Source organism: Glandiceps talaboti, chromosome 12, assembly GCF_964340395.1.
Source record: "Glandiceps talaboti chromosome 12, keGlaTala1.1, whole genome shotgun sequence".
Lineage (NCBI taxonomy): Eukaryota > Metazoa > Hemichordata > Enteropneusta > Spengelidae > Glandiceps > Glandiceps talaboti.
Window position 1 is genome coordinate 13547945 of NC_135560.1, and position 62488 is coordinate 13610432.

Here is a 62488-nt window from a genome sequence, read left to right on the forward strand (position 1 = left end):
TTTTGCATAAATTATTCATAGAAATATGAACAATAGGCTCTTTGTTTCATCTCAAATCTCAAGCATACAAGAACGGACTATAATTATGAGAACCATGGTATTGAATGAAATACCGTAGCATTCATCTATTTCAAACCAGACTACTCATTTAGTGTTCAAACGGATGTGACGTCATTCACTTTTGAAACCTGGGGATTTCATGATTTAGGTTTCCATTGTGGAGATCGGTGAGAGAAAGCCAGAAAGCGGGGAAGTGAAATGAGAATTCACTTCCATTACTTAGCCTTGTGGGCTTTCATGTGGAGCGTCAGATAAACTGACGGATGTCGCCTCGCGTTTTATCAATATAATCGTACTCAACTAAAATTACGATGTTAAACGTCATAACATGGCGGAAAAGGAAACTTGGACTCTATGCATATATAATAACATGTTACATAAATTGATCAATCTGTCGTTTTTGTGCTAGAAACGGAGTCTTGCCCAAGTAAGCTTGTATTACTCATTTGACATGTTTAGTAGTCAAAGTGATGTGCTCTTTTGAGTGCGAATACCAAGGAATACGTTACAGTAATATCAAATACTGAATCATTAAAACATCGTATAAATGAAACAAATACAATTTCTTCAATCACTAAAGACGATGATTGTATTTGGTTTCCATAGAAACTATTGCGAAATCGAGATAATAAACCAAGATTGCACTAACGTAACATCTGATGTCGTATTGACAGAACCACAGTTGATCTGTATTGGAATTGTACCTATACGTGTACACGTATGAATGGAACTATTGAATGTACATTTCATGCATGCCAAGATAAGATGGCAAGGGAATATGATGAAAAACAGATCATTATTTATTCATAATGATTCCGTATCTCGCATGCTGGTTTTTCGCGCCTTTTTTACAAATGCCTGCCAGGCGAAAAACCGAATGCTATTCACAACGACGATATTTGCACAGGCAGGTATAACTTATGTATCTCCAAAAGTCTATATTTATATATACACAGACACAATTTGCACAAACGTAGTTTTGCAAAAAAAACTAATTTATATTATTGACATTTACAGTGGGGGAATTTTGCACCTTAGAAATCTACACTCATGTAGAAATATACACACTGTGAAATGTGAACACATTATCCTAAGATTTCCTCCGGCTGTATACATGTTTGAATTTATATTTTTACGTTCAGGCCTGGAATATGACAAACCATTTTTACCACAATCTCTTGGTTTGAGATGAAGTCTCAAATGTGTCGAAATTGACAGGAAAACCCCCCTAGATGCTTCGATGTTCTTAAAAATAATAAACATGTTATGGCAATGATATATTTGACAATATTTATTTGCATCGAGAAGAAATGAAACACCAAAAAAAGGAGAAACCTAAGTAGCCATTGGAATGTATGGGCAAATGATTACAACGTGGAGATGATAGATGTATGGTAAAATGAGAGGGATTTACTGAAAACATTCTAAATTTACACTACAGAGAGAGAGAGACTTTAGAAGACGAATAATTTATAGACACAGGTGGACTATAGCGACGAGAATTAACTTACATACACTCTATTCATTTGTCAAAATAATCAAAAGACAGTCGTATTAAACGGAGGGGATGACGTGAATTGAATGAACATTTTGAAAATTGCATGGTGCCTCACTAGTTTGTATAATCACTGCTATGGGGGTATTAGAGGATTTTTTTATTAATGTCAATTGGCCAATGTTGCACTGACTCAAATATCAAAATTGCCTCCTGTATTTGAGTACCTTCAATGACAGTAGTATTGGGAATATTTTACAACTTGTTATACAAATTCAAATGAATGTATTGTGTCTGGGTAGATTGTTAATCTCGTCTGAATAGTATTTATTTCAGCAACACACAGTAGCAAATGTCTTACATAAATAAGGACTAGAGTTAGACCAGTCAGTTATTTACATATATGCACAAACACGCACACGGACATACATACATGCATACATACATACATACATACATACATACATACATACATACATGCATACACACACACACATACATACATACATACATACATACATACATACATACATACATACATACACACACACACACACAAGTTGGCATTGAATAAATATTCATTTTCAGAATAAAACGAGTCACCGAATTATCATCACCTTGTCCAATTGAAGGTTGGCAGTTAATGAAGTTCATATTATTTTTCAATTTGAAATGAGATAATCCAATAGAAATAGTTATTTGAATGTGTGTCCCTGTAACACTGTATTATGGAATTATAAGAAAGGAAAACATATGACATTACAAGTAGGCTTTCCAATTACGTTTGTCCTTAATACAAGGTTCTATTGAAATGACGAAAAACTGTAATTTCCTTTGACTAATGTTAAAATTATTCTTATCTATCGTCAGCACTAGGCCTGGGCATGCTATTTCAGTTACACCTCATTTCCTTCCTCTTTTGAATATTTTCAAAACCCATTAACCTCAAAACCAACTCTTCCTTCTCTGTCAGCGAGATGTGGTTATTTCATATAATGTTTACTTTATTAAGGGGACACAGTCTGTAACTTTATGGTCTTTGTTGGTAACTTTTGTTTAAAGGGACACAGTCTGTAACTTTATGGTCTTTGGTGTTTACATTCGTTTAGAGGGGTACAGTCTGTAACTTTCTGGTCTTTGGTGGTTACATTCGTTTAGAAGATTACAGTTTGTAACTTTTTTAATGATCTTTGGTAGTTAATATCCTTTCATATTAATTTTTTTTATACTTTCAACAACTAAAATATGTTAAGTAACGTCTCGATAACTAAGATTTTGAAAATGATATAAAATCACATTGTGACATAATTTATTGGTAACTAAACAAAACATATTTTAGAGAGTTGATAACGTGCATTTTCTGCACTGAGTTTAGTCGAAATGAAGTTAAAGCTTCACTAGCTTCAATTGGAACGTTGTTTGTTAAAAAAAATGTTTTGTTAGGAACAATAACTTACTCGTAGTATCACACCCAGTGAAAAGTGTTGCACCGCCTGTGGGTAGACGTTTTTAGCGTAACTGCATACACGATAAATCAAATCAAATTGATTTTTGGGTCCGCACCTAAAATGAATCAGCATCTTCAACGGTGATCACGATTTCAACCTTCTTCTGTACTGCTTATGGATAATATCAACCACAGATTAACATGTACAATGTCTAATTATTGGCATATTAACAATGAATATGTGATGGTTGTCTGCTCGAAAAATGATACTCCAGTTACAACTAGTACAGTTTTAACATGGGGACAAATTAAAAATCCAAGCTTTCGCTCAAGATTTAAACGACACTACCTACAGATAGTATTGACAATGTCTTTTCATAAATAATTGACCAATTTTGTGAATAGTGCATACATCTCTGGTTATTTTATGAAAAAAACCATACTTACAGCTAGTGCAGGTTTCAGAAATAGGTTACTAGACTTTGCTGCTTGAGCCAATTGTATGAACACTTCAATTCCAAAGTGTCTGCTAGACATACAAATTACGAACGCTTATTTCATTATGTGAATTTAAAATATGAAACAAACAAGTCGTGCTGTAAGCTTCTAAGTTCTATGAGATCACAAATGTGACTCAATACAACACCGTATGTTTTAATAAAAAAAATTTTAATAAACTAATTTGATATTATTTGACATAAAATTCGTCTCACTGGTGAGTCTTTTGAAACGAAATTGACGTTTTATTAGTCAATGTAGAATTCAGACTCTTTTTGAGATGTCATGGCAACGCTTATCTCCCAAAAATATGTTCGTAGGTGATAACACAAATTAATTCATTGCGAATATATTTCGATCTAATCTAAACTCCTTGTTATTTCACAAGTCCTACGCCGAAAAATCAATTTCTTCAAATTACTCGTGGGTGATGAGATACCAGTACATCTAGGCGCTAGTAAAATGCATGACTGTGTCTACAGTTTCACCCTGTAGCATGTGAGATATGTTGGACCCTGTTGGTTTAAAGCAACGATTATTAAGTAGAAGCGCTATTGATTTCGTTACCATCCAATATTTGAATTAGAAATGCCATCCAGTCAATCCACATTGTAGGCATACTTTTTAAATGTCAGGCCTTGCCAACCCGATGGACAGTAAGTGAACCCGTCGATTCGCACGTATACAGAGACCCCACTTCAAATGAATCAAGAAGGTCTTTCCCCGGGGGTATTACTACACATATAGATTTTAACGAGGTGACCAGAGTGGATTCTATGAAACATATATACCCTATGAATAATCATGCTATTAAGAGTAAGACTGCCCCCTCCCCCGCTCCAAACCCTCGACGAAGGAACTATGAAGTAATCAACTGGATAGGATTCTTGTAACGTGGGGCTTTTAGATAACGAAATATGAAGCATTCAGGCTAGAATTAATTTGAAATCAGTGTCATTCACGAAGCATGTACAAGACGTCATGGTCCAGCCCCTAAATGCTAGTATGGATAAGCACAGAACGAACAGCCGGAATCAATAAATTATACTTTTTTGTTAATATATATAGTCTTCATGGTCAGGTGATGAATACCATAACTACACCTATGGTGTGTTATATGCTTTATGATCAGAATTGTGAGCGAGTCTGCTGATCAATAGTTTACTACGCAAATGATAAAACACTCCTCCTCCTCCTCCTCCTCGTCGTCACCACCACCACCACCACCACCACCACCACCACCACCACCACCACCACCACCACTACTATAATCAGCAAGGCGAAAGCGCACAAGTGAAAGTATATAGTACTCAATAGGAAAATGAAAATATTCCGTATAAAAAATATTGAAAACTTCTACATTTGCAATTATCGGTTATTGACTAATTTAAGTACGTAGCCAAGTATTGCACTGAAACTTACAAACTCTTGGTATTTTTTTGCGAAAGAAAGTTATGGTTGGGAAACGGTGAAAAGGACGAGAAATATGGTAACAGTGTGTACAATATCAACAATGAAAAGGTATACAGAGTGCGTGTAGTACTACTAACTAATTGAATTAGCTGTGATATCATCATCAACATCACCATCATCACCATCACCATCACCCTCATCATCACCACCCCCTCCCCTCCCCTCCCCATTGCCTTGTTGGTGAACACTATTATGACTTCAATTAAGAATGGCATACACAGAAATAAAAGGAGAGCAACCGTGTCCTTCCTCATTCGACGCCTTAGTTTGTAACTTGACACCTTTTAACCTTGAAATATCACCTGAAGGCCACATGCTACACTTGAAACCGGTAATGAGATACACGTATTCCGTTTGTCGAACATTCTTATTTAACTCGATATTTGATTCCATGGTGATGAGAAGGAAAATAAAACCCCGATTTCAAGAAAAAAGCACCGCGACAATGGCAAAACTTAATGATAAATAGGGGAGTTTGTATTTCTTAATATATATGTCAACCGTAGACTGATGGACCTGATATCTACTTCACGGTTAACGTATAATCTCACGGTGTTGTCTATGGGCGGATTTGTTTTCACCCTGCAGTGCAACATGGCCGTCTGTTTTGTCACCAGATTACCGCTGACATTTCAAACCTTTACCGCTGACGGTCACACATAAATGACTATGTATCAAGGATTAAAATACTTTTCAGCAGATGGTGATTGAACTTACTGTACAAATCTGGGACGCCGATATTTGATTCGCACAAGTACTGGGTACAGAAAAGGAAACAAATCTATCTGGAAATCACGTCTCCTGAAATGCATATCAATGCGTATTTTAGGTCGCGATCGCCCATTATTATAACTGCAACTGTCTTCAAAAACAGCTTCCAGTCGATCAAAATTTATTGATGTTTTTTTGAGACAAGAATAGCGCTGAAGATATCGCAATCGTTGTCATAGCAACCACTGTAATTGCCGCAAGGTGTTGTAAGAGATGTAGATTAAATCGAAGAATTGAACATGACGGGTACCAACCAATAGCACACTTCTTATGATGACAAAAGACGGTAGCCATGACAACCACGTATTAAGATAAATCGGAGACATGCGAAAAGTGAAGGAAAGGCGATACGAACAAGAAGAGTTCGAACTCTAAGGAAGACAGTCAAGCATGCAAATATACGGCCAAACATAAATTCTGTTTGTTGTTGGCAGTGTCCCCCCTCCAAATTAAGGGTTTGATAATTTGGACTCGATGTTCGTAAGTGATTGGACAATGTCAACGTCGTAATTAAACCACATACCTCTTTACGGCACCGTCCAAAACGTACTATATCGTCGTTTCTTCAGCAGAAATACGTGCTCTGGTTTGCGAGAATGGCTCAGAGATGCACCCATTCGCGACGTTTGACGTTCGTGACGGTAGAAAATTTTAGGTCAATGACAGTATACGAGGAGGGTAGCGGAAACTATTGCAAAATAGATTAACTGATAACACTGAATCTGAAAACCCCCAAGCGATAATACAAAACAAACACAGGCACAAACGCATGTATATATAACAAACCGCGTAAATTTGCTGGTTGGGACAGAGGTACAGCCTACATAGGCAAAAGTGACACAGCCAGATGAGTGGTCATATGTGGATGACAAATGGATACATGTCAATTTATGAAATGACGTTACCACAATTTCCTACTTGAAAAAAACCAATGAAAAACGACATAGATCAAGTCTGTGTTTGTGACTCAATAAACTGCAAAAATACCGCCAATGATCCTGTAGCACAACTGTAGTTGGCTGCTGGTAGGGGCGTGGTCTTGTTACTAGGCATATTTGCATACATTTTTGGAATCTTTATTTGCCTACCCTTTCCAGTTTTCACCTTTGCAACATAAACCATTATTTAGCCGTTGATATGGGCATGGTCCTGTTACTATGAACATTTGCATATATTTTTTTGAATAATTATTCACTTACCTACCCATCCCGTTGTTATCTTTGTAATATGCATAATCAGTTCACTGTTGCTAAGGGCGTGGTCATGGTTGGTAGGACCAATTGTGTCAAAATGTTTTCAACAATACTGTAGAATAACACCCCCCCACCCCTTCCAGAAACATCCCCACCAAGTTTCAACCCCATTAAAATGCAGTTTCAAGATACAGGTTTTTGACCAAAATTGGGATTTTTAGAACTAATTTGCATATCGCTGATGGAATCATCAAGTTATGAATACAGCCTCATCTACACATGCCCAGATGCATCTCATTAAATTCCTGCCTAATCTGCTTAGTAGTTTTGGAATACAAGATTTTTGACCAAATAAGACACATTTTTAGACATAATTTGCATAATTTGTCATGAAAAATTTTGTGTCAAATGTTTGTTATTGTACGTACAATAATACAATTTCACATTTCAATTTTTTGAGTTACAAATAAGGACTTGGTGTAAATTATATTCTTTCATGCTGTTGTTTTTCAGGTAAGCATTAACACCTCGTAGAGTTGTTTCACGAATTAACAACCCAATGAATACCAAATTCTCATCTATGACTACTTAAAGTTTAAAGTTGCGAAACATTAGATGTCAAAAAGGAAAACAAGATGACTTATAATTAGCCAGAACATAGCTTATCCCTCAAATAGTCGTAAACCTCGGTGCAAACACGACTATTGTGCTACCGTCGTACGTAATCAGTAGAATGCATCACTCAAACGCACAAATGTTAGACAATCGGCTATTGGTGCCCCGCAGTTCTTGAAACAAATTACATTTTACATAAAAGAGCATATTGTCCCCATTTCAATCTTGAAAAAAAAAAACTCTATGCACAAAATAGTGAAGTTTGATTGGTTAGTATTTGTAATACATGTTTGGAAATCTACTATGAAGTGGGTGATCAAAGTGGACATCCTTAATGCAGTAATGGTGAATCACAGCTTTTGGATAACTGCATTGATTCTTTATTACGCTGAGCTCAGACCAAACACACTTTCTTTGAAATCAATAAATAATGATATACCGTATTCGTGACATTTGGATAATGACTGTAATATTTATTTGATTCGATGAGGCGAACAATCGCTTGTATTTGAGTAAAATATCTACAGGCTAGGTTTATGGTGTAGTGTTGCGGTGTTTTAACAACAACATTGGATGCTTCAGGAATCATCACCTCGGAAAAGTTAATTGAGTATGACAGCGAGTGTACTAACTATACATTTCGCCTGAAATGACAATCGTTCATTTTTTTCAAACAGAATGTTTATTCAAGTCATTTACTCTTAGTTGTGGGTATTATTGCCTATATTTTACACATCGATAGCTATTGCAACAGAACTGAAAGCCTTGATCTAACTAATATGAAGGCTGTGTACTTCGTTGATATTTTTTCATGATAGCCCCCGTAGCCACTCACAACTAAACTAATGAGCATGATTTTCATCATGAATAAACAGTAATTCTCATCCACTGTCAGAGATTTGTCACGATTTGTATGTTTGCCATAAATTGCGAGAAATATGTACGTATAACCTCGTGTCTCTTTTAAAGAAAAAAATAATAATGAAATAACAGGTAGTGAATAAGCAAAAGAACAAATTTCAAGAACTTTATCATCTCTGAGCAGTAAAATTCTGATTGACTGTTTAACATGTGGGGGCGAGCGTCTTTGTAACGTAAACCGATTAAATCTTCAAAAGCAGCGCTTAAAGTTTTGCTGTACTAAATGTAGGCATGTCATTAGTTTATACAGTGAACGTTTGGATATTACAACAGCAATGTACTTTTGTATGGGCGGAATATTTGTGAAAAATAACAGATACTAAGTAAATATCACATATCAATAATTCAAAAATTAACAATCAAAATAATGTATTGCCTTACAGCTACAGTAGACAGACTATAAAGCAATTTAGATGTAAAATACAGAATTAACAATATCTAGATGTGGACATAAACAACGTGGGCTACGTTGAATACGTGGGTGTCTGAACATCTGAAACAAATCAAAATTTAACATTGCATAGTACATAACTGTAACTGGGCATATATATGATTGAAACGCTGGGGATGAAAACCTAGTATAAATAAAGCATAGGAGACTCAGGGAAAACGCTGGGTAGCTTGATTTATATATCGCCAAATGGGTGTTCTGTCTCAAATTTCAATTTTTACATGTATATTCCATTTGTACAAATTACTATATTAAGTTATTACAGCAAATTTATTTTCAACTTAAATTTGTCATTTTTAACGAGGAAATATGTTTTCGATTTATCAAATCTATGCCGACTACATTTTACATTTGCATTATGAATATCCAGTGGATTGGTAAAAAATATATTACCCGCTGGGACACCAAATGGAAAACAGGTCTCCCTGGAAGTATTTCTGTTTGTTTTACAGCAATCGTGTATTCGTTCTCTCTATGTCAGCAGGGTTAATACTTCCAACTCACGTAATCTTCGACTGCTGAATCCCATCACAAATCTGTGTAATACATCGTTAGTACACTGTGTTAACCTGACGTCAGCTACATTTGAGACACACAGGAAATTAGAATATTCTAAATCCTGTTCATCAAATTATATACACATACAAATTTCATATCCGGTGTGCAAATTGTCATATGACGTCACCGCATTAATTTTAAGCATTGCTGTGAATACTTGGAAGACAAATAGTGGTAGATTCATACATATTTGATGGTTTGCATCATGCAAAGTCACACGTATTTCCTTTACAATTACATACACGATTCAGTTTATGTAACAATGTTGTAAAAGATTGTTTAATGTGAAGGCAAGACATGATTAAAAACACACAAGAACAGGTGCATGCACCTGCTTGATTATTTTGTAAAGAGGGAATTTGTTTCCCTACAAGGTAATAATTAATTTCTACTATTTTCTCCATGATAATGTTAGTCAAATTGTGATGTATTCATTCTAGACCCATTTTTTTCGTCAAACTCTCGCTCTAACGTATATTGACATTTCGAAATTTAAATCTTAGATGATAGCGGTGAAGAGAAGGATAAACAAATTCACACAATGAATAAATTTTCCTCAAAGAGAGAAAATATAATTGGAGTAGAGACAAACCAACAAAGAGACGCCCACCCATACGTACAAGCTAATAATCATTTTTAATTTAGTTGTCTGCGATAACATATATAAGGATAAGATACACATAATCCAGACTCATGTCAGTTTCAATGTGTTTCTGATTCTAAATTTGTTTATGGAAAATGAAAAATGACTAGTAAAGTGTATTATATGATGTATGATGCAATTACAATCTCTCAGTGCATTCAAAGCAGTATACATTCGTCTACACAGATCATCAGGCTACTTTTGGCCACGAAACCAGTACAAGTCTGTCTATTTTTTAAGTTTCAAATGACGTGCATCGATATATTGGCATGATTTGTGAAATGGATAAAGTCACCACTACTAGAAATCGACATACATCTATATATAGCTTTTAAACGATCATAAAATATTGACCAGTATTTATGGATTGCTGACTGTTTTTCACCACAGAGGGCGTAAATTAAGTAAATCGTGAATAACGAAACTGGTGAACCTAAACGAAAACATGTACACATTAGCAGTAAATCTTATGACTTTACTCACTCTACCACATTTGCTTCATACTCATTTCTCTCTTTGTATTGGATTCTTGTTCTAATATTCACATAGCACTAGTTTTACCATTTCATTTACAATATTTCAAGTTCAAAATTCCACAATCTGATCGAGAGAGAAATTTACATAATTACAAAAAAAAATCGTTTTTGAATGCTTTTAATTTTAACTAACATCATTTCTGAGTTCATTCATAGTACTTTGAGATAAAAATTATTGCATGACTTGTAACAGTACAGTTAGACAAACTCGTACATTTGCCATGTATAAACAGTCGAGCGGATTAAATATTTCTGCTCTATCATTGCAGATTCCTCGTAACCAAGGACACGGTGAATTATTGGTATCGTTGTCATATCAACCAGCGGCCAATCGTCTGACAGTAGTGGTTCTTAAGGCGCGCAGTTTGCCAAAGATGGATGTGACAGGATTATCAGGTATATATAACTTGAAATTGACATGAAATTGACACTAGTTTGTTTCATTTCTAATTATGTCATGCAAAATGAAGAAATATTTTTTTTTCAGCGTTTTAAGATTTAGTGTCAATGCTATACTAAATTCCAGACAGAATCTTTGAGGTCACTCTGATAAAAATAAAAACCAAAAAAACAGCGGAAAAAAGTTATTCAATTAGGGAATTTTGGCCTGAAAACAGAGTATTCAAAATGACAACCTGGAGTTTACTCTTAGAGTACTTAACTTTTATTCGTGACAGCTAGCTAAACGCACGGTAGACAAGCAAGAGATTGTAATTAGTATTTCCATCAGCCTTTAATTCGTGTGCGATAAAATCGAACCTTGCACTGATGTCTGCTTCTGATGAAATCGACCACCTTAACTATTCCGTCGATGTATTCCTGAATACACTATCACTGAATGACGTACACTTTTGTGTCACCGCTACGCTGTTATACAGGGTATTTATTCATAATCTTTCTGAAGGAGCGAACGAGGTCGGTTTGTTAATTAATTGGCTCCCTGACTATATTTTTTCAGATCCCTATGTGAAGATTCACCTTCTATACAACAATCAACGATTGGCCAAGAAGAAGACACGGTTGAAGAAACGTACGTTAAATCCTGTCTTTAACGAGTCTTTCCTCTTCGACGTACCCATTGAAGGGCTGCAGAACGTCAGCTTGGAGTTCCAAATCCTCGATCATGACCGCGTTACCAAGAACGAAATCATCGGCCGCTTGATCATCTGCAGTAAAGCCATCGGGGAAGACGAGAGAAGACACTGGAAGGAAATTATGGAAAACCCACGCAAACAAATCGCTGAATGGCATAAGTTGTCAGAATAAGTCTAGTTTAAACTCATAGAAGATATTTTTGTAGCTTGGTTTCATTGTTACTTTGTAATTAGTTTCAGGTGGATTACTCTCTGACGTCAGTATATTTTCTGAAATTACATATCAACATGGTTTCTCGGCGACGAATTTGTCGTAACTATAGCAACAACGTGATGAACTTGTACTTGGTCATTTAAAGTATTTATCTGTAATTAATCAAGTACAACCCTTAATTTCTCCCAAGTTGTTGTTTCTCTCCATAGCTTGCCACGTACATAAAAATGGAGCTATCTATTTTTGCCGCATGTATCTGTGGGTAATTGCATAAGCATTAGAATATGTATCACTGAATTGGATACATTGGACTGTCTTTACTGTGTGGTCTTCCCCGCTCCCCTAATATGAAAACTACTTATTAGAAGCTTATACATTAAATTTGAACCGCTGAAAGTTTACTTCAAAGCGTTTCATCAAATTTTAAGGACCATGGATTTCGTACCAATTAAAACGAAGAAATCACATAAAAAATGTGACAATGTAATTAGATCTAAATTCTGAAATTATCTAAAGAATTTACCCTACCGTTGTAGTAGAAAATACTGATTATTTACACAGATTAAAGTTCAACAGTAATGCAAACTTAGAATTACGACTGAAATAATTCGGAAAATTGATCCAAGGATGTCAGAATTAGGAAGAACGTCCCGATGATCACATATGCATTTATTGTCTCATTTATACGTATGCTATATACATCAATGCATGGTTTTTGTCTCTGAATAGTTGTCACGGTTGTGTCGAGTATTTGTGTTTCTTGTTCAATATTAGTACTTGGTGGCATTGTCGAAATGTAAACCAGATAAAAAAACATTAGTTTGTCTGTTGTGCATATAGGTGTAGGGGTTGCTTGGACGCGGTGTGAAAACACCGGCAGATCTAGAAAGGGTGGCGTCGAAGTTTGGGTACAAAAATCATTTCATTTTTTGCCCTAAACGTTGACAGTAGTCTGATTATGCAAATTCCAAGGCTTATGAAATTTTCGTTTACAGGCTTTGTAATGGGATTTGAACAAATGAATTAGTTATAATCTAACCCCCCCTCCATGTAAATGTAGACAAGGGGAGTTCATGGTGTAGACCAAGTAAGTTGCTATCGATTGTTTGTTTATATAAATGATTCAATTATACTCGTAATGTTAGCTTGATGTAAAAAAAAACATAACTAAAATTATCCAAACATCCGAGAAAATATTCGGATTTATGATTTTCATCCAAAAACTTTGCAAAACAACTTTGCAAATTTAGGTTACGGTAAAGAAACCACGATCAACTAAATAGATGTATACTACTATATGAATTATGTGTACAATAACGAGTTGAAAACGAATGCTTTATTTAAATGTCGAGATTGACAGTATTTTCCCTTCCTGGGGGGCAAGCACCTCGTATGTCACTGGTCATTTGTGTATTAAGGTAGAACATGCACTGGGACCAAACATTATCCCTGCTAATCAAATTTGAACTCTTAAGATCTCTACAAAGTTTGCCATGCGAAACTTTAATCACGTCCTTTTGAAATAATAAAGGAAATTTTGGGATTCAGACTTGTTTTCAATGAAATTGACAACCAGCGGGCACAGAGTGAACACGGTATTTGGCGGCCATATTGAATTCTAAAATGGTGTAACTTTGATATCATTTTGACCTCTATTCAAATAATTTGCATGGTGACCCCAGATTTTTTCCCTTGATTTTAACTGGGAATGGGTTTGAGATTTCTTGAACAAAGTCACAACAAAAGTTTGTTATTTCGAAGGAGCATACTACATTAGTAAGATTTGTATGTTGCCAACGGCCAATTTTAGTAAGTCTTAGTCAGTTGTACTCAATTTTTTTAAAGTTACTATTAAGAATGCAACAAATCCTTTCCAAATATACATATACTCTTTATTTTACATTTTATGTCAGCACATGAATGATTTAAAGTCACATTGTTCCTTCGCAGTGAAATCCGATATGCTGCCACATTAATTACATTATTACAAGTACTGGGAGCAAGTTATTGAGAAGTATGAAATTCGATCCATGACTGTGATCGAAGTTTGATAGTAAATTTCCTAACTGAAAAGGAAAACGAAGACGTGATAATTGAACGGATTTATATGTAAAACAACAACATGACACGACCTAAAATATCTTGACGGGAAAGTGTTAAACATGGACGCATTTTTTTCCATTTGATTGGACTTTGTTTGAATGGTGGATGAAGTAGCTGGCTGTATAACTCGCCTAATTGCTTTGAATCAAATTAGTATATGCCACAATTATGCATATTACGCAGACAACCCTTTTACTTCATTTAAGTTAGGAGATTAGATTCAAGCGAAAATGTGGTAAAATGACTTATATTTTGAACGAATGGTTGAAATTAGTGACAACAGCGTCTAGAAGCAGTATTGTAATAGAGTAATAAACTAAGAGATATGATGTAATACTTTACTTTTAAAAGCTTGATTGTAAATTCATTGCAGAATATTTAACATCTATTCTGCTTATCAAAATTGTAATATAGATAAAACATATAGAAATATATAATTATTGTAAATGGTTAACTGAAATGTGTATATACATTCTAATCGACTGTCCACTGTGATTATATCTTTAGTTAGTTTCCGGACGGCTTACAGCAATGAAAACTAATGTTGGATTCATCAACTACAAAAAATACGACACTGGCATGGTGTTATGTTACTATGGATACGTCTAACCATGATTACGTCACCAATTACAAAATTGTTGATTATGAGGACAGTGACCTACATAGGTGGTAATAGTGTAAAAAACAAGCTAGTGATTCGTATAAACTATATTTAGCCAAGGGAATGTCAAATGGAATGAACAATTTGTATGGTACATAATTAACAGGGTTAAATCATTGACTTAACTTTTATTTTATTTGTGTGATTTACAGCAGCCATATTGAAAGGCTTTGAACAGTTTTGCCCTTCAAATAATTACTATGCGATAGGCAATTGTTGTTTTCCGTTGAAAAATGACGTCACAAATTACCATTAGTATATAAGAAGCTGATTGGACAAGACAACTCGCCATTTCTTTTATTCACAATCAACAACTGGCTATCATTAGGACAAATTCTTCATGTCTCGTAACGATCAGTAATGAATGGTTTGTAATTGTGACTTAAGATATATTTACGATATGTAAATTCTTCCAAAAAAATCTAGACACACATTGACCTTGAATTCATTCCAAATATTAGAAAAAAATGATAACTGTTGTTGATTTGTAGTATTTGTAGTTCCATTTCTGTCCAGTCTACAACAAATTGCGACGTCTGTTCAATTGTGTCTCTTCAGACTCTGAATATACACAATTATCTGTGATGCTCTGTTGTATCAGACGAAACATACTGCACTACTACACACCAATTTCATGTGATTATCGCCTGCACTCAAGACTATGGTAAAACACCATCAAAATGTCCACTTTCGTGGGACTGTGTAATTCCATAGATAACTGGTTAGATTCTATATGCAAACAAATATCAAAGGTCAATGTCAAAGGTCAAACGGCCGGACCTAACAGAATAGTGTCATTTCAACTAGTCCCGATTACCCAGACTCTCTGGAGGCCCTACTACAAGACCACCTTCTCGTATGGGTTGTTTCGCAGTAGAACCCGCAAGCGGTGGGAGTCTGGGTAACCGAGACTATATAATTCCATCTACACTTTTCGCCACAAACGGGAACAATTATATTACATCAACAAATGAGTCTTTTTTTTAATTGTATGACTTAATTTGTGTACGATTTGTGTAAGATTTAATTTGTGTTAATAAAATCTCAGTGTACATGTTATGAGCATGCAATATGATGTCCTTGATTTTCTTCTCTGTTAACCACCATGCAAACCACAGTAACTTGTAGGTTGAGATTCAATTGAGATGTCTTCTAGTACAAAATAATTACATAGTATGGATGAGATGCAGGATCATACGACTATTTTTGTCGAAAAAAAAGGTTTTAGTTGACTTCGGACCTTTGTTTTCTTATCTAGAAACACGTGAAACCTGCTTAATTGACGCGTTATAAATTTTCGTCACAATAACATATTATCGTCACCTGTACTCCCGTATATAGATATTATTACACTTTGACGTTCTGACACAAGCTGTCATTGGTCAGAATCGAATCACATGGCCTCCTTTAAATACACTTTTGCCCACGCGTACAGAGACTTATATAAATAAAATTACATGAACAGTACAAGACCCGGGCTGGTAAAAATACTATGATTCCAATGGCTAAAAATCGTGCAATCGCACAAACACGAGACAGAAACAGATGAAATATTCTGGGGTCAAAGGTTAATACTCATTTATCATTTCTTTAATATTCATTATCGACTCTTTCTGCCACGCAATTGTCATTATTTGCATGACATTCACAAGCCATTAACGGTCCAAGTGCAACAAACCCGCGGGCTTGCCTGACGAAAACGGGTGTCATAAAAGTTGTTTGCATCTCTAAAGCTGTTTGTAGTGTTACTTATAATAGCCTAATAAATTGATAACAACTGATATAAGACGGAGATAAGGTTTGCCTCAATTGACCCACTCCTTAGAAATGATCTTACGCTGTGAACTACACTGTTTACTTGTGTTATGTAAGAGCCCATCATCACATGTGTAAATATTGGTACTCTTTGATAACAAGTGGACTTGCTTCTTTAATGGCTTGTCCCAGTAATGGAAACGTTGAACAAAGAAAAAAGAACACCAAAACAGTAAACAACTGTCTCCAATATAATGGCACATCAACACATACTAGTATACAAAAAGATCCGGTACAACTTGACACTCTGAAAGGCAAGCTGTTAGGATGTGGGCACCGTGCTAGATGGAACAAGAAATACTGCCTACAAACTATATACTTGTGTTGGTTTATCTTGGGGCAATGTTGCTATGGTAACATTTAAATAAGCTCTTTATTCATCATGGCAGAATTGGATCCAGTGGGTTGAATTTACAAATCACTTGACCTGAACTAACACAGGTTTCATTCATGCTTGGTCAGATAGGTAAGTGTCTCTTTAGATTTGGTTCTATGTTTTAACTACGATTAGAATATGGTTTATCAGATTGCAGCACAGGCTGCCCAGGAACCGTGTCGCGAGCAAACAAACAAAACAAACAAACAAACAGTCAAAAATAAACACACACAACACAGTAACATAATTCAGTATACAGACCTGTATATAAATGTAAAGATAACGGAAGCTATACATGTCTTTATGGTATTTCATTTGCTAACACATATTTTGAGTAAACTTGTGTATGTTTATTGTTTGTTAGTCTGCAACATGGGTCCTGGGTTCCCAGTGAATATATTAGATAATTATGCACACACACACACACACACACACACACACACAGTACCGCCCAGTATAAAGGAGTGATCAATTTTGAACACATTAATTTGTTAAAACACTCTTCTCCTTGATATTGTCACAAACAAGTAAGTCTTGATACTTGTCTGTGATATTGTTAATGGTTTGGACAGGATGACGAAGTGAGCACACTATAGAAGGTACTCTACATTATGCTGGTGTTCACCATTTAATGAGAAAATCATCAGCAGTCGTTCAAGGCCTTGTTAACCTTTGTAGTTGTTAGACCCCATTATGTCGGTATCAATCAAATAAATATAATTATGGCTGACGCCAGCACACATTTGAATAACAATTAAGCAGTAATGTATGGTTCTGGTTTCAAATGTATATCTCAATGGTAAAAGGATGGGTTTACATTCGCGCTATGCAATATTTGGAGAAAGTATTTTATTGTGTGTAACGGTATTTCATCATAGACAACTACAGCAACATACCACTAGAGACTAAATAACCTTCTTGCGAGACAGGTCACTCTTCGTCTATCACTAAATGGCAAAGGGCAACACATGTTGTATCATTACTTCAAAGTGGCGTCGTGATTTTACAACACTGATACAGCCATCCTTCAACTGAGTGGGTAAATTTGACAGTGGATGGACAGATGGACAAACAGAGAGCTACAGCAGTGACAGATGGATAGAGACAGATGCACAGACAGATGGATGGTCAGATAGACAGACAGGCAAATGGTCAGCAAGACTGATAGAACTGCAGACATTAACATTCAGAAAGAACTCCAAAATCACAAAGATATGACTACTGTGTTATGTACAGCATACAAAATCAAATCCATATATGAATCACTTTAACGTTTTCTTTATATTGTAAACAAGTCTTCATACATGACATAGTCCCAATGAAGTATTTTGGTAGTGCACCCTTATCAAAAATATTCATTGCACATTCACTTCATGTACCATATACAATATTTCTGTTCATTTACACCCTGAGATGGGTAATAAATCAAACAATTGGTATAAGAGTATGCAAACCATGTTGCATATTTTATTGAGGTCTTTGAATGTACAATGGTATAATTGTAAGTACAGAGAGTAAATTATCATTGCAACTTTCTGAAGAATTCTATGAACATTCACTTGGCAGTTATTTATAATGAGTAATCACTGCACATTATTTGTACAATATACACAATCTAAAATGTGGTCAATTTTCAAGATACAGTATATAAAAAATTAGACCGGTATATTTATGTTCTTGTAATCCTTTCTAATTGGGCAGTAACTTTGCAGTAACTGCAGATTCATTGTTACATGTATTAAAGTTTACAACAGACTAGAGAAGATAATGTTATATCTTTCGGTAATTCTCAGCTGTGCCTTTCTAAGGCAGCATAATAACAAACAAGATTTTATGGCTTCTTCACTGGGGTTGACCTTCTTGAACCTGGTTTTGTTCTCTCCTTTTCCAGATCTAATTTGGCCCTTTCCATCGCCATCTCTTCTTTCCTTGCTATTATCTCTCTTTCTCTGTCTTCAAGTAGCTGTACGGTTTCTGTTAAACTGTCATTTGATTGTTGCTTTAGACTTTCTATTGCTTTTCTCTGTTCCTTGTGCTTTGCCTGACTTGTCTCTTGCAGTTGTTCAAGGTGACTAAAGAAATCCTTACTGAACTCCGACATAGTGGCCAGTCCTTAAATAAATTAGAAATTCAATGAAATGAAGCCTTCTACAAATGTTTTCTAAGCTATACACACTACATTCATAGCTTGTATGGATTTGCTGCGTTAGGATAATGTGTATATTGTCACTGTAACCTCTTAAAACAAACTCAGTTGCATCAAACAAACATTCTTATCATGTCCCACGACTTATATCTCCAACTGAGTATACTCTTCAATATAACAAACACTTCATTATTACAAAATATTTCTAAATCTCCTCATGAGTTCATCATGAAGACGTTACAGACTGTGTATAAAAGAATTCTTGAAGTGACCAGTCCCCTTAGGTCACTGTATATTCCTCAGCAAACGAAGCAAAATATTGGGTAATCAGATCTAATTGTATTATGTGTTGATGTCTTATGCAGTTAACCATTTATATGTGCCTCATATGTATATTTTGTCAGGGTCACGTAATAGATTTGTTCAGATGGAACTATTTCTGTGAACCTCACCAGATATATATTAATTATAATAATGCAAATTTATAACATGCCTTTTCTCTGAGAGCTCAAGGCACTCACAATTGTTACCCCTGACATGAATCAATGATGGCACAACGGCCCTCTCAACTCCTCAACATATATGATCATAATTAGGATTTTTTTCTTTGATATGCACACACACAGTCACTTGTCTTTTTGCATCCAGTTGATAAATTATTCAAAAGACAGGGCTAGATTTGAAGGCACTTACTTTCATCATCTTGTGTCTCCGAGGACGGTTCTGCTGGTGTGAGTGAATTCACTATGCTAGACAACTTAACAAGAAAAATTGAAGATGTAGTCTTTATAGGATACCTTTGGAAATAACTGAATTTACTACGCAACTAGTACACGACATGAAATACAAATACTTGTTTTAAAACAAAGATGACATTCAAAGACCATTCTCTATGCTAGATACACTACTACTAGATGAAAGGTCATGGGTTACTTAACAAAAACTGAAGTTACATACATGCACATTTTTTTTCTTCAATTTTTCACACATTGGTCAAACTTTCTTTTGGCAGATTTTTGGACAGAGTGTACTTAAAGCTAAATCTAACATTAAACCTGCAGTTGATGTAACTGGGCTATTATTATTGTTTTCAATCTGACAATCAACAATATATTCACAGAAAATTGTTAAAATACCAATAATTAGGTATTGTAAAGGTAAATCAGATGTTGATTTTATACATAAGTAGTACAGTAGCAGGTTGAAATCATGATCATGTTGCAGCTGATTTTAGGGTGTGGACCCAAAAATCAATTTTATTTGATTGCACCATGTTATGTATACAGCTACACAAATATGTTTACCCGGGGGGGTGATTCAATACTGTTTAGGGTGTACAACATTATGATTATATCATTATATCTAACAAAGCAATTAAAAATGTTCCTGTTGCAGCCAGTGCAGCTTTAATGTACAATTGAGTAATCAATATCTCATTTGTGAAATCTGCCTTTAAAACGTGTAGGTTACTCAAGAGTTTATCAGTGAAAGCGATTTCATATTTATCTCAATTTATTTAAGCATGACAACTGTTGCAGCTAAAGTTAAAAGGCGTTTAGAGTCAAATTTTATGTTCATAGTAGCATGAGAACAGTGCATTGCATAAAATATGTCTTGGCAAATCATCAAAGATGTTTCGTTTACTTGCAGTTACTCATTTACAAGCAGGTGACATGTACATGTAATTTGACACTTGACTGTTCTGTGGATCTTGAGTTTAGAATTTCAACCAACAATACCTCCACAACGGAAAAACTAATTTGTCATTTGTTTGATATTCTTGTCAATTTCAGATGTATATTCATGACAGAATTCCTGCTTACCTGGTCTGCTTGACCCTTGAATATTGATAGAAACTGTCTTAAGGCATCCTCTGAAGCGGTGTCTTTCAAGTTACCGAAGGCTTCTAACACCTCTGGTAAAAAGAGAAAAATATGTGATATGAGTAATTTGAATGTCATGAAATAATACTAGCTACACACAACAAACCTCTGTAGTCCCCAGAGGGCTTCTAGAATTCTCAGATCGTTAATTAGTTCAATTTTGTGACATGTCTCAGGCGACATATAATACATCACTTACTGTGTTGAGATTGTTTGTCAAATTTGAACACTTGGTAGCCATGCAATAAAGATCCACTATTTAGTCAAATTGCCAAACAACTATTATAAATATCTACAATTATCACATTGTCAGATATGATCTATCTACTGGTATCATTAGATTTGACCTTGACCTCCACCTCAAAGGTCAAATGTTAAAATGAAATTACATGGTTTTGCATATCACAAGCACTCTTCAGTGTCTAAGTGCAGCTGATTTCTATCTTCATTGTCATACTTGGAGAACAGTTTAAACATTCCAGTGACATGGAGAGATGTATATTCCTTCTATAATTATTTTTATTGATACATTTCTGGAGTGTAAATTTCATACATGGGAATAACATGACAACAGATATGAAATATGGGAGTTCATTTTGCAACACTTAATACATATTAAAGCTGCACTATTTGCGACTGGATTATGTTTTGAAACTGCATATTTTGTTAGATATGCAAGCCTTACTTGTAATATCGTACACCGTGAACAGTACTGCAATCACCTTTGAATAAACATATCTGTGTGGCTGTACACATAATTTGGTACAATAAATCCAATCATATTGATTTTTGGGTCCAAACCCTAAAATCAGCGCCCTCAACAGCAATCATGATTTCAACTTGTTACTGTACAGTTAATGGATAAAATCGACTACTAATTAACATGTACAGTGTCTAATTATTGGTGTTCTAACAAATTTCATTCAATATATTCTTGTTGATGATTGAAAAAATAATACTCAAGTTACTGCTAGTGCATTTTAAATGTTGGAATGCAAATGTCTTTCTTAAATATTCTGTACGCTTCTTGGCAGTACACACTACAATAAACATGACATGTTAAGTTCATGCCATAATTCCCTTAATTCCATTTTCACACCAACACAGTCTTGTTTCATCCAAATAATCAATAAATTGAATTCAGTCTTGTATGTATTAAGACTACTTAGAAAATCAAAGTGTTTGTCATGTGGTTACGGTTCAGAGACAAAGTACACATCGGGAGATGCTCTCACTTAAATCAACACAGGGAAAGAACCATAGGTGAGATTTACATTGTAATTGGAGCTGAAATCTCGAAGGAATTGAACAGCAAATTTCAGTTCACAGAAGCAATTCAAAATGGATGCCCTACAAATAACTTCTATAAATAACTTCACTTGATTGGGGAAAGTGTCCATCAACAAAGTAGATTTCATTACTAAAACTAATTCGTTGAACAGCTCTGTGGCCTTATCTTAATCAGTATTATACCGTAATAAATCAACAAAGTAAGGGTTAGCTTCAAGGGTTATCTTCTCTTTTCTGTGACACACAACAAAACATTCCAAACTCAGAACTAGACAAACCTTCCAAACTCAGGAATTAGACGAGTAGTGACAAACCCTTAGGTCATAAGTAATTTGTGGCTGAATGAAGTAACATTTTGGGAATAATATATACTTCCTTGAGCAAAATTTATGAAAAATACGGAAAAATAATGGCAATTTGGAATGTTTTGATTCATATTTCAAGCACTGCAAAACCAGTGACGTAGGCATGGGTTGTAGTGACATAGAATAACCAGGATATATATGCCATATTTTCTGTTCCAAGACAATCACTTGGCTTGAGTATGGTATAATAACGTCAATTTTTTGGGGGATTACGACATCTCAAATGTGGTATTATTTATATATTTTTGTTTTTCATACCATTTTTCTCAATCTAAACAAACAAATAAACAAACAAACAGACAAACAAAGGGTCAACATCTAAAGACTAGCTAGCTAGTGGCAGGTAATCAGAAATGCACAATTTTTTTTTGTTCAAAAATTTGTCCTAAAGGCTTTAATTTATACTTACCCTGTAGGGGTTTGCATACCAATTCCATCGCACTTGCCTCAAACCCTTTGTAAGCTCCCCTATAATGAAACACAACATCATAAAGCATACAATTTATTGCAGGATCTCGGCATGTTTGAAGTATGAGTGATTGCATCCTAGCGTTAACATTACATAAATCCAATCAACTTGGGCATTCAATGATGGATAGTTGTGATACCTATAACATCTACCTAATATGTAACAACTGTACTATTTCATTAAATCATCTTAATAACCTGTCTATTGTTGATTTCTATTGTAATTAATCTTTGGTTATGAATTAATCAATAAGCTGATGACTTTAATTGACCAACTGTCTGGTTAATATTTCAATTAATTAATGACATATTTATGATGTAACTAATTGATGATTTGAAATTTAACGAGTCGTCCTACACGCGACATATTTTCCAGGAGTTATATTATTTAAAGGTCAAAAAACAAAGTATCAATCCCCTGAAGGAAGTCTACATTAATGGGCAAAGTCCAAAGCTGAATGTTTTTTTTTCTACTATTTTCATTTAATATCAAGAATCACTAAATATGTTATTCTACTTTGTATGGTTTGGGGTTGGCGTTTGGGTTAGGTTGGGGTTGGGGTTGGGTTTTGGTTGGGTTTGGACAGGACATCTGAGGATAATACATCCCATCAGAGTCTGGTGAGGAAGTGATGATCAATGTTACTTTTGAAGCTATGTGTTTAGATAGCACACCATAGTCCGGTAAAGAGTTCCATTCTTTAACAATGAAAACAAGAACATAGTTATTCTAAGTGTCCAATCTGGCAGATTTCTGCTGTAATAAGCATCGCGATTGGCCAAAAACCAAGGGCAATTTAGTGTTTTTTAACAGACCCACTCAGTGCTAATTATTCAACCGTGTCAAGAGGTAACTGATGAGACAAGATACTTTGACAACACTTGAGGAGTAATGATTTGAATAAAGTCCACATACTCAATCAAAGAGAGACTTTGTATAACGTACCGGACTGAATCAAAGAGTGACTGAATGTACTGTATCTGTACATCATACACTCCTTTATGGTAGCCCAGTTCTTCTTGTAATGCTTTCACCTATTGTTATGGAAAAGTACAAACATCATTATTTGCATTTGCTATAATTAGTTGCGTTTGCTATGATATTTGCAGTTTGATTTGTCAACAAGCTATAGTATACAATAGAAATCTCCCTACCTGATAAACCTAATTGCCACAATTGTATTTTACTATATAGTTAGTAGCAAGTGGGAGTTTAATTGGTAACAGTGTCTTGTTTATACAATGCACAGTTGACATGAAAGTCACCTGACACAGCGCAGAGACGCCCTACACTGAGTAATTATAAACTCACAGAACACAGAATAGGGTTGGTCACTACATTGAAACATATATGTGTTGGTGTATCAATAAAGAATTACTTCATTTCAAACATTTGCCTAATTTGTTGAACTTGAATTTATATTTTTCTCTGAATGTGATTTCTTCAGATATTTATTTCTCTATCCTATAGGTGGTATGTATGTGTATACTAGGTAGTCTGGTTGAAACTTCAAGCATGGTGTAGATGGTTATCTTGGGTAAATTCAACTGACACTTGTGTTCTCTGTACCTGTTTGTCTTAAAATGACTCCCTGTCTAAACATAAGCAAGACTATTATCAATTACACTCCCACTTTTAGACATTAAAATAACTGTTGCTAACTATAAAAATAACACTGTACAATTAGGTGTTGCAGGGAGGAAGATTTCTATGTTATTTTGCCATATAACTCCTCATGGTAGGTCCTGTGTCAATGTGCCATGCCATGCCACACCATACCACACCACACCACACCACAGTATTCTGTTGCAATTTATTCTTTAAAAGAGAGCTGTCTAAATGTTATAATAGTTAAACTTTAGTTCAAACAATGACTATATCATCCAGAAAGGGGAAAATCACTCGAGGAAATAAAGTCATTTTCATAAACTATGGGTTCTGGTGAGTCATTTCATGATTTTACATCACCTACAATTACTTTGCTTGTGATTTCAGAGAAACATCAAATTGATCTCGTGCATTATAGGGTATCTTTGCTATGGGGCTATTGAATCATGGGAGTCAGCAGAAATAATATATTCATGGCTGCACATTGAATATTCATGAGATGTTTTACACGGAAGAGAATAGGCACTTAGGAGTCATAAAGGAAAGGAAACCCATGTGAATTACACCCAAACAAGCATTACATATCAAGACACTGTTTATGGTTTTATGTAAGTTTTTGATGTTCTATAAAAAAGAGATGGTCACATAATTTTACAGCAGTTAAAAATAATGTAAATTTTATACCTTGTGATTATTGACTTCAATGGAGTAATTGACAGTCTTCAATAATGCTTCTATGACAGCTTTTCCCTGGAAATCAAGAACAATTTAAAAAAAAAATGTTCCAAATAAAAATATTTTATGAACCTGTAAAGCTGTATATTTTTTGTGTGATGTCCCTACAACAGGAATGTTCAATTAGTTTTCAACAACAACAACAACAACAACAACAACAACAACAACAATAACAACAACAGCAACAACATGGTAAGAAAAACTGATGAATTCCTTGACAATCTTATCTTCAATGCAATGCTGCAAGGAAGACATATCTATAGTAATGCACAAAATGCATTCATTACCCAACATTCTGTGATACTGTAGCTACTCAGAATATTGTAGATTTTCAGCTTTTTTTGGACAACATTTTATAAACAAGTTTTTATTGTATATTTTGTTTGTTGTGGATGTTGAATATATATAGAAATCTGTGTCCATCTTACCTGTTGTTGTTGACTTTTCACAAAACTTGGCAGCGATTTCATGACCTTGTCCACTGAAAACTCACCCAATACAGGTTTTTGTAAGACACCCTGTGAAAAGAAATAAACATGTTTAATTAAGGGGGGCACAAACTGAATTAATATGTTTTTCAGGACGTAATTTTTTCTGCATGTTAAAACCAAATCTGATTAAAATCTGATCTGGTGAAAGTGGCTAGATGTCTTTATTTACCTCTATTTCCATCATTTTGTGTCGTTTGTTTTGTTCCAAGTGATCGCCACCTTCCCACATCTGAACCTGTGTAATCCCATTGAATGTCGACAATATTGTAAGGTTTTCACAACCAATCAGCACGCTTCAATTTCTCCAGTGTGTGCAGCTGCCAACGTAACGTTCATCCTGATTGGCCAATCGAAAGCGCGAGATTCAAACGCAATAGTCTATTACACAGGTTCAGATGTGGGAAGGCAGCGATCACTCGGAACAAAACAAACGACACAAAATGATGTACATATAGAGGTAAATAAAGGCATCTAGCTTCTTTTACCACATCAGATTTTAATCAGATTGTATTAAAAGGTACTCACAGTATTCTACTTACTGATGCATACTTAGCCATCACTTGTAATTGACTGAAATCAAACTTGGTATTAAGATATAACTCATAAACCATCCGATGACAAAATTTATTATACGCATCAAAAAATGTACTGGAACTCCCTGCTATTTAATCAACAGTTCTAACAATGCCAGAACACAAATAGCAATGTCATAGAAAGCACACATCGACATTAACATTATACAAGAATAGTAAATTGAAGGTCTTTGTAAGTGCTTTCACGTATTAAGCTAAAAGCTTATGAACTCAGTTTGTGCTACTTTAACAAATTTTTGTTTGAGGCAATGTCTACATTAGAAAGTGATAAAATTATAGAACCATATATTGCACCATTCTATGTGTACTGATAAACATAAATATCTCTATCCACAGGTGATTCAATACTGTTTCGGGGTATGATATTACAAATAAGTCATAATATCTAATGAAACAGTTTAAAATCCCATTCAGTTGCTGCTGTAACAGACTCTAAACCATCACTCATGCGAAGAATTGTCTACAAATATCAATAATAACAAGAGCAGTTTTGGTTGTTATAACTTCCCTACAGTAATACACAAAATATATTTAAAGAAAGACAGCTGCACTGATTTCACTCCTTATTATGCAATCTCCATTTAGCACCTGATTTCCTACTTGGATTTAGCCGATTGCAAATATAATAATCAAAACAGTACACATGAACTCACAGTCATACCTATGGTACAGCACTTTGATATATTGCAGTTTTAAGATTTGAAAATTTCCTCTCATGGATAATGTCAGACATTGAGACAGCTTAAATTTTGCAATTCATGTCACATAGTACGTTGAAAATTACAATATTAATGTTAAGAGGTGGAAAAGTTCAGAATGTTCACAGATGTATCACCTACACTCACAGTGTCTGATATATGTCTGCCATATTTCATATGTACATGTAAGTAATATTTGGTTATTTGATTGAGTGTTTCCTAAGCTCCTGTTTGAAGATGTCTGTTGTTTGACATCTTTTATGGTTTGAGTGGCAGCGTCTGTTATTTAAAGGGGTAACATCAATACTTCAATGTAGGATAAAAAGCTGAATTCTTTTACTTTGGGGGTGGGGGATTTTTAGGCTATTTTAGTTCTCATCCTACAAAAACGGTTTTGCTTTTAATGGGTCTGTTCTGTACCTCTAAATACACGTCAAATATTTGTAAAAAGAAAATGAAGGATTTTCACTATACCAAATGCATGGCACTATAATTAGTGTGTATGTAGTGTTCCCCATGCTCATTTTGTATTCATATCACTACATACTGATTTGAAATCGATTGTGCAGTCTGAAACAATCCTCAATTTTGGCCACTTTAGTAACAGAAGGGGTGGGGGTGGGGGGGGGTGGGGGGTCTGAGGCCCAAATAAAAGAATTCAGTTTTTTATCCTACACTGAACTATTGATCTCAACCCCTAAAATATATTTTGATTTTTACATCTTCACAAGCTGAAAATTTTTGATATTTTTATCAATTTATACCTGATGAACAATATGCTAAACCTTTAATGGAAAGTTTATTTTTTTTTTAATCTGTTTAAAAGTAGAAATAAAATTATAATGTTCAGTGTATGCAAAAGTAAATTTAAGAGAAATTTAGCAAACACTTTCTCGTGTAACAAGTGACTGAATTTTTTTTTTTTTTTTTGAAAATTTTAATCCCAATTTTAGACTGCAAACGTGACATTTATATATTTTTGAAAATTGGGTCTAAAATACCGGCATATAAGCGATTATTATGACACTTATTCATGAAATCATCAAATTTGAATTTGAAAATAGTCTATTTTTTAAAATGTATGTCTGGTACTAAAGGAGTTAATGGGATTGAAGGACTATCCAGGTATACACTCACCCATGGAGCTGCTGGGATCAGTACTGATAATGCTACAAGATCTTGACAACTGTCGCTAAGTAACTGGTTACAATGTTGCATTTGTAGATTGAGGTGATCCACACTTGGTTCAATGCTGGATGGTAGTGATGGAGAATGTTCTAGTGACTGCTGCAGATGATACAACTCTTTATGTAACTTGAACAATTTGGACTCCAACTTTGCCTGTAGATACAGCAATCAAAAACACATGCATATGACGAGGCAAAATAAAAATAAATGTCTTGTTTCTGAAATTACATGACTTCTGAAAATAGGGTAGGTAGGTCGGAATTTCATTTTTATTTTACTTTAGATTTCAAAAATTACTTTGAACACAAACTAATCTATTGTTCTTCAAGGTGGTAGATTACACAAGTGGGTGATAGCAGTTCCTCTGTTGTGCGATTGTAATCACCCTGTGATCAAGATAGTGTAAACATTGGAAGTCTCAACACAGCACTGCAGGTTCATGGAACTCGAAATTAACTAGTTTTCAGAGATACCTCCCTACTGAGACTATAATTAAACCAATGTCCATTCAATAGCTTAACACTGTTGTATCAACATCTCACAACAATAGTTTTAGTTTGTGTCTATCTTTAAGTTACTAAACCAGAGTAATGCCACCATTTCCTTGAATTACACTGGGTCTGTTCTGTTCTGTTCTGTTCTGTTCTGTTATGCGTTGTTGATATGTTGTGGAAGATCATTTCAGTCTCTGATGAACCTTAGAACAAACAAATATTTGTGACTGTCTAAAGTTGTTTATGATAACAAACTTACCACTTGTTTTAGACTTATATGATCAGTTGTACCTGAGCACACATCTAGTAATGTCACACTCTCTTTACAATTCTCCTTCACAAATGGATTCATAAACAGCAATGGTCTGGTAAAATTATCATTATTGTGACCCTGTAGATTAGAGTAAGACAAATAATAAACATGATTACACATGTACCAGAGTTTATTAGTACTGGTGCATGTGCACAATGGTGGTATTTGCACTGCAGTGCTACACCAAAAATATTATTGCATACCTGCATGCAAATGATATGCAAATGAGGACGTGATTATTCATTCTACATGAAAGCATGTAATTGCATAGTATCATTTTTATGGCAATTTGCCGTTTCAGATAAACATACGTAATAATAACAGAACCCCATGTCGAGTGAGCACCAGTGTGGGTACTCAGGAGTATTTGCACTTGTGCTTGCAGTGTTTTCTGCTGTACTTTCACTGGCTATACTCATGAAAGTATATGCTACAGAGAACACTGCAAGTACTTATGCAAATACTCCAAGTACACCATGCTTGCACTCGGGTGTCATGGGGTTCTGTCATATGATAGAATAGAATAGATAAATCACTATGCCTTCCACAGTTTCATCAAAGAACTTAGAGCTTATTTCTAATCATCAACATTTCACATGCATTTTTTTTAGAAAGCAGTCCAAGTGTAAATATTGTACTATGAAACAGAAATACAAAATAATTTATTTATCCAACAACTAACCATGGATGAATCACGATATTATTCCACATTATTCATCTTTATTCAGCTGAGGAAAATACAAGTAACCTAAGGGGCCTTGTCACTATGTGTTGAGGACATGTAGTGACAAAACCCATATTATGTCAAGTATTTTCCAGCTCATTTTTCACTAGAACCATCACAGTTTGGAACAATTTACCACCAGACATTGTAACTGTAGGATTACTTGATACTTTCAAGTCTTAAGTAGCATCACAATTTATGAACTAAATATAATAACTATTTACTATTTACTATTTATTTTTCATTTCATTTCATTCCCTTTCCTTTCCTTTCCTTTCCTGTCTGTCTGTCTGTGTGTCTTTCTGTCTCTGTGTGTGTGTCTTTCTGTCTCTGTCTGTCTGTCTGTCTGTCTGTCTGTCTGTCTCCTTTAAGTCAATTTAACTTGCCGATTTCCATCTTTTTTATATTCTGTTGTGCACATACTGGTAAAATCTTCAACACGTTGAAGGTGGCCAGTCATGGAAGAACAAGAAGAGGATTTAGTGAGTTGAGTAAGCTCTCTATACTCCTACTAACACACATACCTCAATGTTTCTATACAATTTAAATCTTGCAGATTGTAGGCTTTCAATTAAAGATGTCAGCTGTGCTCTCTGGATGCTGACTGATGGTCCTCTGGTCTCTGATGCCAATAATTCTCTAGATTGAATAGAAATTAAGCAATTCATTCTATGTTACGAAGGTGGAAAGATGGGACAGACAGATATGTATTGTGCAAACTAGAAAACCAGTTAGTACGTGTCAACAGTTGATGTTGAAATCACTGTCAAGAGTGAATGTTGTCAAATGTGCATGGTTTTCTTGAGCTTCTAGAAGTAGAACAATTTTGTTTGTTTGCTGTTGGTGATTGTGTGTGTGTGTGTGTGTGTGTGTATGTGTGTGTGTGTGTGTGTGTGTGTGTGTGTGTGTATGTATGTATGTATGTATGTATGTATGTATGTATGTATGTGTATGTGTGTGAAAAGGTGTGATGGCTAGAGTGCCAAAACCACAGGTGATATCTGGTATCCATGTCAACATAAATCAAACTATATATAGTAATTAAATAATTAATTGATAAATTCACTAATTGATAAATTGATAATCATTAATTACTCATGGTCATCAATATTAACAACTTGATGGTTAATAATCAAATAAAAATTAACAAATTATACACAAGGAACATTAAATCTAAAATAACTGCTGAATGATTACAAAATCTCATCCATCGATAATTTAAAGCACTTTTCCTACATTTTGCTTATTTTTTATTTCTAATTTTAAGCTCTTTAATGTCAGGAAAATGTTGTCAGCCATGATTATCCTGAAAGCTGATGGCGATGATGAAACAAGAGGGGTGGAAAATATCAGAATGCTGCCACTGGTGACGCTATAACCATTTGAGTTAGCAAAGGTTCAGATTTTCAGCAATAAACAATTATTTTCACCCATAAATGCATATACTATGTGTTGTTACCATCTTACAATCAGTGCAGTAGCACTGACTCTGCACACAGTTCAGCGAAAGTAAATATGTACTGCGTATAACTGCATGTATCATAAAAATTGAATCTACAAACCTGAGTTGATCAGTGAGGGCTGAGATGGCATTTTCGACATCCATCAATATTTTACTTCTTGAACTGAGTGCATCAGATTGCAGGATAACCTGTTAGATTAGAGTGACATAAATGATGGATGAATTCCTGTCATATATGGGGACTTGGAAGTTCCCAATTTCTAGAGGTCACGATGTTGTGTACCTTTATAAAGTGGCCATATGGATGAGGATCGGGTATTTATTTTTTGGCTATTTAATTCACAAAAACAATTTTATCATGTCTTCCTACTTGAAAAATCAATGTGAAACAACATAGACCATGTCTGTGTTTGTGACTCAATACATTGCAAAAAGCTAAAAAAATGTGTAAAATGTTTGTCATTGTACGTACAATAACAAACATTTTACACATTTATTAATCTTTTGCCATTTATTGAGTAGCAAGCAAGGACTTGGCATATGTTCTTTCAAATTGATTTTTCAAGTAGGAAGCTATGAAAAAATAGTTTTATAATTTAATAAAAATACAAAATAATCACTCATATGGCCACTTTAAAGGGGAGTAATGTCTCTCCAGGAAATATAGATATTTTCATAAACTATGGATTCTGGAGAGTAATTTCATGATTTTATTTACATCACCTACAATTACTTGTGATTTCAGAGAAACATCAAGTTGATCTTGTGCCTTTGTAAAGCATGTCTGTTATGGAACAAGGCATGATGGGAGTATATATTGAGCACCTCAGAACCATGTACCAGTGATGTACAAATAGATTATTGTAATATAGAACAACCAGGGTATATAATCCATATTTTCTGTTTGTGTATGGTATAATATCCAGTGTTCTATTATAACACATTGGCTATATCGACTAATAGTGACTATTTTCTCATGGTTTACTTTAAAATGTTCCGACATTTGTAATATGTTTAAACATTTTACTCTGAATTCATTTGAATTACTGTATTTTGACAAAGCCTCGACATACTACAGTAAATCTATTCAAACCTGTTCCAAATTTTCATTACTGCATTAGTGAATTGTTGCGATGTTCACTGTACGCTTTCAAGTTTGACAATAACCCCCATAAAGTTAGGTCTTGTATACCCGTCTTGCTTTTTAAAGTGAGCGTCTGAGAATGAGTGATTTTGTCTGGAAGGAGTGTATAGAGTCTGTATTGTTAAAGGCTGAGATGTGTAGATAAGTATGACATTAACATCACCACATGGTCTAGCAACTAGGTACAACATCTCTCCTTACCTACCTGTCTTTCAAGTTGCACAAGTTGAGCTTTTAATAACTGAACTCTTCTTTCATCGTACTTTTCATATTTGGTGTCACTAACTAATTGATTATACAAAGACCTGAAATCAACATCAGACCAAATAAATGTCGAAATTTGTCATGTATTCATCTAAAAATAGGATTCTTTTCTTCCCCTCAAAGGAATTTGAAAAAGTTGCTGAGAGCTGAAACTCAATTTTTGTACAATGTTATGTCATCAAATTATTTTTTAATAATTAGTATATATTACCTCTGACATTCACAGCAATTTGATTAAAAAAAATAGCACACAGTAATGAACTTGACGACAACAATCACTGTCTGATTACAAAATGCAATTTCATCAGCTGATGTAATTTCTGACTCAGTCCAATTGATTCAAACATATTTGATCCACAGTGTATTCTAATGTTACTGTTGCTATAGTTACCTGAGTTGTTCCAATTCTTGTTTCAAGGTTTCATTTTCTTCTTTCAAAGTCTGGAATAAAACATACGAAGTAACAGACCCATGTAAAACTATTACACTCAATATTAAATAGCTATTATTGTTAGAATGTCACAATGTACAATATCATGTCAGGGGTCAGAGGTCAAGGGTCAGGTTAGACGAGCTGCAAGTTATTTCTTGATTCCAGTTTATCCGTCTCTCTTTTGTGTTGTTACCAAGGTTATGTAATCATGTACTATATATTTAGGTAAATAAACCGTTTATTATCAAAATCGTGGGAAACTTGTCTGGCCAAGGGAGTATGTTCTAAATATGGATTTTGAAGATAAAATGAATGAAGTGAATTAATAATGAAAAGGATCAGGAACTGAGTGTATGTCCTCAGTCTTGTAGAAAGATGTATCAAAACTGAAATATTTGCTATTCTGATTGAACATGATTACAGAAAATGTCTGGGATTTCTTTACTCGATCCTAAAGGGATGTTTTGATATCTCTTTCTCATGACAATATATCTATAATGACACACACACACACACACACACACTCACACACACATGTACACACACACACACACACACATGTACACACACTCACACACACATGTACACACACACACACACACACATGTACACACACACACACACACGCACGCACACACACAAACGCACACACACACACAGACACACACACACACACACACACACACACACACACACACACACACACACACACACACACACACGCATTATCCTATTGGGAAACATTGCCACAGTCAGTGAGATTAGCAATTATGGTAAATGTTACATTATAAAGGTATACACAGAACCAGTGACTGTATTCATGGATTACTATGTAAATTACAAATCTGTCATAACACAAGATACATACATATGATAGGTCAGTACGTCACTTACAAAGCTGTCATAACAACACAAGATAGGTCAGTCACTATGTGTGTATATATCCTGTATTTACCTGTATTGTGTTGGCATCAGCCTGTTTGCTAGCTGATGTGCTTCTGTCTGACACTGGTTTTAAACCAGCTGGTACCTGATAATTATCCTCATACCCCATTGTAATTCTTGATGATGATGACGTACTCTATAGATGAAGAAAATAAGATTGTGAACTTATCGAACATTTCACCGAGTTGTGTGCATATTATTCCATGAAATCATACTTGATGGATCTTATACTGTACCATCAAACATTATTGCTAAGTATATTTGTAACTTTTTTTTAGTTGCTTTGAATTGAATAAAGCATACTTGAATATGATGAGAAATACTTATATAATTACAGCTTATGAACATGTGTAACTAGTATTGTTTCATATTATGCATGCATGCGTGCGTGTGTGTGTGTGTGTGTGTGTGTCTGTCTGTTTGTTTGTCTGTCTGTCTGTTTGTTTGGGGTCCAGGAATTTGAACGGAACCACAGATGTACAAAGATTACTGGTACTATCATGATTAATCAGAAGTATAGATCAAAAGGTACAGTGCAGTAACATACTAACAGGTTTGTGAACTGAGATGAACTATGGAAGTACGTACAAACTACAGGAACATGTGTTTCATAGTGTGCAACACACGGTATTACTATTACAATGAATGACTCCATCATTTGTTTAACAAAACAGTACCAGTCTGTGATGGTACATATACAGACACGATCCAGATTTATATTGAAAAATTCTCACAGTCATACATTATCTGCAGGCGCCAGGACACTCAGTACATAGTCTAATTCTAAACTGGCACAGTGTATTACGCATGACCATGGAACTTTTCCATGGTATGACGTTTTTAATACATAATGCACTGTATCAGTTTAGAATTATAGACTACTCAGTACAGAGCTAGCTATTTCTTTAAAAAAATGACCCCCCCCCCTCACAATTTCTTTCAAAAACATGACGTTGACACCCCCCCCCCCCCCCCCCCCCCGCACACACACCGTGCTCGAAGGCGAAAGTTTCCACCTAATTGGCACATATGGGTATGTGTAAAGGTAATCCTCGAGAGCACATTGCCTTAACTTTACAAACCTTTCTCCCTCTTCCAAAAGATGTCGGGGCTTTCTTCCGTGTATCCATTTCATTGAAATTGCAAGCTGAGACATGAGAACCAATGCCTGTTGGTTTTGATCAGCTGGTACATAGGGCGCCCTCTAACAAGATTTTTTTCTTCTTTTCTTTTTATTACTTGGCCCTGTACACGACGGTCAGCGGGGTTAGACCACAGGGGGCAGCGAGCATGTAACTGACACGGGACAAACATTCGATCATGCATAAACTAGTAAGGAAGACCTTACTAGTTTATGCATGATCGAATGTTTGTCCCGTGTGATAATCTCCCAGCAGATGAGAGATAAAGCAAACTGTCAATGTAAGTGATCTCTCGCCAATTATAAGATTAGGAATGTTTTAATTTACATAAGATGAGAAGAATAGACAAGGCATCTTTATTTAGTCAATAAAGAAAAGAGAGAATTACATACAGCCTCAGACTGCTAGTGGTCTGAGATATAGCTGAGAGCAAAGTAACCAGGGAAAGAAAAAGAGATAGTTTTAAAACTCAATGAAAGAATTGATCAATATCACACACAAAATAAGTTATATTGCACCACAAAAATTGATCATTCAATCGATCAATCATTCAACCAAATAATAAACCAATCAATCAATAAATCAACCGATCGATCAATCAGTTACATGTTCGCTGTCCCCTGTGGTTAGACATGCCCATAATTCATAGATGTTGACAGTATCGTAACATAGTATGATAGGCTAAAACTTGCTGCTATTCAATCTACACACATTTCTGGATGAGTTGCTCACGTAGATTTGATGTCCCTTCAGAAAAAATTCCAAAAGTCCAAACTTTGCTGTAGTCCTATAAACAAGTGATATATAAAAATTTCCTGTATATTTGATATTAAAGCTATATAAACATCTACATGTATATGATGAAAAACCAATTCAACTTTCAAAAAACCCACTGACTCTTCAAACCAGAAATATCATTACACAGACAACAGGACATCATATGTAATTTCATTGACAAACACTTAAATTCTTCAAATTGAAATTCATGTGTTGGTAAACCATTGTATCGAAATTAACTTTTGTTCCAAACACAAACTGAAGTGTGCAGTCTAAAATTTCAGGCACAACTTTCAAGTTTGAGCTTTAATAACAAAAGTTAAATTCTATACCACTATTCCATTCTCTGAGAATTGAATATCTGCCGGTGTGTGTATATTTTGAAACAAAACCATCCATCTAGATATACACACATAGAGTAATACTTTAAATGCACAAACTCATACACTTGCACACCAAACAATACACATATATACATACATACGTATACATACATACACACATACATACACACACACACATATACATACATACATACATACACATAAATACATACATACACATATACATACATACATACATACACACATATATACACACATATACATACATACATAAATACACATATATACATACACAAATACAAATATATACATACACATATACATACATATATATATATACATACACACAAATACACATATATACATACACATATACATACATACATGCATATATACATACATACACACACATACATACACACACACACACACACATACACACACACAAGGAAGCCAGGTTTGGTTTCACAATACATAGCCAAAACTTATGGAATGAACTGCTGTATGTTGTTGTATAGAGCTTTATTCACACAGATGTAAGGACAGCACTGTATTTAATGGGTTCAACAGGCAAGGCTGATTGAGACACAGAGCAAGTTCATAAATACATACAATACATACAGTAAGTATTTACAGAATGTAATACCATCATCTTTAGATGCATAATGTAAGGTTGTCTAGTCTAGACAAGACAAAATACAGACACATTTACAAACTACAAATGGTTTTAAATCAACCACATCTCCAGAACACCCTAAACGGTGAGTAGAATAGTACAGCTGCTAACCATGGCCAAACAGAAATAACTAATCTGAGGCCCAGTTATTACATAATTATATCCAGGGTTCACATATTCAAATAGGTCAATTGATTTGTCTTTTTATTAATATACCTATGGCATTCATTGTACTTCGTGGTATAGATACAATGTATGACATGATGGCGCATGACTTTTTCTCACGTGTACAAGTTTGATCGTTTTCTATTGTGTAGCTCTAAGTTTCACAATATGGCATTTTTATGTACATTTATGGTAGTTATCTCATGGTAAATGACAGGTGCCAAGTAAATTCATAATGGTTTATAGTGTAGGAGAGAAGAGTGAGAGAGGGTCAAACTGATTATGTGTGCACAGATGGGGTTTGTATCCTTTTGCCAAATGAAGTCAGTCAGTGCGACCTGATGTAGTATAAAGTATACGCTACCTCCCCAGCTGCTGTGTTGCTGTAACTTAACGACATAACAATTACAAATGCACTACATATGAAAAGTAGCTAGAAGGTGGTGATAGTGGTGGGAGGCCCTCAACACTAGGATTGAAAACTATGCAGCAGTTGAAGAGTTTCACTAAAGCGACAACAGAAGTCAGATCTCAATTATTCTGCTTCTCATTTTCATAAAGAGCTATTCTTCCATGCTAACACACTCATGCACTTCGTTACATTACCCCCTTTTTTGACTGTATTTGTTTAACCAATGGGTCAGTACTTGAAATGCAACTTTTCACCACTAGTTAGACAAATGATTCCTAAAAAATATATATATAAAGATTTATACATCCTCTTGACCACCTCCATAGAAGTAGTCCACGTCTTTTGTACATGGCTAATGAGGAACATGGTGATTTAACGAGATTCAACAGACATTTCTCAGGATCAGAAAGCATGTATTTCATTTCAAACCCATGATTATATGGTGTACATCACTGGTGCGATGACTTCACTTGCATTCCGTCCACTATCCAATCAACTTGTAATGATATTTTCAAAGGTCCTGTTCAAATTTTAGGATTACAATCAATGTTTTAAGAGCTCTAGAAAACATTGGTCCACTGAGAATACAAGAATAATCCTATGTAATCATTATGGCTCCACTGATAAGCCAGCACTAATGTGAAAACCAAGGATTGAAACTCTGGCGTTTAAAAAAAGGGTTGATGTATGCTATACTGCAAGTGGATAGTGAAGTAAGTTCATCAAGTCACAGATTCAGTGATGTACACAGGTTAAACTAAGATAGCTGACACAACAATTTGTATCACCTACTTGACAAAAATAAGACTGAAGTCAGCAGTAAATGCATGAAGATTGTTGGTAAGGTAAATTGTTTAATATTTCATATATATGCTCATGTTGGTCACATGCGCAACCTTCGTCACATTACTCTTTTGATAACAGTTTTTCCCTGCTTTGTTTTCAACACAAATTTCACTACACCAAACTGCAAACAAGGTTCCTAAGGGTTACTTTTGTTTTTTTTATTCCATGGCTACGTTTGTAGTTCATTCATTTCAAAAACTACATTTTTTTGTTTGAATCTTGGCTTGTAAGTTATCAAATTGGAGGTCTTTAACTACTGATAACTGGGTCCCTGTGTACTTGACATTACATTTGGTTCACATTTCTTTCGTGTCATGTCAGCTTTCTAAATGTCATTTCAAGTCAGTTGCTGTTTTGTCAGACTGAACTGCTCAGACATTGCAATTGCACTAAAAAAAAAACACACACACAGACACACACAAATAAATGCAAGCTAGCTCACTGTTTTTACCATGTTAAAATATTTTAACACCAAGTCAAATCTGGTCACCAGTGAGGTTTCAATGCGTCTTGACACACAAACACAGCAATATGTTCAATCTTTACATACACACTCAAACTTCTGTCAGCATGTTGTCATTTTCAATGCTTACCATTGACAATGTGACATACATTTCACCATTAACAGTGAATGTTGATAATATGCCTTCTTTAAAGTTTGCATAGTAGCACGACCAACTACTGAAGTGAATTAGAAAGTTTCTAATGGCCAACCCCCCACCCCCCATGGTTTAGCCCAGCCAGTTGTGAAAATGTGACATCTCTAGTGCAACACACTAAACATCATGAAACAATAACAATCACTTATTTTTTAGACAGCTGACACAAACACAACTTAGCAGAAAGTTTTGGATAATTTTTGTTACACACAATTCTCTATCATAACGTTGTACATCCCTTTGTACTTGCTTGACAAGTACCCAGAATTCTTTGCTAACGTATAAAACTAGCCTCTTCACTGTGCTGTCGAGATACGTTGTTAGCTGGTTGTACCTCCTAGCCCTTGTAGTCTCTGCTTGTGTTGCGAAAAATTTCAAACAATTCACATAGCCACACCCCTAAGAGTCGTTATCATGGTTATCCAGCACCCGTAGGGTTAAATTTACATAAAGTATATGTAAATAATATGTAAATTGCCATATCATGTAGCATACTGGTTACATATTTACACACTGATTCATGTGAATAACGATAGTCTGACTGGTTGTCATGGTTGAAAGGACTGTACACTGTCATCAACAAGGCTATTGGGCAATTTTCAATTCGTTAGTATCAGTTTTGACAACATAATCATCATAAGTGGAGAATACGAAGGCTAGGAGATACGACCAGCTAATGATGTATCTGACAGCGAGGTAAATAGGCTAGCACAAAACAATCACAAGCGGTACTCCAATTTCTGTATCTCAACATGTAGAAATACTTGTAAACAATGACTCCTTTGTTCATTGCCTTGCTCTTACATTCTAATACAAGAGAATAACTTTTTAAGAAAATAGAAAAAAAAAGTATTCTTACACAAAACATGATGTACTGGTAAAACGATAAGATTTCATATTCACGTTTTCGAGTCAAGTTTTTTTTTTATCATTACGGTAAGATTTCAGATTTACTTGGTTCAAGAAAAACATGTCGAATGACATTGTTCTTGAAAATTGTTGTGTGTATTTTTCCGAGCCAAGAACATAAAGGTTACACTACACAATTTGATGACAGAAGCTCGGTCATGCTTGTTGGGTGTCGAGAGTTTTAGCCATCTAATAATTTGAAAGCTGAGACAAGAAACACAACTTTGGTATCTTTTTTCAAATATAAAGTACCGGGTAAAAAGATACTCTCAACCTTGCCTGGTTAATCTGTTCTTATAGTTGCACTTTTTTTTTATATACTGATGTCATGCAAGAAATAATTTATGGACATACACATAAAAACCTTAAAATTCATTTGTCAAAAGACAATGTAAGTGTGGGTTAGATATGATTGGACAGCAGTCTAGGGGGATCATCAATTGATAAAGGCAGTTTTGTATTGCACATTTAATAACCAGCTATTTCCAAAGGGTCCACTGATGTAGGGGGTGTAAAAGAACGGATTCTACATGGACCTGCATGTATGAATCTTGCAGTTTAGGCTGAAGCATTTATTGCTTGGTAGTTTGACTTTTTCTCTTTTTTTTTAATTTCTTTTTTTCTTTGTTTTCATTTTTCTTTTTACTTTGGAACATGCCTTTTTAGTAAAACTGTCGCAACAACAACAACAACAAACAAGAATCATTTACAAAGTGTATATAGAATCTTTCTGTATCTATGTATGTATGTCCAGTTTGATTTCTCTTTTTTGTTTCAATGCTGGAAGACTTTTTAACAACTACCCAACACCAGTACTAATCATGTCCACACAATTGAACTAACACCTGGGCAGCACAGGGAAATTTTTTTTTTATCAACTCATATTATAGAAAATAAACAAAACCTACAAAATACAAGCAGCACACATGATCAAAATACAAAATAAACATGACACAAGTATTATCTGGCACACATTCAGTGTTTCTAATATCTACAGGAATGCAATAGTATATATATTTCCATCACACAAAAAAGTACAATATATAATCTCTCCTCCGGTAGGTTTACGTAACAGATTTTGTTACAATTTCTAGTAAAATCCTCCCCACATCTGCACTACTAGATTCTGTACTGTACGGACTCCTTGATATTCATTTTACCAGTGTTTTTTTGTAATGAATGGTAAGGTGGTAAAACCCAAACTTCACCAGGTAAACCTGGAGATTCCCAACCAAAGTCATTGTAAATCAACAACGTATCATGTAAGGAAAGCTAGGTTAGTTTTACCACATTTCCCTTCTCTATTACCGAGATTAGCAGATTTCCCTTCTCTGTTATTGGGGTCCCAGATTTCCCTTCTCTGTTACTGGGTTCCCCGATTTCCCTACTCTGTTACTGGGTTCCCAAGTTTCTCTTCTCTGTTCCTGGGTTCCCAGATTTCCCTTTTCTGTTACTAGGGTTCCCAAGTTCTCCTTTTTTACCCGAGGTCTCAGATTTCTTTTCTCTCTTACTGGGCTCACAGATTTCCCTACTCTATTACTGGTTTCTCAGATTTCCCTTCTCTATTACTGGTTTCTCAGATTTCCCTTCTCTATTACTGGGTTCTCAGATTTCCCTTCTCTATTACTGGGTTCTCAGATTTCCCTTCTCTATTACTGGGTTCTCAGATTTCCCTTCTCTATTACTGGGTTCTCAGATTTCCCTTCTCTATTACTGGGTTCTCAGATTTCCCTTCTCTGTTACTGGGTTCCCAGATTTCCCTTCTCTATTACTGGGTTCTCAGATTTCCCTTCTCTATTACTGGGTTCTCAGATTTCCCTTCTCTATTACTGGGTTCCCAGATTTCCCTTCTCTATTACTGGGTTCTCAGATTTCCCTTCTCTATTACTGGGTTCTCAGATTTCCCTTCTCTATTACTGGGTTCTCAGATTTCCCTTCTCTGTTACTGGGTTCCCAGATTTCCCTTCTCTATTACTGGGTTCTCAGATTTCCCTTCTCTATTACTGGGTTCTCAGATTTCCCTTCTCTGTTACTGGGTTCCCAGATTTCCCTTCTCTATTACTGGTTTCTCAGATTTCCCTTCTCTATTACTGGGTTCTCAGATTTCCCTTCTCTGTTACTGGGTTCCCAGATTTCCCTTCTCTATTACTGGGTTCTCAGATTTCCCTTCTCTATTACTGGGTTCTCAGATTTCCCTTCTCTATTACTGGGTTCCCAGATTTCCCTTCTCTGTTACTGGGTTCACAGGTTTCCCTTCTCTGTTATTGGGTTCCCAGATCACCTTCCTCCGTTACCAGTGTTCCTAAATTTCCTGCCTCTTGTTCCCGGGGGTTCTCGAATTTCCCTCATCCATTACTGGGGGGTGCCCATACATTAGCAAAAACACTGTACAGGTCCTTATTAAATACAATACCAATAACTCCGTTCTTCGACTTCAGATTTCTAGTAAACCATTTGTCGTGGAACTCTATGCTCTGCATATTTGAAACCGATTGGACACCGTGGTACTGTGTGACCTCTCACAAGATATGACCTGTGACCGATACTCATACCACTGAATCTACACAATGCCACCATATCATAACTTTCCCTCGTAACATCTTTCTACCATCAAAACACAGACATCTTCAACAGAGCTCCAAACATACCTTCAATATCTCGCATCTTGTGCATACAATTTTTTCTCTTTCAAGTAAAAAACCTGAGCTTCCTTACAAAAGGGTGTACAAAAATAATAGAACACGCCTGAACATTTTAAGAGACTTTCATAATTCGAGGAAATACTTTCTGTCTTTCACTACTCTAAAGCAATACAAAAAAAAAAAACTTTTAAAAAGAATAAATAAGTGTCTGTGCCAGACAAATATCAACTTATACTATTATTTTTGTAACACCCTATCATCACTTGGTTTCAATTTGTAACAGATTGCCGTCACAGTCCATTCTTGTATTGTGTGCCTCTCAAAGACAGTAGAGGAGAGCAAAATAATTCCAAAAGCAAAATTTCAAGAATTACACTGTACAGTATCAAACTATTATCTCTTTCTGTTTATTTTTCTTCTGTTATCTTTGTATTATATTATTATCTCCATATACACTCTATGTGACATAGTTTTTTTTTTCTTCTCTTCACGCTACTAGTCAAGTCTATATATATATACACACACACATCACACATCCTGGAGTGGCCCATTCATTCATTCATCCATCAATCAATCCCCCTCTTTGACGACGACGGCGACAACAACAACTTGCTGGTTGGTACTGCTATATTTTAGACGGTAGTTTGTGTTGGAGTGTTTGGATGTAGATTCATGGTTTCACAAACCCAGCCTGCAAAATCAACATCTTCTGTCTCCGATTTCTTTATAAATGGATGATTCTGTGAATGAACCACAGTAAATTACACAGTCAGAAAATATGCATATCACGGTGGCGGATGTTTTGAACAAACATCAATCTTCTATCAACGTTTCACTTATTTTTGCATGGAATTCAAATTTTTGTATGTCTGTTTTTTTTTTTGTAAACAATAAGAAAAATTGTGCCAAGGGTGTTGTACACTACTGATATTGAAATCTATGTTGTTATTGTTATGTTATGTTATGTTATGTTATGTTATTGTTTATTAAGGTGTCCTATGTGAACTTAACAAATTACACAGTACATAAATAAAATTTACAAAAAAAAAAAGAGCCACATCCAGCCCTCTGGCTTATAGGACACAAAGAATATCAAATTAAATACATAAATAAATAAATAAATATCACATAATCTTAGTTGTAAATAACAGTTTTCCTAAGGTTAAAGGCCTTGTGTAAAAAGTTTGTAGTATCAATGGGATATTTCATCATTAAATGTTGTCGTTCATCGTATATTGTTATTTTACAAAGAAGGTATTCCTTTTGGTATGTAGATCTACCAAGTACTTTTGACGTCTTAACTTTTTACAAAAACCCAGAAATAGTATGTGTATCAAAGATTGCATAAACATCGGCTAAACTTTCTTCAAATATGAATTATTTTTGAGGGGTGGATGATTCATGGCTTTGATTAACAATGAAATATATGTCACAACTGTTTTAAAATAATCCTAGGAATCACCACTTACCATTAAATACTTGAGATCTGCTCTTTCTAATGGGTTCTTTATCAAACTGATGGGGGGAAAGCATATCGTATAATACACATAAATATATCAATATAGTAATGTATTCAAACAGTGATTATCACAAAGAGGGAAGAAATCGCTTATTCAGAAAGCTGGGGGGGGGGAGAGGTGGGAGACTGTGAGAATGAGAGGAAAAGCAACAGGGAGAAAGGAGAGAGAATGAGAGAGAGAGAGAGAGAGAGAGAGAGAGAGAGAGAGAGAGAGAGAGAGAGAGAGAGAGAGAGAGAGAGAGAGAGAGAGAGAGAGAGAGAGAGAGAGAGAGAGAGAGAGAGAGAGAGAGAGAGAGAGAGAGAGAGTGTGTGTGTGTGTGTGTGTGTGTGTGTGTGTGTGTGTGTGTGTTAGTTACATGTACCAATATGTCTGATTAAAATCCATGAAATTAAATGTCTTGAATAACTCTCTGTACAGATACTTATTACCATCTCTCAAAATACAGTCTTTCAAAAGTATGTTTAATATTGCCATTAACCTAAGCAGATAGAATTTTTAGCTAACTTTCATTTTTAGCAAGATACAACATGAAACAATCGTGAGCTGTTCCGCCAAGGGTGGTTAGTAGGTAAAATTTACAAGAGTTCCCCAGTCATTTCAACATGGTCCCCCTACCAGTGTTCTTGTTAAGGGTGGCAAGTAGTTAAAAATCTACCTGTGTTCCTAAGTCAATTTACACGGGTTCCCTACCAGTGTTTTTTGTTGAAGGCAGCTAGTAGGTAAAAATCTACCAGGGTTCGTAAGTCATTTAATCAAGTTCCCAAAAACACTTTTACCCCTTACCCCTTTTCTGTTACTGGGGTTCCTGAACCATAGCAAAAAAATGCTGAGGAAATACATACAAATCTTCTATACCATGTACACATATCAATGGAGTTTATTTGAAAGAAGGCTTTCGCTACTTACCAATTATTAACAAAGTCTACGAATTCTTCTGAAAACACGATACTGGGTAACCTAGGTGGTGGCTGTAAACACAAAACAAAACATTGCTTAACACGTGACCTTGGAATACCATTTATTGATTCATTGAATTCCATTGTTTGGACTTCCCTTGTTCTAAAGACAATGTATGTTGACACAAAACCTTAAAAAACGTGAGTCATGTAAATTTTCGATGCACCAATCTATTTGACATGATCCTGTTCCTAAACACATTCAATTTCAAATGAACATTTGTCCCAGAAATCTGGAATCAGGTGTTTCCCAGAAGTTACATAATGTACTTGGTGCAACACAATTAAGTGTAATCCATTTCCATTGTAGAATAGAGGATACACTGTAAACCATTGAATCAATTTTAACTGGTAACAGATGTTAGTACAAGGACTTGTAGTGTGTAAGATACAGATATTCCTGCCACACTATCAGCCAGCGCTCATCGTCTGTACTATTCTATGGGACTACATGTAGATCAAAAGAGGTAGATCCCCCTTGAACTTGCGATTAGAAGTTCAAACAGAGGTCATTAATATGTAGCTTAAAAATCAAATAGACAGAATAGTTTCTGCTTCTGTTGTTGTGGTGATATTTCTTAATTGTTTGTACTTGATAAAATACTAGACTTTGGCTGAAACTTATGTTTACTATTGATGTAAAATTAGGTGGCTGGTCTCATAAATCACCATTGAAAGGCTAACATCATGGTCAGTTTGACACCTATTAGAACATAAGGATATTTGATTGGCTGCAACACAGTCTGGTTGCTGATGTGGGAAATTGGGTGAATTAGCACAGTCATAGTTAAGAAGCCTGATAGGGTTGAACAACACAATGTATCTTACAATTTAAATGACTTGCTGAGGGGCGTAAATCTGTCTCAAATTTTCAAACTCGTACCATATGTACCGATATTCAAATTGATCAGTTGCCCTAGAAGTTGGTCAATTCTAAGATTGTATAGGGGGTGGGTGGGGGCAACTAGTTGCTCGACAACTAATTTTCATCTCCCTTTTCTCACAATGTACAGTTAATGCATTTCAATATTACTGTAATTTATCTTAAACATATCTCTGAGAATAAATATATTATTAATATTATTATGATTATTATACCATGGGCATGCCAAGTTATTGTCTTTGAAGAGAAAACATGGATGACATAACCCTCACGACAACTTATGTCTACATATGTACATCACTGGTTCTGAGGTGCTCAAAATATGATTCAAGACGTTCCAAATCACGATTGTGTTTCTCGATTTTTCATTAATTATGCTTGAGAAGGTATAATTATATTATTCCTCAATATTTTTCTTCATTCAGCCAGAAAAATACTATGTAACCCAAAGGTTTGTTACTACTTGTCTAGCAACTCGTAGTGACAAGGCCCCTTAGGTCACTTGTATTTTTGAAAGAAGAGAAATATTGGGGAATACTATCTAATTATCAAATCACAAACTGCATACATTGTCCTTGTACTCGTACTGTTAAGATTTTTCTTGATAAAGTCACAATTTTACAGGTGCGGTTATGTATAGTCTGTTAGGTACGCCAGCCATGACAGGGCACCCTCATACATTGGTTTACCTCTTCTCGAGAGGAGGCCATTGATGGCAGAAGGACACGACACGACATATCTTACAGTCTATGTTAATTGTTAAGTATTGATAAAACACACGTCCCAGACAGGGAGATACTTGATACAGAGTGAAGCATCAATTTATTTCACATGTTACAGTACATAATACACAATCACACCAAGATAATGTGCTTACTCACCTCATTGACAATATATTCAAGTAGTTCAAATATTGCCATTGGCCGTGGTCCATCACCAGCCATTCCAATACCTGATACAAAATAGAATTGCTACTGTTAATTCTCAGTACCTGCAATAGCATATTATCACCTCACACTAGAGTGTCAAAATAGAACAAGAAGGTCAATTTATTCTCAGTACCTGCCATAGCATTTCACCTTTCACTAGATGGTCAAAATAAAACAAGAAGGTTGACCTATTCTCACACATGCCTATATAGTAATGCATGTGGTGGCGTCGACCAAGAAATCAAATGATTTTATGATGTGCCTTTTTGGTAAAATTACAATGTCATAGCACTCAAGAAAGACAACAGGGTGACATCATAACTAATGTGACATCACCAACATATCATTAAGAATTTGTATGAGTACAGTTAATCGATATACAGTTGTAGGGTAGTATTTTTAATTCTCTTCTTTCACTTACTTGCTTGCATACAAGTTGGTTTTGGAAACCCAGCCAATGTTAATGTGCAAGTTTTGAAACGAGGAAAGTTTATACGGAGCTTATTGTTTGATAGTTGAAGACAAGACAAACTTACCACTTGGAGGTCTGCCCTTGGGGACTGGAGTACTTGTGGAGTCATCTTCTAGTGGAAGATCAAATATTTTGGCCATTTCTATTTTATCTGGTGGTGGGATGGGGTAGCGTCCAATTCCCATTTCCACCAATGACAAGCCCATGCTCCAAATATCGGACTGGACATTATAGTTTGTTCCTTGAAGTCTTTCAGGCTGAGCAACGAACCAAAAAAACAGTATTAAATCATACATGTTCATTAACAAAATATTTTTTTTAACAAAAAGAAGATATCAATGAATAAAAGTTGATTCAGGCCAATTTTCGATAGGAAGAAATACTTCATTCAAGTTTTTCTGTAGTTTTCATACCAAAATGTAGTCATGTTACATAGGTGCATGATGATATTTCTCTTGTGAATTCTATACCATATTGACGGTCAGACCAAATATAGCCATACAATACAAGTAGCATTTTTACTTTCATTATCAAAAGACCTGTACACAGTGCTTTCACCGAGCACTGGCCAACAGTCTGGCTTCTTGCCTACCCATGTCCAGCTACATTTAAAATGTTTATTCACTCTTTATGATGTTTATGCAACTAAATAACTTCCATTATGGGTTCATGACCTTTAATTTCAGCCTACACTATATTTGACTATCAAAACATAGAGTATATACAATACATGTATACCCTTACATCTCAATTTGAACAAAGCTGAGCAGTGATTTTGATTACTGTTCTTTTTTATTGCTGCTCTACATCCAGGTTGACCCCTTATCTTTTCTGATTTGGACCGCTACTCCAAAACCCGAAAGAAATCCTGTACAACATTATGAACCGTAACTAAATTGACAACTTACAGACATATATGATCTGGTTCCTACGAATGAATTGGCCATGGAATCTATTAATTGACCACTAACACCAAAGTCACACATCTTGATCTCTCCCCGGGAGTTTACTAAAATGTTTGACGGCTTTACATCTGAAATCAAAGAGACATGGACATACAAATCAATAACCACATGATACATATAATATGTGTGTAACCTTGTAATTTAATTTACAAAATTGTTTTTAAAAGACACCCTGACAATTGAGAGGTTCATACACATTTTGCATCCATAATGTTTACAGCCTGTAAGAACACACTGCCTCGTTCCATCCTAAGTGACATTGTCTTTGTGAAAGGGAGGCTGACAGAGAGGCATCGCATGATGTCGTGTATTACAGACTCAAAAGTTTAGTAATCATATTAGTCATTAACACAAAATGAGATTTATATGAGGACTAAGGACGATATTAAACCACAGTATTATCTTCTGTTTCTTTATAGGAAAGCATTGCATGTGTATTTATCGCCCTTTTTTATTTCACCATTCCAGGCATCAGAGGCCAATATGGTCGCTAATAGTACTTTCACTCCTATCCTTTATACAAAATGTACATGTCACTAATAATTTGACTCGCATTGACAAACTATCTCTGCGCAGTACTAGTTCAGATCACATCAGCTCAATACCCAAAATGAGAATTTTACACTATATAACGTCTAGACCACACAGATACAGCTATAACTTATTGCATATAATCTGCTAATCAACCCTGACTTCCAGTTTCTGTTTAAGGTTTTATCACGCCTAATTAAAAGAGAAAACCATGTTTAAATACCCAGTTCATGGAAGCTTACGCAATCTAATTATTATGCTCCTCACAAGACATCAACTACATGTTTCATATGAATACTAAAACTCCTACTTTTCCACTCAATTCAGAAACCCACTTCTTATTTTTTCTGTTGTAAATATAAATATCTTAAAATGTATAAATACCTAGTCTTTTAATAATCACATATGTATAAACGGCGTCTCTAGTTTCACTAACCTGATAGAGACGTGTGTGGCAATGAAATATGTGCATGTCTGTAACCAAGGTTGCAATGGTTGGATGACCTATACTAATGAAATAGCCCAAAGTAATGATGTCATCAGTTTAAAAACTGACAAGGGATACATATACTATTAGAGATAAGGTTGCCAGTATAGATGGGATTTAAATCCTGATGGGGTAGAAATGATAACCTTTGCTGTCCTCATTCATTTTATTCCTACAAATAACTTCCTGTACATTTAACATTCTTTCTTGCACTATTTTAAAGCTTATAAATTTTAGCAGAACAGTTATTTTCAAGTTTAAGTTTTGATACCCGTTATTTTGGTACAATACACTGCATCACCTTCAAATCTTATTACAGTATGGATTCACACCTAACTATAAAACAAATGTACCTCTAGTTTCTCACAATTCACCAGTGATAGGGATTCTAATTTTTTTTTTTTTCAGATTGATTTATTTTGGTGAAAGCCTTTTTCCGGGTAAGTAATTAAAGTCGAAATGAGCTTAGAGTCAAGACACAATCACTATAATTTCACATGACAACTAAAACTATTACTGTATAAATTTTTTAAATTACTTATACCTACCAAGTGTCAATATGAACACTAGCATTATTAGACCATACCTGATCATGGTAATTTTTTTTTGTACTCAGTAAATCTGAAGTACAGTATAATCTGGCCATACTAACTCCATATCAAATACTTATATATAGTCCCATGAAATCAATGTTAGTCTTACGTCATAATGCTCCTCATATGATTCCACGGACTAAAAATTCTTGCCGGATTGCACTATATTCTTCATCACGTATTGAAAATCAGTTCAGTTCTAAAAATAGGACCCGACGGCTATGCAAATTACGTAATCACATGACCTGTCGCGAGGTCAGCTTACATGGTACCGGTCATAATGTGCTGTGGTTTCTCAACCAAAACTATTGGTTATAACCTTGTGATGTACATGTATTATCAAATTTAGTTTAAACGTAAGTAGAATTTGTCTGAATATGACTTTTGTTCCATCATTTTAATCATATTTGCTCGGGCTGTGTATTAAGCTCGGAGCTCTGAGCTCAACAGAAAATTGGAAGTGACTTTAGTAAGTTTGCCAGCTGCTACATCGATAATCTACATGATTTTAGATAGACTAAAATTTATTAAATAAAAATAAAAGTACCTCAACATGTCAAACTCATGCCACCCAAGGATATATGTAACATAATGTGTGCATTTACGTTATGAAAGCAAACAATTATTACGATAACTTGCTTGTAGTGCAGGACTGGCAGGAACACTCGAACAGTAGGGAGAAAAATAGTTTGGTAGAACAGGGGTGATATGGGTTTTTGATCTGCCCTGATTGACATCACACAGGTGAAGATTTGCACGTGTTTATGTGATAAAGCATGTAACACAACATGAAGTATACGAAAATCTTTACAAGTTCAAGATCACACAATTTTTGCATATTTTAATTTCCTTTTAAAACTGCACTACCTGGAATATTCCTCTCTTTTTTTTTTTTTTTTAAACTGCTTTGTTACATATCATGACATTCATAATACCCACTGAACAGTGCTGAATTACCTGTGGGTAAATGTATTTGTGCACACAGTATTGTCCCCAGGATTTGTTGATACGATATCGGCTCATTAGCATAAATTTACAAGACAAAATAATTATATATAATTATCTCATGACTGGAATGATAGAATGGTATATGTATGTAACTTTTATAAGTGTAGAGTGAGGGATGTTAAAGACAGTTCTCACCTCGATGCATTATCTGGAGTTTTTCTCTCAAATAACTGAGTCCCTTGAGAACCTATTAAAGTGACAAAAAACATAAAGTAAGTGATGTGTGAATGGACATAGCTTGCCCAAAACAGGGTTCACATCTAAGGTGATAATAACTTTCATAAAACTTGACTTGTCTTACAAAAATTGTCAGTCAAGGGACATAATAAGTATTATATCCTACGCAAGCCAAGGTATTATCTTTGAACAGAAAGTATGGCTTATATAAACCTGATTGTTCTACATCAATACAACCCATGTCCACGTCACTGGTTCCGCAGTATCACAAATATGCATCAGAACATTTAAATTTGCCATTATTTCCTTCATTTTTGCTTGATAAAATATGAATATACATTCCCCAATATTTTTCTTCATTCAGTTGGAAAATACTCATGACCTAAGGGTTTGTTATTAGTCAACCTTCAACCTGTAGTGACAAGGTCCCTTTGGATCACTTGTATTTTCTTCAGTTGCACGAAGAAGAATACTGGGGAATAATATCTAAAATATAGTGAATGAATTGGCTATTGATATCAGACATACATGAAAATGTAGCTTTGTGAATGGCAGACACATACATGTACATGTAACTGTTCAAATTCATCCATCCATTCACTCAAATACACCACTATTCAATACAATCACTCAATGCCATTTACCACTCTTGAATAAAATCAGCAGACATGATTGAATAACACTACTTTGTGATTGTCACTCGGGTGATTCGATCAATGATGGTTGTTGAATATTAAGACAATTGTCGATTGTTACAGAGGACAGTCAGTCACTGGTTCTTTTGTTCCGATACATGAGATTCCTGGAAAGTACCAGGTTGTGCTGGTATCATCAGTTTATTTAAAGTGTATCATTTTGTCAATCACCCAATAAACAAACAATACATTCACTGAAAATTGTTAAATTACCAATAATCAGACATTACATGTACATGTCAATTAGAGGACAGTTTTATTTATAAGTAGTATAGTAATATGTTGAAATCACGATTCAATGGGGAGGGGGGGGGACTGATTGTTGGGTGCAGACCCACAAATCAGGTTGATATTGCACCATACTACGTGTACCGCTAAACAAATATGTTTACCCACAGATGATTCACTACTTTCAGGGTATACAATATTATGAGTAAGTCATTATATCTCTCAAAACAGTGTTGAAAAACATTTCAGTTGCAGCCAGTGCAGCTTTCATCTATTTTGCTATTATGATACATATGAAGTATAGGTACAGTATTTTGCTTGGAAAGCACTCTCCTGTGTAAATTAAATTTAATGACATTATAAACTCAAACTACCTTACTGTCTGTTATGTTCACCTAGTTATAATTTTGGTGTTTTGCTATAACCCCCCCCCCCCCCCCCCCCCATTTCTGTTTCTCTAAAATTACATGTAGTTGATATCAACCCTAGTGACGTTCTTCTCTTAAATCAGTCTGGCCACTTTAGTTTGTGTTACTTTTTTGACAGTATATTGTTGAGCTGTGACGATAGGGAACGTGAGGATTATGTTGGAAGTTCTGCTCATTAAGATGATATTCAAATAACAAAAAATGTCACAAAAGCTAAACAAGCAATTTTTAAGGTTTCACTTCCTGAAACCAGAGACTGCAGATTGGGACCTGAACTACACATCAATTTGTGACCTGGGGGATGACTTCTCATAAACTTACCGCAATAGTGATTTTGCCTAGGATTTTTTCAGGTATTCTTTCAGCTTTCTTCAATATGACGTCTAGTGATCCTCCATCCTGTGATAAATAATACAATACATCGTATAAATATGTATATACGAATGAAACAGGCAAGATAAATGTAACACTATTCACCTACATGTACTGTAGGGGATAAAAACACACAGCAACTACACATGTACCAGTATGATTTTCATCACGATATCTTTTGTAATTATACAACATAAAATCATCTTACTGAAAAGGTAGTCAATATGACAAGATTCAAAATGTTACATATATCATGTCACATCAAAACACTTCATGGAGATGGAGAAATTGTGTCATTCTGAAATTTATCAACAGAAGATAATCCATTTAGTACACTGACAGACTGTTCCATAACAGCTGAGCTACTCAAGTGAAGGTACATTCATTGTACAACTTTGTGTTACATCATAGCACATGGTGATTTGAACGCAGTGTACGACACATTACTGACAATCAAATCAGTAATATGCTACATTTTGTATTTGTACTGGTTAGATCAGTAATTACACCTACCATATATTCCATGCAAATACTAATCTCGCCATCACTGTAGAATGATCCGTAAAAACCTACGATGTAGGGGGAATTACAATCATGTAATACTTTCAATTCCCGAATTATCTGGTTTCTAATTGCTGGTTTGATTTCTAAACGAATTAACTGCAAGAAAAAGATGAGATGATCATAATAAAATTACTTTTTTTTTAAAAATTGTTATCTGTAATTACAATGTATATGTAATTACAGACCATCTGTCATGAGAAGGGTAACATTAATAACTACATGTACTACATCTACATGTACTTTGGAAAATTACCATGAAAAATAACCAAGTTTTAAAATGGAATGGATGCGAGTTTATACTTTAGAACCACCTATCAATCATAGTGTGTTGAGCCCACAATTAACGAACACAACCATGTGTACTGTTGAGTCACATTACATTCTGTGTTCATTTCCATATTGAGATCAGACATGGGCTTTGTTGCCAGTGAAAGGGCTTGTATAAGTTGTAACAAAGGATGCAAAATCTGGGAAGATTCACGTAGTTTCCTGAACTGCAATGACAGCAAATGTACTATGTATCACATACAAGTTGTATTTATTTGTGGTCTGCTCATTGTTATGGCAATACATTTGACATACAACTTCCTAAATGACATTTGTGGACGAGTAAAACACCAAAACATATATGTACTATGATATCAATATGCTGCAGTTATACACATAACAATAGTGATTATTTCCAAGGTTTTTTTTTGTAAACTGAAGTACTGTAAACATGTTTGTTTTTCTGTTCTGTAACTGTAAAAATTATTTGCAAGTAAAGACATGTACCCTTCATGACATTCCTGAAGTGTAATGACTACTCCATTTTCAATAGTCTTGATACATGTATCATACAAATGTGTGAGTAGCCAGTTGCTCAACATGTTGCCTGTGTCACCACTACCAAACTACATGTTGTAGAACACAAGATCATGTGCAAGGCTCTATTAAATTAGCCATATTTCAAAAAAGTCACAGTTGCTCCTAGCTACAACCTCTCTTGTCAATTGTTGCCCGTTGAGTCACATACATGTACAAGTTTCTTAATGATAGGTTGCATGTGAAACCTGGACTTTAGGTGACCACCAGATTTTTCCTTCTCACTTTCTTGTCCACAGCTTTCTATTTCTCTAGACCCCCATCCCACATGTTTGTCCATTTTGTGCCATTTTGTTCATGTTGGTCTCAACATACATGTAGTCCTAGTAGTAGTTCTGAGATAACTTCATGGACTTGGGTTTACCTTGAACTGTTTACTACAAGGACATATGTTTTTACAACCTATTTTACTTGCAATACACCGTAACATGTGTATATAATCCATCACATAAATAGACCACTTTGGGACAAATATAGAACACAATAAATTTGTTCAATTATAACTTCCTACATGTATGGAATATCTATTTGTGGACAGGATTATCCCACTGTGAACTACATGTACATGTAGCTCTACTGACCTGCTATATCACTTACATGTAATTGTAGTCTTTTCTCTAGCCAGAAATATCAGCCAGTGTGGCTGAGGTTTGGGATGCCTACATGTAGTACATGTTAAAATTTGGTAAACATTGCATTTAGACTTCCATACCTTACATTATACTTTTGGTAGAGGGTGGGAGTAGGGGTGGGGGTGGGGGCAATATTTGTTTGTACACGAAAAATACTGCCAATTGTGTTGTAGCACAACTGTAAAATTGTTGATATTCAAAATAAAAATAAAAGTTGATCCACATGCTAATCCATATTTGTTACCCATGCCATATGCATCATTATTTGACTGTTGCTATGGGTGTGGTTTTGTTGCTCAAGGCATATTTGCAAACATTTTTTATTGTTTATTCATTTGCCTGTCCAACAGTCATTATCTTTGTAAATTATAGATATTTGGCTGTTGCTATGGGCATGGTCTTGTTGCTAGGCATACATTGAATATACATGTTTTTTTTTAATGTTTATTCATTTGCCTACCTTTTCCTGTTACTTTTGCAATATGAAACACTATTTGGTTGTTGCTATGGGTGTGGTCCTCTTGCTAGACATACAGGTATTTGCATACTTTATTTGAATGTTTACTCATTTGCCTACCCATTCCTGTTACTTTTGCAATATGAAACATCACTGGCTGTTACTATGGCCATTGTCTAGTTGCCAGGCAGATATATTTTTTTCCTTGAACAGTGTCCTAAGTAGAGACTGAAATCAACATCCCTACCAAATACAAGTATAAAATTCTCCCCTAACAGATAGAGACGAACGGACAAGACACTCTTATCAGATCTACACATGTATGAACCTAACATGAATGAATATAGTTCAGCTGTGCTATTAACAGTGTGTTCAAACAATCTTGGTGCCACTAAACAAGTCAAAACCCCATGGTGCAATGGGGGGGGGGGGGTTGCGAATAAACCCATAAAGATTAATGATTTCATGACAAAACTATATAACTTGCACTGTGCCATTAGACAGGGAGTTCTACATGTATGCTTCTAGAAATGTCATTTTTTGACCCACAACGCACACCTCCGGGGCAATCATTTTGATTTGAACAATTTCCCAACTAGACACCAAAAGGAACATCCCTATCAAATATCAAAACAAATCAGCCCAGCCATTTTTGAGTTTAAGTCATGCACACCGTGACACAGACAGAGAGACAGACACCGCACCATGTCTATAGCACTACTGAGCCCCTTATTGGTTCATAAAAAACTACACTTTAACAGGATTCATTCTATTGTCTGGGCAAATTTCACATGCTTTGGCCATACACAAAAATTATGACTTTTTTGTTTTGATTTATCACTTGGTTATTCAACTGAACATGTCAAACTATATTGTTTTCAATAGGTGCATAACTACATATGCCAAAACTGTATGTCTGACAACAGCAATTCAGATGTCATATTGATAGAAGAATGTCTGATTTGCATAACAAAATATATGTTGTTTCTATTGTTTTATAGAACTCACAGATTGAAACACATTGAGCCCTGGCTAGAGAACCCTGGATTTTGTTTCTCTTGCCATTTACAACATGTACAATGTACATGTAATATTTTCAAAGAGGAATATGCTCCAGGGACCACTTTTCATGAAAATCTAAGTTATCCAAATGAAAGTTTGCTCCTAGTCCTTTTGAAATGAAAATAAATCATGTGAATACACCCATCTCATTTCTCAAGGAAATCGACAATCTACTATTTTCACATGGCGTTAACACAATATCTGGCAGCCATTGTGGATTCTACATGTACATCGGGTTGATCTTAATATCATTTTGACTTCTATTTTGATATAAACCACAGCCTTTGCAATACTGGATTTTACGTCTCTTTGTAGATATCGCATGACATACCAATATGCCTAGCAACAATGGTTGTCAAACATGTGATTGTGATCAAGCTTTCACTGTGGCCATGTACAGTCACATTGGGAAGAACAGTGTTGCTAAGCATTTGACACTTTCAGCTTGACATCCCTTATGTGGCTGCTGTGGACGAAATGGCTCAAGCAGGATTTCGTGCTGTGAGATGAAAAATGGCTTATTCATTTGTTACTGTCTCAATACCTGGTCTTTCACAAGGCAACATCATCTTTAGTATGTAAGGTACTGCAAATTGGTTTTGAAAGAAGATAAATTTGCTACAGTTCACTTGGTGTTAAAATCTTTGTCAATCAAACCATTCCGATCCTAAGTGACTTAATTAACTGCAAAAGGAAGGGGTTCTTATGATGATGTTTATACATTGTAACTTTGAATGTACACACACACACACACACACACACACATGTACATGTAAGTATCACTATGGAATGCTTAGAACATGAAGGTCCAGGTAAACTGGCATTTTCTCAGTAGAAAGTTCATTCAACCTAATCAATATGAGTACAGACATTTGAATCATGCCTTAAAGTTTCTAAGATATTGTACAAGTACATTTATTGTATTTTTATGATAGAAACAGTTGCAATTTTAACAAATTTTATTGGACTGTAAAAGGTGATGAAAATATGCCCAGTGTAACCATTTCACAAATTTTCAAAGTAAACAGTACAACTTCTAAATCATGTACAAATCTATGATATGCAAGAAATGACATGATTTTAACATTTACCTTCAAGGTCAAGGTCAGTTTGTATATATTCTAAAAGCAAAGTTCAATGCTATGGTGATATGGGTAAAGACTAGAATCAAGTTTCAATTCCTCATGTATACATGTAGATATTGTACAAATAGTGGAAGTTTACAACTTAAAATGGCAACCATTTTGTAAATCATGTTATCAGCTTGAAGCAAGAGGATGCAGTACTATCTATAATGTTTATTAAAGGGTTTCCGCCACAGATAAATGTACATGTGACTACACCTTTCAAAAAATATCCTTGAAAATAAAACAAAAACACATTGCCAGCTTTTCTCACAAATGACAACATATTCTAGAAGAGGATATGTTATATAAAATGTATTCAGCATGTCATTGTGTGTGCTTGATCAGTGTTTCTACCCTGGTGGTGGTGGTGGGGTAGGGGGGTCTGGTAAAATTTACATACAATACATCTACATGTATAGCTTGTACCATAAATTTGATGGCACTGAAACCCTGGTAAAATACCCTGGGAACTTGGATAGGTTTCACCTACTTAGCACCCTTAATACACTGTGAAACCATTGATATCCAACACACAAATTTAGGTCAACATACAGCAGTGCAAATGACTGGGTTTTACCAGTCTGCTCCTTTCCTGAAGCAAACTGCTAGCAATCTTGTCAATTGCCCTATCGTAATCAACAAGTTCAATTTCATGCAACACAAATTCTAATAAAGTTGTTGAGCAGAAGGTCGTAATTTGTTAGTCTTTTGCAAAGAACAAAATACACAATTTATGTCATAATGATATATACAATTGTATATCAAAGAGAAAATACAAATATTACAAATGAAGTTTACATCTGTGCAACTAAACGTTAATCATCATATTAACAAGTGTACGACATCTGTACATGGTATTATACATGTACGATACACAATGTACACACATGCACACATTAGTAAAAGTATACCCTACATCAGTACATGTACATATATGTAAAGGTAGACATTTTCGCAACTACATGTTAATCAAGTACGAATATACTAGTATACAAATGTATGACATTCATTTATTGCACACACACACACACACACACATACACACCGGGTAAAGCGTCTCATATGCAGACATTTCACTGATATGATTAAATCTGAAATGGATCATGTGACTGTTAATGTAGGGCCAGGCAAGGGGTAGTTTGGATTACATGTAGGTAAAGGTAAATTATTCACAATAGGGGTAAAGACTAAGCTTGTTATTACTGACCAAAGAATTCCTCCTCGTTTTGAGTTAGGTATTTTAGCTATACATCCTGAAATGTTAAAGGTCATGTCACCGACATCAAACACTATAAATTAAACAATGTCACGCGGAAACATTGATGTGGGTGTGTGTTCAATCACAGGAAATGTGTAACAGTAATAATGTATAAGGCTTCCTCAGTTGATTACACTTCTTCACCCAAAGCATCAATCCTATAAATTTGCCAAACAGAATCACATGTATGCAGTCAAGGAGATATCTACAGTTGTACATGTACATGTAGTACCAGAGAACACATACCTTCACAACTACTTGGTGAGAAAAAATAACTAGGGATAGTGAATACACACTGCTACATGTTCATGGGAGTAAAACTTGTAAAAGGGTTGAAACTGAAGTGTAGTAGTTAAAACTTGACTACCTGGCAATCTCCAGTGATCACAATAGGGTGTGCGTGATTGAGCACATGTTGGGTATGGTGGACTTGACTTGCAAGTTACACACAACACCTCGAAATATATGTATCTACTTATCTACTGTGTCACCAGTGTGTGTATAGAAAGCCTGGTACTCACTATATCCCTTTGATCTAGCATGGAAGTATAAGTTAATGGTGGTTGTTCTTTATTTGTGCTTTATTTTTTAATCTAGACAGTAGACTAGAGCACATTTTTCTTGGAAATACAGGAAACACTATTTTCACAGAATCATACACACTACACAGGGTAATATTACAAGTTAAAACTATCCACGCTGTGGAAATATTGATAAAGTAGTAATAAGCTGTTGAAAAAATCTACAGTAAATGTACAATTTGACACTTTTTCAAATGACAATTTTAACAAAAGGAAATATGTCAGACAGGCTGATGAGAAGCAAGAACGTGTGTACAAAGAACCACTATAGTATTAAGGTCAAACGCCCAGAGCCTTTGAATGACAATGACATCACTAATTTCGTAATACTATAAAGACTAACGGGCCGGGCAGAGACATATCTAGCATCTTTGCCACCCAACATGAAATGACGGTCAATCTTGCTAGACTACACGTAATCTGATTTTTTTTTAAAGTCACAATCGTATAAAATCAGTACAACTGTCATATATTACTTTTGGGTACATTTTCAGAGAAGGTAGTAAACCGTACACGACAATCTTACCTTTCTCGCCATAATCAGACTGCTCGGCTTGTGTAAAACTTTTGTCACTACCCCACCATTCCCTTGGCCGAGTTCTTCAACTTTGGAGAAATCGTCCCCATTTAGATCACCAAGTTCATTTAATTTGGCTTTTTGTGTCAGGAAAGATTCAAGTCGTTGTCGTTGCTGTTCATCCAGATCCAATTCATCTAATTTCTTGGCTAAAGCTGCGACATTAGCCGGAGCACAATTTTTCCTACATTGAATATAGATGGTGAAGGAGCGATGTTCAGACATACATTTGGATGTACAAAGTGAAGAGTTGACAAGTAACGTAAATGAGAACACCTAAGAAAAGTTAAAAGATTATATATCACTCAAATCATCCGTGATAAAGGAATTTCAGATTGCTCAAGCGTCAGAAGTATGTACTCACTCAGAACCGCCGCCTGTCGAGCCGTTGTCCGTACCTCCATCTACGGCTGTTAACGTCAAATTTTTTATGTTCTTCTTGCGTGGTTTGTGGGCCATGGCGGCTTGCATAACTTCCAGGACAACTGCTCCTACGACTGCATGTATGCACCGGTGTTAAGACGAATCAGACGTTGCAAAAATTAGCTAAAATTTTGTCGTAGTGCACTCCGACGTACACCCAAACACAGGATACGGGTCAGTTTGATATCCCATAATACAAAGAAAATTGCAACAGCGCATGCGTGGGAACTAGGGTAGAAAATGTAGAAAGATGACAGTCATCTATCTATGCTGCAGGATTTCTATAAATAGAAAACTTGACAGGTCTCTGACCGAGATCGCTTGTTTCAGTGTATGTTGGAAAGGGGATCTATTTCCAGCTTACTTTTTTGTTTTATAATGGTAAAATATCTCTCCTCTTTGAAGATGAATGGCGCACCACTCCAATCGTTACGGTATGAATCACCGCGTAGTGGAGCGGAAGCTTTGCGCCCTCAGTTTCAGTTCCTCGTGCATATGTCAATGCATAGCTGATTCATCGATGAGTGGTTAAAAGGGCAGGACAAAACAAACTAGTGACACAAAACATTCTTCTGACGCCGCCTTCCAGTTATCATTAATTCCTTGTAAAACGTGATGTACATGCATCCCATAATCATATGATAATACTAATAGTGTAGGTGGCGGTGTACTTGTTGACATTTGGCCTGAGCTCAGAGTCAGTCACCTGTGAGCTTAAAATCGTTCTATTCAAGGATGGGCATGATACACAACAACGGCGTAGGTATCTACGAATATTAAAAATATACTGTCACCGGTGAACGCTCACAAAAACGATCGTTTATGGTCATCCTAGAATAGAATATTAGCTCACAAGCCGGGGGGGGGGGAGGGGCACCTCTGAGACCTCCCAACCCAAACTGTTCTCATTCCAAAACTAAAAAAAAAGATACCCTTTCTCATACCAACTATATCGCACAATATATAACTATGGATTGCTTTGAAGTGTCCCTTTTGCAAGAACAGGCCTAGAACGTGTTGTGGTATTATGTCACATGTCTTCATCTCAAGTTGTTATCGCCAAAGGTACTAAATATAATGTAGTGTCAATATGTAAACGTTCTATACGTTAAATGTCGCTGTCATGTCATTTTACGGCCGGACTTAGGTTCATTTCATTCTATTTTATTAGATTTTATTTTTCCCTGGTACTTTTTTATTTCTCCACTGATGACTAGTTTTATGGGGTTAAAACCTACCCTTTGCGATACCTGTGCACGCTGGAAAGTATACAATTTGTCTTTAAAATCCCCATCCCTGTCTATATGGGAGCCCCGGATTTTAGTAATGAAATCATCATTTGAACTCATTATTCTCGAAATACTCTTTTAATTTAAATAATTTTGATACATTTCGGTGATAAATTCCGATTGTTCTTTAAAATTGGGTTCTAGTACTAGTAGTCTTTCGATTCAAATTACGAACCGCGATCCTAAGGGAGCCTTCAGTATTTACAAGGGGGGGGGGGGAAATTACACATGGTCTGTTAAATAAAACATGACCCTCGCCCCATTCTCAATTTGAATCAGGGATTGTACTTTGAAATTGGGTTCTAGTAGTCTTTCGATTCAAATTACGAACCGCGATCCTAGGGGAGCCTTCAGTATTTTACGGGGGGGGGGAATTACACATGGTCTGTTAAATAAAACATGACCCTCCCCCCATTCTCCATTTGAAAAAAAAGTGACCCTCCCCTTTGCCCCATTTTGTAAAACATGACCCTCCCCATGACAATTGCATATACTGAACGTTAATCAATATTCCCATTATATGTATGTATACATACAAATTAAATCATTTTGACTCTGTATTAGAAAGCAATATTTGTACATATAAAGTGACAAACAGTAAAAGACTGGCTAGTTACATTTCTCGTTTAATAATACACAATCTAGTCAGTGTAACTATACATATATTAT

The 62488-nt window shown here is 35.3% G+C and overlaps 4 protein-coding genes across 4 annotated transcripts in view; 1 reads left to right on the forward strand and 3 right to left on the reverse strand.

The window, feature by feature from the left end:
• The window catches only part of LOC144443511 (synaptotagmin-11-like), a 26549-nt gene extending 10758 nt beyond the window's left edge, over positions 1 to 15791 (forward strand). The window contains exons 3-4 of the mRNA XM_078133015.1: positions 10931 to 11057; positions 11620 to 15791. Of these exons, the coding sequence (XP_077989141.1) occupies positions 10931 to 11057; positions 11620 to 11927 (435 nt within the window). The 3' untranslated portion in view covers positions 11928 to 15791. The remainder of the gene's footprint in view (positions 1 to 10930; positions 11058 to 11619) is intronic.
• A 2687-nt stretch (positions 15792 to 18478) lies between these two features.
• LOC144443880 (uncharacterized) lies at positions 18479 to 24026 on the reverse strand. The gene is made up of 5 exons (XM_078133472.1): positions 24023 to 24026; positions 23018 to 23076; positions 20894 to 20985; positions 19764 to 19827; positions 18479 to 19036 (listed from the first exon to the last, which is right to left on the reverse strand). The coding sequence occupies exons 2-5, from the start codon at positions 23043 to 23045 to the stop codon at positions 18756 to 18758; spliced, it is 465 nt and encodes a 154-aa protein (XP_077989598.1). The 5' UTR covers positions 23046 to 23076; positions 24023 to 24026; the 3' UTR covers positions 18479 to 18755.
• On the reverse strand, positions 23739 to 35337 carry LOC144442964 (uncharacterized). The gene is made up of 12 exons (XM_078132338.1): positions 35252 to 35337; positions 34180 to 34305; positions 33183 to 33232; positions 32733 to 32832; positions 31484 to 31572; positions 30446 to 30560; positions 29144 to 29275; positions 28340 to 28489; positions 25849 to 25938; positions 25370 to 25435; positions 24023 to 24111; positions 23739 to 23775 (listed from the first exon to the last, which is right to left on the reverse strand). Exons 1-12 carry the CDS (start codon positions 35297 to 35299, stop codon positions 23739 to 23741), a joined length of 1092 nt encoding a protein of 363 aa, XP_077988464.1. The 5' UTR covers positions 35300 to 35337.
• Positions 35338 to 36945: 1608 nt separating this feature from the next.
• LOC144443766 (dual specificity mitogen-activated protein kinase kinase 1-like) lies at positions 36946 to 60708 on the reverse strand. The gene is made up of 11 exons (XM_078133312.1): positions 60472 to 60708; positions 60057 to 60291; positions 53499 to 53645; positions 52935 to 53012; positions 51221 to 51272; positions 48410 to 48534; positions 47566 to 47758; positions 46982 to 47052; positions 45168 to 45229; positions 44211 to 44256; positions 36946 to 43481 (listed from the first exon to the last, which is right to left on the reverse strand). Exons 1-11 carry the CDS (start codon positions 60576 to 60578, stop codon positions 43374 to 43376), a joined length of 1224 nt encoding a protein of 407 aa, XP_077989438.1. The 5' UTR covers positions 60579 to 60708; the 3' UTR covers positions 36946 to 43373.
• Positions 60709 to 62488: the final 1780 nt, after the last annotated feature.

Excerpts from the sequence above, each read along its gene's own strand:
- LOC144443880 (XM_078133472.1), bottom strand. The coding sequence starts at position 23,045 with ATGGAATTGGTATGCAAACCCCTACAGG. Across the intron at positions 20,986-23,017 it reads GGTATGCAAACCCCTACAGG|AGGTGTTAGAAGCCTTCGGT; the intron begins GTAAGTATAAAT and ends TCTTTTTACCAG. Across the intron at positions 19,037-19,763 it reads GGAGACACAAGATGATGAAA|GACTGGCCACTATGTCGGAG; the intron begins GTAAGTGCCTTC and ends AATTTATTTAAG.
- LOC144442964 (XM_078132338.1), bottom strand. The coding sequence starts at position 35,299 with ATGGATACACGGAAGAAAGCCCCGACATCTTTTGGAAGAGGGAGAAAG. Across the intron at positions 28,490-29,143 it reads ATATAAGTCTAAAACAAGTG|CAGTCACTAGAACATTCTCC; the intron begins GTAAGTTTGTTA and ends TATCATCTGCAG. Across the intron at positions 25,436-25,848 it reads TGAAAAGTCAACAACAACAG|GGAAAAGCTGTCATAGAAGC; the intron begins GTAAGATGGACA and ends CTTGATTTCCAG.
- LOC144443766 (XM_078133312.1), bottom strand. The coding sequence starts at position 60,578 with ATGCAAGCCGCCATGGCCCACAAACCACGCAAGAAGAACATAAAAAAT. Across the intron at positions 53,646-60,056 it reads GTCTGATTATGGCGAGAAAG|TTAATTCGTTTAGAAATCAA; the intron begins GTAAGATTGTCG and ends TTTTTCTTGCAG. Across the intron at positions 51,273-52,934 it reads TAGGCAAAATCACTATTGCG|GTTCTCAAGGGACTCAGTTA; the intron begins GTAAGTTTATGA and ends TCACTTTAATAG.